The sequence below is a fragment of the Aegilops tauschii genome, chromosome 1, assembly GCF_002575655.3.
Source record: "Aegilops tauschii subsp. strangulata cultivar AL8/78 chromosome 1, Aet v6.0, whole genome shotgun sequence".
Taxonomy (NCBI): domain Eukaryota; kingdom Viridiplantae; phylum Streptophyta; class Magnoliopsida; order Poales; family Poaceae; genus Aegilops; species Aegilops tauschii.
The window spans coordinates 55165201-55236917 of NC_053035.3; the positions used below are offsets into that span (position 1 = coordinate 55165201).

General features: G+C 48.3%; 2 protein-coding genes across 3 annotated transcripts; one reads left to right on the top strand and one right to left on the bottom strand.

The window, feature by feature from the left end:
* The first annotated feature begins 15688 nt into the window (after positions 1-15688).
* Positions 15689-31036, top strand: LOC109732877 (E3 SUMO-protein ligase SIZ1). 2 transcript variants are annotated; one of them, XM_020292078.4, is made up of 17 exons: positions 15689-16143; positions 17288-17368; positions 17889-17931; positions 18261-18339; positions 18447-18609; positions 18751-18884; positions 20052-20120; positions 22759-22846; positions 24005-24080; positions 24278-24351; positions 25442-25549; positions 26651-26812; positions 27291-27395; positions 27585-27665; positions 27746-28925; positions 29552-29896; positions 30740-31036. In XM_020292078.4, the coding sequence occupies exons 1-16, from the start codon at positions 16117-16119 to the stop codon at positions 29701-29703; spliced, it is 2622 nt and encodes an 873-aa protein (XP_020147667.1). In that variant the 5' UTR covers positions 15689-16116; the 3' UTR covers positions 29704-29896; positions 30740-31036. The 2 variants fall into 2 exon arrangements, with proteins under 2 accessions (XP_020147667.1, XP_020147666.1); XM_020292077.4 differs by having other exon boundaries at positions 15732-16143; positions 18444-18609.
* Positions 31037-32632: 1596 nt separating this feature from the next.
* On the bottom strand, positions 32633-34264 carry LOC109732875 (uncharacterized). Its single transcript, XM_020292075.4, has one exon. The coding sequence runs from the start codon at positions 34175-34177 to the stop codon at positions 32840-32842; it is 1338 nt and encodes a 445-aa protein (XP_020147664.1). The 5' UTR covers positions 34178-34264; the 3' UTR covers positions 32633-32839.
* Positions 34265-71717: the final 37453 nt, after the last annotated feature.

The window sequence follows — 71717 nt, forward strand, 5'->3', positions numbered from 1 at the left end:
TGCCTCATGTGTTTGCTGCAAATGTGTCAGCATCAATTGCAAGATGAGGCAGCTAGCTAGTTGTGGAGTTGCCAACATGCTCAAAGTGCTCGCAACATTGATAAGAAACAAGCATGCCCAGGAAATTAAGGAAATTAATGCATGCGCAGGGAGGCCCTTTGCTTAGAGAAGCATCGACCGGTTTTCTTTATTTCCACACCTTCTCACAGCTTTGTATTGGTTATAGTATGGTGAATCATTGAGATGCATAAACATGCTGAACTTTTGTTCTTCTGAATGTTAGTATGCATACCGTATCTTCTGAAGCTTAGTTTAATGTAAATGTTGACTAGCCTGTGAACCTTCACAATCTAGTAAGTATATTGTAGGCCTGTTATTTGACACCTCACTTTGCCGCGCTACGCGGCCAGTGTGAGTGTCTGCATCCAGTACCGCATCCTCTAATTTGGTGGATGCCAAGTTGAAAAAGGTTACTGATGAGTAGCCATAAGCTGGAGGCGTCTCTTTTTTCGCTTGTGGTGGTTTATCTGTCGGAGGCCTCACTGCACAGCAACATCCACTCCAGTTGCCCTGCCCTGGAGCGCTTGCTGATTGTTTTGGGAATAGAAATCCCTATCAGTTGTCTCCAAATAAAGTCGCCTCACCTTAAAAGCATTGGAATTTGTATTGAAGGACAGCAGCTCATCATCGAAGATGCCCTTTCACTTGAAAGGTTGTTCCTTGATAATTGTTATATACCTTCGCAAATAACTGTCGTCTCTGCGCCCAAACTGGAGACCTTGGGTGTAATTCGTGATCCGTTTAATGATCACAAGAATTTGGTGTTTGGCTCCTCACTTTTTTAGTTACCGTATATTATCATCTACACATTTGTAATCATAAGCTACATTTTTCATTTGTGCGCATAAGTTTTATATCATCTTGGAGTACACTTTGGGTACTAATATTATGTTATATGCTCAATGAAGAGTTCGTCCATGGATAGCCTATCAATGCTGCTAGATTCTGTCAAGATCTTATATATCAGAATGTATAGTTATGATGTGAACATAATTATTGGCTTGCTGCGATGCTTTCGGTCTCTGGAGAATTTATATATGGAGGTGATGATTTCATGCACATTGAAAGACTATATATATTGTACTAGAATTAACCGTTCAGCTGTTGCTCTTTCGACATACTCTTTTTTCAGACCTTAACTGTTTTCAAATCTTCATGTCTACTTAGGTACTGCAAGCACATGGACAAAAACGTATAACCAATCGGTGGCGTAATAAGCACCATGATTTTCTCAGTTCTCATGACATTCGTTTGAGGACAATAACGATGGAAGGATATGCATCCAACCAGGCAAACAGAAGCTTTGTCACATTCTTCCTGTTGAATGCGAGGTTACTATTGTCCCCGAGGCTTAAGTTTTACCGCAAGAGATTTCTCACGGACGGACACATTGAAGAGCAAAAAAAGAAGTTTCAGGTGGACAAATGGGCTTCTAAACGTGCTCGGCTTCTATTTACAACAAGTTGTAGTCATCGTGCAATAAACTTTTATGCACAGGATGTTGATTTTATGGATCAGACCGATCCATTTGTTTGTGACTGCGAAAAGGAGTGGTTGGGTTAGATGTTACTGCCATGTTCAATCTGGGTTTTATCTAAAAATTTGATGAACAATTAATCCTTGGGCTTTTTGTACCGTTCGTAAGCTTGAGTTGCATGTTGTTGGCCTCGTACTCCCCTCCACTTGCCACTACACTGTCGCATCTTCCACGGCTGCTGTTCCTTCCCATCCGAGGCCTCGCCGTCGTTCTCCGCCTTGGTTCGCTCGCTGTGCCTGCCTCCGTCTGGTGTTGTCAACATGGTCAACAACCAAGAGGAATCAGGAGATGACTGTACGTGGAGAGTCTGACAGTAGGGACCCACCAGGGTCATTGCATTACGCAAGCAGGTGCCTCGTTATTACAAGCCAAAAAAATACTTCCTCCGAATTCCTCACTGCTAGGAAATCACTTAAATGTCTTAAAAGGTCAAATGACCCCTGAAATTTTCCAAAATTTGACATGACAGTTGTATTAGTACTACAAAATTTCTCGTTCATTTAAAACACCATCCGTTGCCACTTTACTCCAAATTCGTCTTTCACAGCTAATAAAAAATATGTACAACATCACACACAGTTGTTTTCTAGGAACCGTTTGCGATGAAAATATATGGATCTGAAGCCCAAGAAGAAGAAGAAGCCCAAGGCCATGCCCCTCTCTGCTGACAAGTCTGAAGACCCTGCATTTGGAGATGTTCCTCCGCCTACTCCCATCAGTCACCTGCAAGCTATTGGCAAGGACCTGGAGATTGATGCAGCTCTGCTCACGGAGGATGCACTTATGGTGGACCCCTCTGCTACTACAACTCAAGACTCCAATGAATAGTGCACTCCAATACTGTTGGGTTTGGCAAGCCCACAAATATGCTTTATGTGTTTGGTTTTCTTTTTCTGGTCTGGGGCTATGTAATAATGCTGGTTTGAAACTCTTATGTGCTTTTGGGCATCTGGCACTGTGTGTCATGTGCATGGGTAACTTGTTTATATTATTCCTTTATGAATAATCTCTGTAGAAACTGGAATGTACTATGCTGGAATGTCAGGGGTTTAAATTCTGAAGCTAGGCAAAGAGCTATTAGACAAAAGATTGATGAAAGCCACTGTGCTATTGCCTGTTTGCAAGAAACTAAATGTGCTTCATTCGATTCCCGCATGATTAAAAGTTTCTGCCCCAAGAGATTTGACAGCTTTGCTTTCTCTCCTTCCTTGGGGGCCTCTGGTGGAATTTTAGTTGTTTGGAATTCGTCTATATTTGGGGGGACTTTATTGCAAGTCCAACAATTTGCAGTGGTAATTGAGTTTGTTTCTAGGCACAACAATGAGCGCTGGACTCTTGTGGTGGTCTATGGACCTTGTCAGGGGGAAGCCAGGAATAATTTTGTAAACTGGTTATATCACCTGAACATTCCTGTGGATGAGAATTGGCTGTTATTGGGGGATTTTAACTTCTTACGGTCTATGGATAACAGGAATCTACCTGGTGGTGACCTGAATGACATGTTCATCTTTAATGAGATAATTGGACACCTCGGCCTTTTGGAGTTGCCCATCAAAGGCAGGTCCTGCACTTGGTCCAATATGCAGGATGATCCACTTCTTGAGCAGCTTGACTGGTTTTTCACTTCTGTTGATTGGATCTCCGATTACCCCATGACTGAGGTCTTACCTCTTGCCAGGACTGCTTCTGACCATGTGCCCTGTATGGTTACAATTAAAACTTCTATTCCCAAGTCTAATATCTTTAGGTTTGAGAACTATTGGTTAGAGTTGGAGGGTCTTATGGATTGTGTGAATTCCTCATGGCAGAAACAATCCAGAAAGGGCCATATTACTGCCAGGATAGCTGACAAATTTAAGTCCTTGAGAATGTGTCTTAAAAGGTGGCAGAAGAGCATTTCTAAACTGAAAACTCTAATCTGTAAATGCAATAGTGTTATCCTTCTCTTGGATGAGCTTGAGGAATATAGAACACTCTACAGACAGGAATCAAATTTCAGGCTTGTGGTTAAATATCATGTTGAGAAATTGCTCCACCTTCAATGTCTTTATTGGAGGAAACGATGTACTATCAGGTACATCAAAGTGGGTGGTGAGAACACTAAGTTCTTTCATGCTATGGCCACGGAGAGATACCGAAGAAATTCTATTGCTAGCTTAAAACTGCATGATGGTACGGTGGTCACTGATCATTCCCAAATGGAGGGTATTATCTGGGATTGTTTCAAGAACAGAATGGGTTCTTCCAGGGGAATTAAAATGGGCTTTGATCTTTCTTCCCTTATTGAACCTGTTGTGGGACTGGATGTTCTCACTAAGCCTTTTGAGAAGGAGGAAATGGACTTGATTATCAAGCACATGCCAGTTGATAAAGCTCCAGGTCCAGATGGATTTAATGGTCTTTTCTTCAAAAGATGCTGGCACATTATTTCTCAGGATTTCTATGAACTGGCCCAGGCTTTCTTTCAGGGTACTGCCCATCTGGAGAATATCAATGACTCCTACATAACTTTGGTGCCCAAGAAGCCCTCCCCTGAGGAGGTGGGTGACTACAGACCTATATCTTTAACAGGAATGGGTCTCAAGTTTCTGTCTAAAATGGCAGCCAATAGGTTTCAAGAGGTGATTATGCAGTGTGTTCACAAGAACCAATATGGTTTCATAAAAAGTAGAACAATTCAGGATTGTATTGGGTGGACCTTTGAGTATTTGCACCAGTGTCATCAGTCCAAGAAACCTATTGTGATTCTAAAGTTGGATTTTGAAAAGGCTTTTGACTCCCTTGAGCATGAGGCCATTGTGCAAATTCTGAGACATAAGGGCTTTAATGAGAAGTGGATCCTTTGGATGAAGCAGCTTCTCTCCACAGGTACCTCCTCTGTTCTGCTTAATGGTGTCCCTGGTAGGAAGTTCAGGTGCAAAAAGGGTGTCAGACAGGGTGATCCAGTCTCTCCTCTCTTGTTTGTCCTAGCTGCTGATCTTCTGCAGACTGTAATTAATGATATGTTCAGAAGGGGCCTTCTTCAGTTACCTATTCCTTGTCATGATCAGGATTATCCTGTAGTTCAGTATGCTGATGATACTCTTATTATCTTGCCTGCTGACAAGGATCAACTCTTAGCCCTAAAGGATATGCTCAGGATCTTCTCTGAGTCCACTGGTCTGGATGTGAACTATCATAAATCCTTTATTATTCCCATCAATGTGGACACTGCTGTCATGGCTGAATTAGCTTCTGCTTTTGGATGCCAGATTGGGAAAATGCCTTTTACCTACCTTGGGTTGACAGTGGGAACTACAAGGCCTAAAATGTTGGATTTTATGCCACTGGTTGATTGCATGGAGAGGAGAATGACAGCTAGTTCATCTTTTCTGAATCAGGGGGAAAGGCTGCAGTTCCTTAATTCTGCTTTGTCATCTATGCCCATTTTCTACTTGTGCAGTTTGGCTGTCCCAGCTGGAATTCTTAAACAATTGGAAAGAATCCAGAGGCAATGTCTCTGGAGGAGGAATAGGGGTCAGCCTGCTCCCTCCCTAGCTGCTTGGGACCTTATTTGCAGGCCAAAAAACAGGGGAGGTCTTGGCATCCTCAACCTTGGTTCCCAGAATGTTGCACTTTTGATCAAACATGCCAATAATTTCCTTAATAAAAAGGATCTTCCTTGGGTTTCTTTAATTTGGGATACTTACTACCATAATAGGGCCCCTCAGGGAACTTCTGATTGTGGCTCATTCTGGTGGAAGGATATTTGCAAGGTCATGCATCATTTTAGAGAGTGTGCTTGGGTTCAGATTAATGCAGGGAACACTGCCCTCATGTGGTCAGATAACTTGCAGTTTGATGGTCAGGTGTCTAGCCTTCAGCTCAGATTTCCCAGGCTCTACTCCTATGTTAAGGACCCCTGGGTTACTGCTATGGAATTCTTGGGCTCTCAGGACATTTTCCAGCAGTTCCACCTCCCTTTGTCCAGCCAGGCTTTTGATGAACTGACTATTCTCCAGTCTATGTTGGATGGCCTTATTAGAGCACCTGGGTCCAAGGATATTTGGTTTTGGAAGGGCACTGCCAAGGGATACTCACCAAAGCTGTTTTACTCACATACTTTTGTCTCTGCATCTTTCAACCCTTTGACAGCTTGGATCTGGAAGTCCTCTTGTACAATGAAAATCAAAGTCTTTGCTTGGATGCTTATTATGGATAGGTTGAACACCAAGGACATGGTGGAGAGGAGGCATTGGCACTTGGAGGGTGGAGTGAGCTGTGTCCTTTGCCCTTTGCAGACTAGGGAGACAAGAGATTATTTGTTCTTCAATTGCAACTTTAGTGTCAGAGTTTGGAACTATCTGCAAATTGATTGGTCTTCTGGTGACTCCATGGCTCATTTGGTCCTTAATGCTAGCAGGAGTTTTAGGAAGCCCTTCTTCACTGAAGTGGTGTTCATTGCTTGCTGGAATATCTGGATCATCAGGAATGCTAAGGTCTTCAGGCATGAGAGGGCTGGATTTAATAAATGGAGGTCTGCTTTTATACATGACATCAGCTTAATGCAATATAGAGTGAAAGCTGCCTACAAAGATGATCTTTTACGTTGGATTTCATTCCTGCCACCTTGAGGTCTTTAATAGTATTTTCTACCCTGTTCTTTTTCTTCTTCCCCTAGATTCTTTGATTACCTCTTGTAATCCCCCCCTTTTTTCTATACCTGTACTGTATATATTTTCTCAATAAAGTTTTGATATGCTGTGGGGGTTTCCCCTACAGTTCCCAGTCAAAAAAAAATATCTGGATCTATTTAAGTCTCCCTCCTTAAGCTTCGCCGGCTCGTCTGCTCCAGTGCCGGCAACCCCCGAATCCACGAATCCCAATCCCCATTCCCGCACCCCCTTCTTGCAAAGATGACGCAGTGGAAACGCTTCATGAAGGCCCGTACGATGGCCGCGTCCCCCCGAGCGCCGCCGCCTGCGCCGAGAGCGCGACCGCCTACGCCGAGAGTGCCGCTGCATCCACATTGAGTGCGGCCGCTTCCGCCGAGAGGGCGTCTGCGGCAGCCGAGACGACAGCAGCTGCAAACGCCGAGAGCGCTCGAGCTGCCGTCCCGTGCCGCCGATGTCGCCCTGGCCCGGGTCGAGGCCATCCACGCCAAGATCGAGGATGCACACGCCAAGATATTCCAGGCCACCTCGGACTCCAGCATGCAACCCACGTCTGAAAAGGCGGCGGTGGCCATGGAGCACCTGCTTCCTCATGAGGTCGCCGAGCGGGAGCTGGAGATGCAGGAGGCGGCGGAGATCAAGGAGCGCCGGGAGGAGGAGTTGCGCGTGGCCGAGGTCGAGGTAGAGAAGAGTCTATCCATCGAGGAATCGGCGGTAGAGTATGAACGCGAGCTCTGGCGCAGCAACTACTACGAGTACTACAACCTTGACGGCGGCGCCGACGACGAGGACGAGGACGCGGTCGACTTCAGCAAGGGGGACACGGAGTCCACCAACGGCGGCATGTCGCCAGGACAAGTCATCGACGTCTCATCTCACACCGGCGATGCATAGGCCGGCGCGGCGGTGGATTTGTTAAAATTACACAACGAGCGGATAACAGCAGGGACCCAGCAGCTCGCCCAGTTGTTTTTTTAGTTTCAGAGACGGAGCTCAACTGCGCGCTGTGCGGGGGCTGTGGCCCGTCTAGCCCACGCTTACGCTTTTATTTAAGCACATGACGAGCCCAGTTGATATCTTTTTTTTGTCTGAAAATGGCTAGCCCGGTTCTTTTTTTTGGAGAACACCAAAACCGAGGCCTACTTGCTTTTCTCAGCCCTGCTGGGTAGCAAATCTTTCAAGACGAGGAGGTGTAAAGTAGTAAGAAATGGGCTTCCCCAGAAAATGGGCTACAAGTTGTAAGAAATGGGCTGTAAATTTTTAAACCAAAGCCAACCGGCAATTACATTAAAATATCATTTTTTTTTCTGGATTTCTCTACTCTCTACTCTTATAAAAACCAAAGCCAACTCGCAATTACATTAAAATATAGTCTTTTCTCCCACAAGATAAACTACTCATACAATTACATCTTCATGTTCCGTGCAACGCACGGGCATCTTGCTAGTTAAGATTTTAAATTTCATTCTTTTTTTTGCGGAGAATTGTTTTTTGAATTTTATTTTGATAGAATTTTTTTAAATTTGTTTTTGACGCGACTCGAAATTTCGTGATTAAAAGAGTTCGGACCCCCCCCCCCCCCGAAATATGAAAAATTTCGTTGAATTTTTTAGCAGTGCCCAGAATATATGGTCTGTAATGCTAATAAAAAGAATATGGGCTTCAAATATTGTTAAGAATTAGCAAATGGGCTGTAAAATTTTGAAAATAATGGCTAATGGGATGTATGTTGTTTTCCACAGATTTGGAGGCTGACTTCTGGGCCTACTAGGTTGACGATGACGCTGTCCTAAAAAAAATTTGACGCGTACGCAAGGCTTTGTCAACTTAGTCAACACAGAGCAGTGACTGTTGGATGTCCATCCAACGGCCGCCGTGCTTCTTCAATCTCTGATCTTCCTGCTACAGCTGCCCAAACCAGCGCCGGCGGGACTGCCTGCTCCCTCCTCCCGTGGCTGGCTGTGCTGCCGCCAGGCCATCCCTCTACACACCCGCACATCCTGTTATTCTCCGATGACGTTAGCCTCACCCCGCAGCCGACCATTCAGCGCTCTTACACCCCTCAGCGTGGGCATCCGCTGCGGTAGCTTCGCCGGCTCCGGGTCATTCCCTTCCTGGGCCTCACCCTTGTCCACCGCGTTTGTACTCTCGGCGCGGCGAGGTCAACATGGTCAACAAACAACAGCCATCGGAAGAGGCTGACAGTAGGGGTCCACACAAGGAAATGCCTCCTTATTACGCGCAAAATAATGATTCCTCCACCTGACAGCTGGGACCCACTGGAAGGGCTTCTGTAGTTCTTGAAAAAAATGTTCCCCCTGCTGTCAGCTCGGGCCCACCAGCTATATCTTCGCACACAAGGAAGTGCCTCCTTATTACGCACAAAAAAATGAATACTCCCCCTGCTAGCTGGGACCCACCATTGTGGGAGGCTGACTTGTGAGCCTACTAAGATGACGGGGACGGAGGGCTTTGTCAACTTAGCCAATATGAACAATTCTAGCTCCAGTGACCGTACGATGTCCATCCAACGACCGTAGTGCTTCTTCAACCTCTGGTCTTCTCGCTCCAGCTGACCAAAGCAGTGCCGGTCGTGCCGCCTGCTCCTGCCTTTCGTGGCCGGCTGTGCTGCCGCGGAGGCCTCACCGCCCCCTACTACTCCCACCACTAGCCAGGCCATCCCTCCACTCACCCACACCCCCTGTTATTCTGCGGCGATGGCAGCCTCACACCGAAGCCGAACCAGTGAACCCTCGTACTCCCCTCCGCGTGGGCATCCACTGTCGCGTCTTTCCCGGCTCCGCGTCGTCCCCTTCCTAGGCCTCACCGTCGTCCACCACCCTGGTGCTCTCGGCGCGGCGTGGTCAGCATGGTCAAGGAACGATTTCCATCGGAAGAGTACTGTACGTGGAGAGGCTGACAGCTGGGTCCACGGGCGCAGCAAGGAAGTGCCTCCTTATTACGTGCAAAATAATTATTCCTCCACCTGATAGCAGGGACCCACCGGATGGGCCACTGTATTTCGCAAAAAAAATGTTTCCCCCTGACTGCTGGGACCCACCAGCTACATCTTCGCACGCAAGGAAGTGCCTGACAGTCGGGACCCATGATACGTCTTCAACGTATCTATAATTTTTTATTGTTCCATGCTATTATATTATCTGTTTTGGATGTTTAATGGGCTTTATTATACACTTTTATATTATTTTTTGGGACTAACCTATTAACCAGAGGCCCAGTCCAAATTGTTTTTTTTGCCTATTTCAGTGTTTCGCAGAAAAGGAATATCAAACGGAATCCAAACGGAATGAAACCTTCGGGAGAGTGATTTTTGGAACAAACGCAATCCAGGGGACTTGGAGTGGATGTCAAGAAAGAAGCGAGGAGGCCACAAGGCAGGGAGGCGCGCCCCCACCCTCGTGGGCCCCTCGCAGCTCCACCGACCTACTTCTTCCTCCTATATATATCCATATACCCCGAAAACATCCAGGAGCACCACGAAACCCTATTACCACGGCCGCAACCTTCTGTACCCATGAGATCCCATCTTGGGGCCTTTTCCGGCGCTCCGCCAGAGGGGGCATCTATCACGGAGGGCTTCTACATCAACACCATAGCCTCTCCGATGATGTGTGAGTAGTTTACCACAGACCTTCGGGTCCATAGTTATTAGCTTAGATGGCTTCTTCTCTCTCTTTGTATCTCAATACAAAGTTCTCCTCAATCTTCTAGGAGATCTATTCGATGTAACTCTTTTTGCGGTGTGTTTGTCGAGATCCGATGAATTGTGGGTTTATGATCAAGATTATCTATAAACAATATTTGAATCTCCTCTGAATTCTTTTATGTATGATTGGTTATCTTTGCAAGTCTCTTCGAATTATCAGTTTGGTTTGGCCTACTAGATTGATCTTTCTTGCAATGGGAGAAGTGCTTAGCTTTGGGTTCAATCATGCGGTGCTCGATCCCAGTGACAGAAGGGGAAACGACACGTATTATATTGTTGCCATCGAGGATCAAAAGATGGGGTTTATATCATATTGCTTGAGTTTATCCCTCTACATCATGTCATCTTGCCTAATGCGTTACTCTGGTCTTATGAACTTAATACTCTAGATGCATGCTGGATAGCGGTCGATGTGTGGAGTAATAGTAGTAGATGCAGAATCGTTTTGGTCTACTTGTCACGGACGTGATGCCTATATACATGATCATGCCTAGATATTCTCATAATTATGCACTATTCTATCAATTGCTCGACAGTAATTTGTTCACCCACCGTAATACTTATGCTATCTTGAGAGAAGCCACTAGTGAAACCTATGGCCCCGGGGTCTATTCTCCATCATATAAGTTTCCAATCTATTTTTACTTTGCAATCTTTACTTTCAATCTTTATCATAAAAATACCAAAAATATTATCTTATCATCTCTATCAGATCTCACTTTTGCAAGTGGCCGTGAAGGGATTGACAACCCCTTTATCGCGTTGGTTGCAAGGATCTTATTTGTTTGTGCAGGTACGAGGGATTTGCGTGTAGTCTCCTACTGGATTGATACCTTGGTTCTCAAAAACTGAGGGAAATACTTACGCTACTTTGCTGCATCACCCTTTCCTCTTCAAGGGAAAACCAACGCAGTACTCAAGAGGTAGCAAGAAGGATTTCTGGCGCCGTTGCCAGGGATGCTTACGCCATGTCAAGTCAAGATTTGATCTCCCGACAACTCGCCGATTTCTGGCGCCGTTGCCGGGGAGTCTACGCACAAGTCAAGAAATACCAAGTACCCATCACAAACTCTTATCCCTCGCATTACATTATTTGCCATTTGCCTCTCGTTTTCCTCTCCCCTACTTCACCCTTGCCATTTTATTCGCCCTCTCTTTCCGTTCGCCACTTCTTCTTGCTTCTTGTGTCCCGTGTGCCGTCATGGCCAATCCTTTATCTACTCCTTTTTCTCCCGAGAATGAAGTTCTTAATTTTAAACAAAGGGAGGGAGAAAATCTAAAAGATGCTTGGTACAGAATTTGCAATGCTGAAAATAGATCTACTAGGAAGCAATCTACTTCCGTTCTTCTCCGCAATTTTTATGTAGGCATCACTCCTTGGGGTAGATATATTCTTGATACCATTACCAGAGGGAATTTCTTTGGTAGCCATACTTTTGATTCTTATAATGCTATGATAGATTTCTTTGGCCCACCACCTCTTTTGGTTAATGGAACTATGCTAACTTTGGAACATGTGATGCAAAGGCTTGAAATTATAGAAAATAAAGTTGCCACTATGGAATTGATTGAGAATTTGGATAAAAAGATCCACAACCAAATTACCAAATATGGATCTAAGGTAGGAGTTACTTTGAAAAGTTTTAAAGAAAAAGAACCCATAGTTAATGAAAGAATAGATCAAGATTCCACTAGAATTGATAAACTTGAGGGTATTATTACCAACTTGGGGTCCGCTTTTTCTGCCATAAGAAATACTCCAAATCCTCCTACTACCAAAATTGCCAAATTTATGTATGTTCCTAAAAACAAGGGTGAATCTTCTAGTAAGGAAACTGCGGATCTCAAATCAATAAGTGTCCACCCCAACTTTTTCGCTATCATTAAGGAACTGTTTGCTACTAATGAATTCCTTGATTTCTTGCCTAGGAGTCTGATCATTACTAAGAGGAAGGAAAACCCTAAAGGTTATAAGTGTTCTATTGAAGAATTGCATGCCAAAGATGATAATACCTAGATCAATCCTTGCCTTTATGCCTAGCTAGGGGCGTTAAACGATAGCGCTTGTTGGGAGGCAACCCAATTCTATTTTTGTTCCTTGCTTTTTGGTTTTGTTTAGTAATAAATATTTGATCTAGCCTCTGGTTAGATGTGGTTTATGTTTTAGTTAGTGTTTGTGCCAAGTAAAACCTATAGGATCTTCTTGGATAATAGTTATTTGATCTTGCTGAAAAAGTCAGAAACTTTCTGCTCACGAAAACAATTGTTAAAAATCACCAGCACGTGATAAAATACTGATTCCAATTGCAGTAGATCAATAAACAAATTATCTACGTCGCCCTATTTTGGTAGCTTTTTATGAGTTATAGAAGTTTGCGTTAGATACAGATTACTACAGACTGTTCTGTTTTTCACAGATTCTGTTTTTCCTGTGTTGTTTGCTTATTTTGATGAATCTATGGCTAATATCGGAGGTTATGAACCATAGAGAAGTTGGAATACAGTAGGTTTAACACAAATATAAATAAATAATGAGTTCAATACAGTACCTTAAAGTGGTGGTTTGTTTTATTTTGCTAACGGAGCTCGTGAGATTTTCTGTTGAGTTTTGTGTTGTGAAGTTTTCAAGTTTTTGGGTAAAGATTTGATGGATTATGGAACAAGGAGTGGCAAGAACCTAAGCTTGGGTATGCCCAAGGCACCCCAAGGTAAAATCCAAGGACAACCAAAAGCCTAAGCTTGGGGATGCCCCGGAAGGCATCCCCTCTTTTGTCTTCGTCCATCGGTAACTTTACTTGATGTTATATTATTATTCACCACGTGATATGTGTTTTACTTGGAGCGTCTTGTATGATTTGAGTCTTTGCTTTTTAGTTTACCACAATCATCCTTGCTGTACACACCTTTTGGGAGAGACACACATGAATCGGAATTTATTAGAATACTCTATGTGCTTCACTTATATCTTTTGAGCTAGATAATTTTGCTCTAGTGCTTCACTTATATCTTTTAGAGCACGGTGGTGGTTTTATTTTATAGAAATTATTGATCTCTCATGCTTCACTTATATTATTTTGAGAGTTCTTTAGATCAGCATGGTAATTTGCTTTGGCTAAAAAATTAGTCCGAATATAATAGGCATCCAAGATGGATATAATAAAAACTTTCATATAAAGTGCATTGAATACTATGAGAAGTTTGATACTTGATGATTGTTTTGAGATATGGAGATAGTGATATTAAAGTTGTGCTACTTGAGTAATTGTGAAATTGAGAAATACTTGTGTTGAAGTTTGCAAGTCCCGTAGCATGCACGTATGGTAACCGTTGTGTAACAAATTTGAAACATGAAGTGTTCTTTGAGTGTCATCCTTTGTGTGGAGGCCGGGATCGCACTATGGTTAACTCCTACCAACCCTTCCCCTAGAAGCATGCGTGTAGTGCTTGGTTTTGATGACTTGTAGATTTTTGCAATAAGTATGTGAGTTCTTTATGACTAATGTTGAGTCCATGGATTATATGCACTCTTACCCTTCCATCATTGCTAGCCTCTTCGGTACCGTGCATTGCCCTTTCTCACCTTGAGAGTTGGTGCAAACTTCTCCAGAGCATCCAAACCCCGTGATATGATACGCTCTATCACACATAAACCTCCTTATATCTTCCTCAAAACAGCCACCATACCTACCTATTATGGCATTTCTATAGCCATTCCGTGATATATTGCCATGCAACTTTCCACCGTTCTGTTTATTATGACACGTTTCATCATTGTCATATTGCCTTGCATGATCATGTAGTTGACATCGTATTTGTGGCAAATCCACCATGCATATTATTTCATACATGTCACTCTTGATTCATTGCCCATCCGAGTACACCGCGGGAGGCATTCATATAGAGTCATATTTTGTTCTAGTATCGAGCTGTAATCATTGAGTTGGAAATAAATAAAAGTGTGATGATCATCATTCATAGAGCATTGTCCCAAAAAAAGGCCAAAAAAAGGGAGGCCCAAAAAAAAGAAATAAAAAGGGACAATGCTACTATCCTTTTTCCATACTTGTGCTTCAAAGTAGCACCATGATCTTTATGATAGAGAGTCTCTTGTTTTGTCACTTTCATATACTAGTGGGAATCTTTCATTATAGAACTAGGCTTGTATATTCTGAAAATGGGCTTCCTCAAATGCCCTAGGTCTTTGTGAGCAAGCAAGTTGGATGCACACCCACTTAGGTTCTTTTGTTGAGCTTTCATACATTTATAGCTCTAGTGCATCCGTTGCATGGCAATCCCTACTCCTTGCATTAACATCAATTGATGGGCATCTCCCTAGCCCGTTGATTAGCCGCGTCAATGTGAGACTTTCTCCTTTTTTGTCTTCTCACACAATCCCCATCATTATATTCTATTCCACCTATAGTGCTATGTCCATGGCTCACGCTCATGTATTGCGTGAAAGTTGAAAAAGTTTGAAAATTCTTAAGTATGAAACAATTGCTTGGCTGAAACCGGGGTTGTGCATGATTTGAATATTTTGTGTGACGAAGATGGAGCATGACCAAACTATATTATTTTGGAGGGATGAACTTTCTTTGGCCATGTTATTTTGAGAAGACATAATTGCTTAGTTAGTATGCTTGAAGTATTATTATTTCGGTTCAGTTTTCGGTTTATACCGAACACTGCTTAGGAGCTGGTGCTTCTACTGTCAGGACTGTACACCCCAGTGTTATACAGTATAACCCAGCGTCTTGTCGCATTGAGCTTTGCAAGCGATGTGAGACTAAACTCATATGCCGATGGCCGCTGTGCACTCCACCCAGTCAACATACGCACTAGTTGTTGTGTGGGCCTTGTAGTTAGTGGAGGGGCCAGGCCTATACACAGAGCTCTAGCTAGTCGCTAGCGGGCTTAGCATGCATGCATGCATGCATTAGGCCAAACACATGGGACAGAGCTGCGTGGCTGGACGCGCAAGATGTGTGCCTCCAAAACAATTAAAATATTTGGCCGCTCGTACGCTGCGTGGCCGGACGCGCGCACGCGGGAGCCTCGTTCGGTTTTCTTCTTCGGTTATCAGTTTAATACCAAACCGACCGATTTAAATTCGGTTATTGAATCTAAAAACCGAATTTAATTGTGGCAGTATAAAAAACTGAAAAATCAGTTTATTCGGTTTCGGTACCGGTTCGCATTCGGTTGGTCGGTTTTTACGCCCACCCCTACGCCGAGGCTTCGCCCGCCAGGGACTACCGGCGGCGGCGAGGGAAAGGGCGAGGGAGGGGGAGCCGGTGGCGGCGAGATTGGGGTCCGCCCGTGTCGCCCCTGGGGGACCACGGGGGCCGAGCGGGGTCAGACTGTCCGTGTTAGCCTTCAAAATACACATCTACCCATAGATTTTTCCATAGGCGGGTAAAATACATTTAATAGTACTAGAATTTTTTAGTAATACTACTAGATTATAAGGCTCAAGTAGTACAATACTGCCACTAGGTCCACAACCCAGCAATTCATTAGCAAGGACTTGGGTGACTCCGCGAGTCAAGTGGGTACCATGCGTGTGTGAACGTAGCAGCGAAACGCGGACGGGGTGAGGAGGGTGGGCTGGCGAGGCGGACGACGACGACCAACCCCGCGCACCCGCCCGCGCGCGGACCGGACCCGTACGGCCGTTGGAGTAAACCGGATTTGATAGCGGCCGATACGTCCGCCGCGGTGGCCGAGTAGGAGAGAGAAAACCAGCGGCCTCGTCGACGGGCTAGCCCACACGCACGCGACGCAGCCCCCCAGGGGGAGGAGAGAGAAAGAGAGAGAAAAAACCAGCACCACGTCGGTACAAAACGAGGCCAGCGGAGAGAGAGGGGCGAAGAAGCAGAGGCGGGGGAGAGAGAGAAGAGAAGAGACGAGGAAAGTGTTGGCGGTGTGCTCGCGCCATTCCATCCCATCCCCTCCCCGCGACCCGGCCCCGCCGGATCTCGCCGCCGTCGGCGCCGGCTCCCCCTGGGCGGCGCCGCAGCCGCGCCCCCGATCGGCGGCCGCGCCCCCGCCCATGGTCGTTGCGCAAGCGTGGGGGACTCGGAGCGCGTGAGTAGGCAGGCGCCACGTGCCACGGGGCGCGTGTACACTCGGCGGTGGCCATGGCGGACCTGGCTTCCACCTGCAAGGTAGGCACACACCCGCCCAACCCGCCCCGCTGCCAATTCGCCCCGATCTCCCCCGATTTCGCCAGGAATTCGATGCGCTCGGGGGAATTCGAGCCCGTGCCCCCCTCCTCCTCAATCGCTTTGACTACCTCTTAGACGCGACGACTGCGTTTGCGGTTGATGCGGAACTGCCGCTACTTCAGAGTCTAGTTTTGGTGTTAATAAGGAGGCAGTGGATTAGTTGGTGTCAGTAGCGTCTAGTGGCGGACGGCCATTACTGCTGTCTGGTGTTGGCGCAGGTGGGCGGGGGTTGAAGTTGAAGGTCGCTGCTGCGTGCCAATGCTCTGGCTGGGTGTTGTCGCAGGAGGGGGTTCAAGTTGGGGATTGCTGCTGCGCGCCAATGCTTCATATGGCATGTTTCTGTAATAATTTGGCTCCGTGTGTGTGTCTTGATGCATTAATAAAGTGTGTGTCTTCGAGTGGTTCTGCATTTTTCTCTATGCATTAATAAAGTGCCTGCGGTATAAAAGGAAGTATCTACCGATGGATTCAGCAGAGCCTTTAGCGTGTGCTTTTACTTGTTTGTACTCGATTGACTCGTCACACATGGGGTTAGTCCAGTGTCCACAGTCATATAGGAGTGAGTTTTCAGGAGTCCTTCGTGTTGGCCTAGTCTTAAAGTTAGACTCTCTTAACTGTTGACATGAGAAAATAGTTTGCTAGTTTGGATTAATGTATTTCATGACAATTGCATAAGTAGGATTAGTTGTACTAGTGGGTTGATATCTTAGTTTGGACCCATGACAATTACTTGAGCGAGATTAGCTGTTGTACTATGCTCAAATCCACACACAATCATCTCTCTGTTAAGTACTGAAACATGCTAGGCCTACAACGTTTTACTTAACTTTCCTAACTAATCCCCCCCCCCCCCCCCGAATTCAACTGGGGTGGGCCCCTTCATTCCCCTATTACCAATCATAATCCTCCACGTCAGCTTGCCTGTAAAAATTGTAAGTAACCTTTTGTAGATGTAGCATTACTCGTACCGAAATGCCCCCCAAGATTGGTAGTTTGGCTTTAGTGTTTAGTCTCTATGCATGTCTTGCCAAAAATGAGTTGTTTGTGCCACTTTAGCTTTGACCTTTTCCATTGTCCATCACAGGATAAACTGGCATACTTTCGAATAAAGGAACTCAAAGATATCTTGCATCAGTTAGGCCTACCAAAGCAAGGAAAGAAGCAGGTTGGCAAATGTTCTTGCTCTCTTGACTATTTCCTGCACTTTGTTTCGCCATCTCTGTGAAGTTTGTTTTCAATTATATGGTGATCACATGGTGTAACTTTTGCCGGGTGTTCATTATACTTCATAAAACAGAATCTTGTAATTCCTAAGGGCACTTGAGAGGTGAGACTGGGAGCATGTCCTCGTGAGCAGAACGATAATTGTAGACATTAAAAAGATACAAAACACACACAAATGTATATGCTGAAATATTTGATGCACACAATTTTATGCGAAAATATGTCCATTTACGTTCCTGAAAAATATACACATATAGTTGCTACATCACCTTTCATACATTGTATGTGTAGCAAAAATGGTATCACACGCACGCCTGAGAATTCCAAATTAAAAGCAGTTGATTCAAACTTTTTAAACCTCTCATAAGTACAGAATCCATACTCTGCAGAATATGTCCTTTGAATAATGCTATCAATTTTGTATTTTCATTATCTAATTCAGTTTCCTCATCTGGTCACAGGATCTTATTGACAGGGTATTGGCACTGTTATCAGATGAGCAAGGTATGCATGTCTGTTGTTTGTATTTCCGTTATCTGTATCTTCATTGATTGCATTTCACACTTTCACGGGATAGCCTTACATTTTAATTATGCTAAAGCGAAAGTTTCTTTTTCCACACTGCTGTTCATGTTAACCCCCCTTTCTTAGTTTCCATTTTGGTATTTGATTGCCAATTCTGCTTTTCGATCAGTAGACGGGCTAGTTAAACTACTCCTATTTGATGTTCTTATCTTTGTCTCAATGGCATACATTTCTTCATCTCGAATGTTGTAATGATTTATACTTTCCTGAACTACCTGCTAAGTTTTTGTTCTGTTATCCTGTTGCAGGTCAAAGGCATCATGGGTGGGGAAGAAAAAATTCGTTCACAAAGGAGGCAGTGGCAAAAATTATCGATGATATATACAGGTTCAATTATATTGTTTTATCAAATTATCTCTGTAGCAGAGTAGTGCAGATACTTGAGATAAAATTATTGGTGCTTCTTTTTGAGGTATTTATGCTTTCATTAGCAGGAAAATGCAAATCCAATCTGCTCCCGATCTAGCCACTAGGTCCCACACTGGATCAGATTTATTCCGGCCTAAAGATGAAGTCAACGACTCCTTCCAGCCACAGCCAGTGACTAAGGTCCGCTGCATTTGTGATAGCAAGTTGCTAAACGATAATATGATCCAGGTATTGTAGTTGTTTTCCTCTCTTGTTTTTCCCTTGAAAATATGACTATGACATGAAGCAAAGTTCTTATAGTCTGTCAACTTAATTCAGTTTTTTGTGCTGCCATCCCTTTTTGAGAATTTTACTGTGCCTTTTTTGCAGTGTGAGGATGATCGATGCCATGTGTGGCAACATATGAGTTGTGTGCTTGTTCCAGATAAGCCCACTGAGGGTGTTGGCCCTGAAGTTCCACCCCATTTCTACTGTGAATTATGCCGACTAAGTCGGGCAGACCCGTATGTCTTGCTTCTCCTGCTTGCTCTTTGTTTTTTTAGCTCAGTTTTTATCTGATATACACTTGTTATTTTATAGTGCATTTATGTTTCTTAATCATTATGTTTGTCACTAGAATTTAACAATGAATTCTAATTGGAACTTTGAAAGTGATTAGCTCGCTCCAGATAGCACCTTCCATAAATTAATTGGAATGCCTGTTGTGGTAAATAAATCTGATCACTTTCTTCTTTTGTGTCTGATCAACTATAAGTTAGTGTCCTGATACAAATGCTATTGAACCTGCCATTTCATTCCTCTGGAGAATGGAGTGCTTTTGGGAATGAAGTTACTCATGCATCAGGCCGTCTATATCTTTTCATTTATTATTTGAACTGCTATGCCCGTTCTATAACTGGTTAAGTTAAGGGTTCCTAGAATGTTTCCGTAAGTGTTTCCGTTCTATAACTGGTTAAGTTAAGGGTTCCTATTGCTGCTGGGCTTTAATGTACAGGGTGGTTTATTTCTTGTTGGACTTTCTTCTTTTGTGTCTGATCAACTATAAGTTAGTGTCCTGATACGAATACTATTGAACCTGCCATTTCATTCCTCTGGAGAATGGATACTTTTGGGAATGAAGTTATCCATGCATCAAGCTTTCTATATCTGTTCATTGATTATTTGAACTGCTATGCCACTGTTTAAGTCAGGGGTTCCTAGAATGTTTCCGTAAGTGTTGATTGGCTAAGTTCACGTTGTGCTTACTAAACACCAACTTATTGCTGCTGGGCTTTATGTACAGGGTGGTTTATTTCTTGTTAGCATGAAGTTCAAATGAGGTTTTGGCACAATTCAAGTTACTTGTTTTACACCCCAGGTTGTTTTGCACAAGTACATATTTGTGCTTTTACAAATAAATAAATAAATCAGAATCTCGAATGAGTTGTCCCCTGAAGGAGTAGCAAACTTTGTAAATGCAATTAGGGCATCCGAAGTCAGAATCTCTGAATAGCATTATAGAAGTTAACCTCCATATCATGCACTGTTTATGTTCAGTAGAAAGCATTTATTTAAGCTGAAGTCGGAATCTCGAATGAGAAGCCTCCATATCATGCACTTCCCCTGCTTTTCTGTGTAGACTGGAAAGTGGAATTTTCACTTGCTGAAGTTTCAGACTTCTACATTTGCAGGTTTTGGGTCACTACAGGGAATCCATTACCCCCTCTGAAATTCATGTCATCTGGTGTTGCAAATGATGGGTGAGTATAAGATGAAACCTTGTTACTAGTCACCAGTATGTATACCATTATACATGATGTTTCCCTTCCCTCTTTCTGAAAGAAAACAATTGGAAAGAGCTAAAAAGCACGGATACGGAGACATGGACATGGTGATATGCATACGGGGACATGGGATACGGCATTTTCCAAGAACAACCAATGGGGGATATGGCGAGCATATATACAATTTTTTTAAAATATGCCATATAATAGAGTTAAAACAAAATATTAACGAGAAACTGAGATGACATCAGAATACTGCCCCATTTGTTGTCTCCCTTTTCAAGTGTTCAGTGATTGAATTAAATTAATTGTTCCTCCAGACCTGTGTCATTGCGATTGCAACTTGCAAAATACATCAAAAGCTAGTATTAGAGACTGAAGAGGATGCAGGTGCAACTTTCTGAACATAAGCCCACACAGGATATTTCGGATCTACAAAACCAGGCTGCCCTTCACTCTCACCCACGTATGATAGGTTACAGGCGGTGGCGCTCCCAGATGCCATGCTACCTAACAGCAAGCAGCAACAAGAATCAACACTGAGCAACAGCACGAAGCCAAGAACAGAGTGGGGAAGAGGAGAGTGGCTGGGCTTGGGGGGATGGCAGCATGGGGAAGCAAGAAGCAAGAAGCACAAGAACAGCATGGGGAAGCAAGCAGCAGCAGCTCAACAGCAAAAAAATCGAACCACAAAGAGATAAATAGGTTGAGGTTGCCTGCTCGAGCGTGGTTGCCGTTGAGAGGAGCGCTGCTGTGCTTGGGGGAAATGGCTGCGGTCGTGTCAAGGCGGTGGCGGTTGCAGCAGCGTAGAGTCAAGGCGGCGGCGGCGTGGTTGCTGGAGGCTGGAGCAGCTTGTCCCTTTTGTGGCGCTCGTGTGTGCGTACCTGCCTACCTGGCAAAGTTTCTATCGGGCCGTTACTAGGCTCCCAAGTCCCACCGCGTCCACAGCGTATCCCTATTTATTTTAATTTGGAAAAGATGGGCTACATTCGGCTGTTTCTGCCTTGTCCATTCTTTGTTGGGAAATTCTCACCATATTTGATTCTACTTTCAGGACGTAATGCATGGTAGATTGTATTGCTTTGTTTATTTTCCCAGGGATGCCCGTTATGCTATTGTTACATGGTGAAGCACTATATTAATAGTATATGCTGGTTCATCCAACACAATTATATATATATTAGTGGGTTGCTCCAGTTGAAAGACAGGCCTAGCGCAGTGGTGAAGTACTCCCCACTTGTGCCAAGAGGTCCTGGGTTCGATGCAGCCTCCCTGCATTGCACCGTGAGGGGTAAGACTTGCCTTGTATAATCCTTCCCCAGACGACCCCACCTGGTGTGGGAGCTTCTAGCACTGGGTCTGTCCTTTTAGTCGGCTGCTCTAGTTCATAACCTTTTGACAGACATAAGACATTCCTCTTGAAGTCTTATTATTAAACTTGAATGTACTCTCAGTTTGTTTAATTCATAAGTTTAAAATGACAACTCATCTTTTCAAAGAAAAGGCTTAGTAAGCACGTAGCAGATATCTGTTCTGTTGATGTCAGAACTTAGTCTACATGTCTCTGAAAATACATTTAGGCCCCGTTTGTAACACGGTCGGAAAAATACGGGAATAGGAAAAGAAATCATGTGTTTGGAATGCAGGAATTGGTATATCACAGGAATCCTAATAGCTCAGTCAAACTACAGTCAAACACAGCTCTTAAGCCCCACACATGTCATTGAATCTTGCCTAATAGAGAATAATTTTCTGGTACAACTCACCGTGTAAGGTATAGCAAAATAACATCATGCAATCACCCTTTCTCCACCACATGCTCTTTCTTATCCCAACTTCATCTTCTCCATGCACGTTTCCTTCTTTTCTCTCTCTGCTAGTTTTTCTCGGCCACGCCTAGCTCCGGCCACTAGTTACCAGCTGCTCCTTACGGAAAAACATCGCCACCAATGTGTTCTACATGTTGCGGGGTTTCCATTTTTGTGCTTGCTTAAGCTTCTCCCCTGCCTCCCTGCCCGTTGATTTGCTTAGAGCTTTTCCTGTGTTTGCTGGTCATGGCGGGAGATCAAGCAGCTGCTGTAGCTGCAGCGCCTCAGTCTTATGCGACGAGAGGGAAAAAATGAGGTTGGACTGGGTGTTCAGAACCCTGTGAAATTCTTGTAGAAGTGAAGGAAATCGGTTCCTATCCCCATTTTTTGTAAGATATTCCTGCATTCCAAACGTCAGGAAAGGCGCTTTTCCTGTGTGAATAGTGTTTCTACTGTTTTCCCATGTTCCAAACGGGGCCTTGTATGCGGACAATTCTTCTTAAATGTTATTTTCTCTTGCAATGGTAATCTACTATATATTACTCAGGGTGGGTGATCGATAACTGCATAGTAGGGATGCAAGCGGGGCGGGCTAATGGACAATACCATAGTTCAGATATAGTGTTAATTTTAGGCAAGTAATGAGCAAATTATGAGCTTATTGATGAGTTCCGCCGGACGAAGCGGGATGCCGCTTGCACCCCTACTGCATATTGATGTGCTTGCATTGTCTGGTTTCTGATTTTTGTGTTACTTGTGATATAAACTTGTCCTTATTCCATCCTCACATTGTCACTTATCTGTAGAACAAGTGTACTGCAAACCGTGGAGAAAACCTTCCAACTTTCTCGAGCGGATAGGGAAACAGTTCAGAGATCAGAATATGATCTCCAGGTATGCTCTCCTGAAAAGCTAATTTTTGCATTCCTGAGTTCTGAGTGAACTCGTCCTCACTCTGCGAGCGTAGTTTACAACTTGGTAAACACCTGTCGTAGAGAAATTGGACAGTGACAACTTGATGTAGAATCTCGTACCTGAAGGCATGCACATATTGTGGTTGGAATAGATCTAGAATAGTTGGTGAAGACAAATGTCATAGCAGTACTTCAGTGACACTGCTTAATTCATGTTTTGCTTGATTAAAGAATGTAAAATGCTAGTAGGTGTTGTATAGGACATATATTTGAATGCCATTACAACTCGCTGAGGACGTGCATCCAAACCAAAGAGTTTTCTTAATTTTCTGGATTCATTCACTTTCTTCCTTTGCTTTTTACATAGATATGTACACAAGCATACATGGACCACTTAGGTTAAACTTCACAAACTCAACCGGATAGAAACTAACCAAATCAATCTAATCTCTAGCAACCGACAGCAACTACACCGAACAGTACTTTGAACAGTACACTTGAAGCTACAGTAGACGCGCCATAGTTCTCAGTTTGATTTAATATACCATGCTTTTTGGGCAAAGGAAATTAATATGACTTGATACCGCTATACCTTTGTTATTGAAGGCTTTGTTGTTGTTGTTGATAGCGCTATACTTTTGTTATTGAAGGCTTTGTTGTTGTTGTTGTTGATACCGCTATACCTTTACATACCCGAATTCTGAAAGTCTTCCTCGTTTTAAAATACTGCTATGTTACAACCCCATGACTAATCTGGAAGAATTGAGTATATGTCTAGGTTTTAAGGCACCTGGATTCTATCATCGAATTTACATTCACAGGAATGGTATATTATCCCATGTATTTGTTATCGAATCATGAAGGCAAACATCTGAGGATAAGTTATGTCCTTTATGTAGAGGGAGGGGGGGGGGGGGGGGGGAAGGGATATCAGTAATTTATAAGGTTCACTTGCCAACTTTTTTTTGCATTATTGGATAGTTCCATTTTTACCATATATAGATGCTATGCTAGTATCTTGTATATGCAGAGGAGTGATTCTCTCAGAAGTTTTTAGTTTGCAGATATACTCTGAGACCAGACTATATATGTTGGTCTGTAGTACTGTCTTATTAACCAGAGGATGTTTTATGTACAGGTTTGGTGCATTCTTATGAATGATAAAGTTCAGTTCAGGATGCAGTGGCCCCAATATGCAGAATTGGAAGTGAATGGTATTGTTGGCAATATATAACTAGGCTTGAGGAATATTTTGAAACGCGTATCAGTTCAATGTTTGCTTATATCCCAGACACTGCTCTAACATATGTGCTAAATCTGAGTTGTAGCCTTGTAGGTTGTGTTTTACATTGATCATTTTGGAATTAAGGATTATCAGTGTGAATGTCGTTTATCTTCTCCATTCATTCAGGTTTTGCTGTACGAGTAGTGACCAGACCTGGTTCTCAGTTGCTAGGCATAAATGGACGGGATGATGGGCCATTGGTGAGTTCATTCTTATTCTGTCCCTCTGCATGTTTATCCACTTACAGTTTCATCCTTGTCTCACATAAAAGGGTTAAACAAAAAGTGTTGCATTTGGACCAGCAAGCTTATGTAGGCCTGTGACCACAATTCTACTTGCAGCAACACTTAGTTAGGCTGCATGATAACCCCCCGCCCCACTCGAAGGGATGATCCTAAATGCCTGTAACCACCCCTCGGCAGTAACTCTGTGGATACCCACTAGTGCACTTGATGCTGCAATCAATGGGCATAACCCACAAATGATGGTCCAGCATGTCCATAGCATGCAGCTTACGCTTTTGGACTCACTTGGACTAAAAGAGTTAAACCTGGAACACTGCAGGTTTTATGTTCGGATCCAGCAAGCATTATATCCTAGCACAGTTGACTGCAAACTGCCAGCACAACTTCACTTGTGCAATTGTGCCACATTTGCCAACATGACCGGGTCTTATGATTTTACAAGCTGTGTTGAGGGCCATATCATCCATGGACCAATATTAGTTTTCGGTTATGTTCCGTCATGTTCATGATGAGTAGGCTTGTAACTGTTGACCTTACCTGAACATCCAAAATAGCTTGTTTAAAAGTGCAAATAGTTTTTGATCCAGCGTCACAGAAAGTACTACAATTGAATTTACATACATATATGAGTTAAGGGTGAACTGTAAGATGAAGAACTGTCTATACACTAATTAATAATGTTATGTCCCACACAAGAATTTAACTACATGGCCATGGCACTGTGAGGCATCACTTCCGCGAAAGACTTAATTAGCTTGGTGATATTGGTGTCAGGTAGACTTATCTTGCTACAGCCACTGTTGGATTTCATGAATCAACAACTGGAGTTGGATAGTCTAGGTACAAAACTGGCAGCATACCACATCCATTTTCATGTTGGGACCAATCAATTGTGGTATATGTTGTTGACAGATTGAGAACTTGTGCATGAAGAAACATTCTGTATTCAATCATTACATTAATACTGTTTGCTACATTTTTATTTTTATTCTTTACCCAAGTTCTTTTTGTCATGGCTTGAACTTGCCATCCTTGTATTTTGCAGATAACCACATGCAGTAGAGAAGGAACTAACAAGATCTGCTTACGAAGGGTTGATAATCGAACATTTTGCTTTGGAGTCCGAGTTGCTAGGAGGAGAAGTGTTCCTCAGGTTTTGACTTTACTTATCAATTTAGTTGAAATGATTGGTAGTAGGTGTTTCCTTTTCCTGTTCACTTATCTCTCAGTTGCCTTTCTCCATTTGACTGGATCATAGCCTCCTTTTAAGGAGAAACTTAGCTCGGTATCATCGCAAAGATGTACAAATTGAAAATGCCATCACATGTGAGGCAGACTAGTGAGCCATGGAGCCACATGTCAGTGACACATCGATGTTGTTTTCCAACTCGAGTTATCTTTGCGATGGTACGGAACACTTTGTGCCCCTTTATCTATATATATCCTGAAGAGGGACATGTGCACACCAACTGATTGTTATTGCCCACCATTCCTCCCTATATGTGTCTGGCTGGAATGTTCATCAATGATTAAGAACGACACATAATTTGAACTTTATTACAAGAAGGAAAATATGAAGTTCTGTAATTCGTCACAAGTCTGAACTACTCCCACAGTTTTTGTTTTTCGTTTGGCAATTTTTACTTTCAAAATCTTCTAGATGCTACTTTGACAGTTCTTGTTTTGAAATGACTTGTGACCACTGCTATTTGTTTTTTACTACTTCACGTTACCTGCAAATATAAGTTTAACAGTAACTGTTAAGAATTATTCTAAAATTGGACATTAACCAATTTCGATAGTTTTAAATGTGTTGATGATCAAACTTCGGAAAATTGGATGGCATGGACTCTGTTACAGAAACTCTGAACATCTGCCATTGCATCCTCCACCTGGAACAGATTTGACCACTAATTACTGCCAACATCTGCCACTGAAAAGTCTCATGTTATAAAATGAAACTGGCTGTAACTTTTCCAACTTGTGAGAGTGAATCTAATCCTGTATTCTCAGGATTACTTTTGCAAATTGTTACTTTGTCCAGTGAAAACAACTCTACCAAACTAAAATTTTCTGGTGTTTCTTGAACATTTTTCTTTTGATTTCAGCATCTTGTAGTGCTCCACGTTATTATTTTGAATAAGTTGTTCCATTACCTTCCCATTCCCATTTGAGACCACTTGATTTACCTTCTGACGTATTACATAATTTCTTGTTGCATTACCTTTCCGTTAACACTATCATTGGTATCCAGGTTTTAAATTTAGTTCCAAAGGAAGCTGAAGGTGAGTCTTTTGAGGATGCTCTTACTCGTGTTCGGCGCTGTCTCGGAGGTGGAGACACTGCAGAGAACGCTGATAGTGACAGTGATTTGGAAGTGGTTACTGAATCTGTTACAGTCAACCTTCGTTGCCCTGTGAGTTTTCGAGCGTGTAACTGTTATTGTTATTTTTGGCTGACTCAGCATATACTTGTCAGTCCTGTATGCTTGCCTCGTGGTTAGTAATTACACGCTGTCGGTTTGCTACATTCCTTGCTCGTTAGCTGAGTAGTTTTAGGCATATAGATATGGGTGTACTAATATGGCATCTTGCAGAAGCAAAAATATTTGTTTGTTATGTGTTTTGTTTGTCAATGTATGTTATGTCTACCTTTATAAGCTAAGGGTATATTTGGTTTGTATCCAAATCACCCTACCTGTTGTTTTGCCATGTGCTAAAATTCGTCCTTTGTCTTGGTGTTTCCAGTTTTCAACATGCCCATATGGCCATGCCCTTTGCCCACTTCCAATGCTTTTTCTTGTCAATCTTGGGCAACCAATATTTAAACCAAATATTTCTCGTGGCTTATGCAAGATTTGGAACCAATCTAACAGTTCTAATATATATTTTCAGAATAGTGGATCCAGAATGAAGACTGCTGGAAGGTTCAAGCCTTGCGTTCACATGGGTTGTTTTGATCTCGACACCTTCGTGGAACTGAATCAGCGGTCCCGCAAGGTTAGATTTTGCGCTTATATGTGTACATCAACACTTGTGCATGTGCATCCAGGAAGTCTAAGTAAATATAGAATGATGTTCGTCCATGTTTAGTGATTTTCTGCAAGGTGGCAGCCCATATTGTGGCATAAATTTGGTTTGGTATGTCTTATATAGTTTCTCTGATTGCTCTCTTTTTGCATTCTGCAGTGGCAGTGTCCAATATGTTTAAAGAACTACTCTCTTGAGAATTTGATGATTGATCCTTACTTCAATCGGATTACTTCTCTGGTAGGTCTTCATCATACCTTTGGTTTTTGTTGTTGCGTGATTTGGTTGCTTTTGTTTATTCTTTTTTCTTTATGATGCAGTTGCGTGATTGTAGTGAAGATGTCAATGAGATTGATATTAAGCCAGATGGATCTTGGCGTATAAAGGGTGATGTACCAACTAGGGAATTATCTCAGTGGCATATGCCTGATGGCACGCTCTGTATCTCAAAGGAAGATAACAAACCTGGTGTTGAGAATTTTAATGAACTCAAGATAGAAGGTAGTTCTGATGGCCATAAGAGTTTAAAAATTGGAATCAAAAGAAAAAATGGAATCTGGGAAGTTAGTAACAAAGCAGATGACAAGAAGCCTTCTGTTGTAGGAAATATCACCCAGAACAATATTACTTTCCGAACTCCAAACACTTTCCCTATGAGCAGTAGTCCCACTGGGAGTTATAGAGATGGGGAAGACACAAGTGTGAACCAGGAGGGCAGTATGCATATTGATTTATCATTGAACAATGGTCATGAGTTTGAAAGTTTTCCTCTCAATTTCGGCCAAACATATAACACAGAGGATACATCACAGCAACAACTTAGTGCTGGAGATGTCATTGTTCTTAGTGATTCTGATGAAGAGAATGACACAGTTGTTTGCCCACCAACGGTCTACAACAATACTACTGTAAATGACGGTGGTTTTCCTTTTGCCACTAGTGGTGCTGGATTTACTGGAAGATACCAGGAAGATGCTGGCGTCGGTACTAGTGGACTTGGTTTATTAAGCAACAATGCTGATGATTTTGAGATGACTAATTGGCAAATGCCCTATTCCCAACCGGAGCAAGGCTACCAGTTTTTCGGGGATGGCACCGCCGATACTTATGTTGGTTCGCACAATTCCTTTAGCATTACACCAAACGACTATTCCCTTGATTGTAATGTTGGCATAGAGGAGGCTTCTGTAGCTCATGACCTTCCAGTTTACCGCAGTAATAATGAAATGCATGGAAGTTTGGTTGATAACCCATTGGCTTTCGGTGGTGATGATCCTTCTTTGCAAATTTTTCTTCCAAGTCAGCCTTCTTCTGCTCCCCTTCAGGAAGAACCAAGTGAGCGTGTAAATGCATCAAATGGGGTTCAGTCTGATGATTGGATCTCTCTTACGCTCGCAGCCGGTGGAGGTGGTAATGAAGAGCCTGCAGTTGCTAATGGTTTAAATTTGCAAGAACAAATACGGTCAAATGAGACAGGAGTGGAACCATTAACTGATGCTGGTTTGTCTCCCTTTTATGCATTCAGTTTTCCTTTCTTGTATGCTCCATTTCAGCAGTTGAAGAGCATATAGCTTTTTTAGTGGAACTGCAAATAAGAAAACTACTAAGTGGTTACTTAAAGCTGATCTTTCAAGTAAATCACGCCTTAGAAACAGCTGTCCTTTTGTCCCACTTTCTTATTTGTCCTTAAGATTTGCCAAAAGTTCCCAAAGGGAAAATAAAGTAATCCTACTTTCTTAAGAAAGGGTTTATGTTTCTACTAGTCTAGTTATGGTTAACTGTAAGCTGAAAATTGCAATCGTTCCCCCAAATTTCTCCTAGTTTCGAAGTTATGTTATCCTACACCCCCCCAAATAGTAGGAAAAAGTGATCTGCAGTGTTCATCCGATAGGAAAATATCAGTTGGATGTTGATCAGGGTTGTAAAGAAACAAGTTTCACTCCATTTAAACCTTTTGTATCATGAATTGAACTGGATTTTGAGATTTTTAATCTTCCGACCTTTTTCCTGCTAATATTTGTTGCTCTGTGTACCCACCTGTATCATCTTGTATTTATCAGCAGATTAATTCGATTGTTTAAATTCCCTTGTGGTACTGGCATAATTATTTTCCCCTAATTTTGCAGCTTCTGTCCTTCCAAGCACAAACAATGACAGAGATGACGGAGCTAATTTAAATCCAAGAAGGATTGAGAATATATTTTCTCATCCTCGCCAGCCTCGGTCTCGGTCGGTCAGGCCTCGACTTTGTTTATCAATAGATTCTGACTCTGAGTAGATTGGACATTTAAATGGGATAGTTGAGTTTGCATTAATTTGGCAAGGCTGCCTTCCAGAAATCCTGATTTTTACCGAGGTTATCAGGTTCTTCTGGTTGATGTAAAGAGAAACACAAACATAGATGCTGTGTTGCCTCACCTGGTCGACAAACTACAAGTGTTCCATGGGGATCTGCACAGAGGACTCTGATGGTGAGCTTAACGAATCAATCATCTATTTCTGCAGTGTCCAACTTCTTTCGACAGGCAATCCTTGCACTTTGTTTTTGTGGGATTCAAGTGGTTACTTTGTAACTAGGCATGTTTTTAGAAGAAAAAAACATGGCATAGAAGATATTTCTGCATCTCTGACTTAAGAATGGCATGCAATGTAATGCAAATAGAAAGCAGAAGTTCCAAAGTAAAGCATGATAAGTAGAATCAAAGTCTGGTGCCAATTCTTGTTAGTTCCAAAGTAAAGCATGATAAGTAGAAGAAAAGTCTGCTGCCAATTCTTGTTAGTTGTGCAAAATGAAGCAGATAAATATGCTCTTCTAAAGATTCTTTATGCTTCAGTTTGCTTCTGAACTTCCATTAGTTAGCCTGTTAGGTTTTATTCCCTTCCTTTTAAAAATTTAGTTGCTAGATTGGCTAGCGGAAGACATAGCCAGTTTTTTTAAATCTTGGATTGTCTAAGAAAGTTAATATTTGACCGAGTGGCAAACTGTATACAGTTTTGTGACAGATGCTTCATCATCATCTAAGCTGTATAATTTGTGGGCAGTAATTCAAATCTCAAATAAGCAGTAACTAATCTGATCACATATAAGCAGCATGATTTGATCACAAGAACCTCTTTTCTTTGTTATGCTAATGTATTGTTGAGGATCTACTGGTGAAGCCATAGGGTAAAATAGCACCGGAATTCATGAAGTTTTTAAAACTAAATCATTTACCATGACATAAATTATTTAACACCGAGTTCATCCATATATTTATTTACCTACCTGTTCATGTAATTATCAGAGATCACTTATGTATTTCTATTCCTGCTAGGTTGGTATAGAAAATTCTGACTGGGGATCAAGGATAATGTTGCTACTGGAGCAGTTTGTACATTTTTTGACCTTCTTTACTGGACATAAGGGAATAGGGAGGCCACCCTGGATGCAAGTCTATACATGTGGATGTTTGTGTGTACCATCATTGTATTTAGGGTTTGAGGCGCTAATTTAGATGTTCGTTACCTTGATGTTCGATGGAGAATAAATTATTATTTCTGAAGTGGCGGTCAATAAACAGAGCCCTTCAGTGTTACTTGTTGCTGTTGATTTATCTGTGCTTTGCCAAGCATGAGAAGTGCCTGCCAGGTGTTGTATTTTCTTCGGAGTTCTCATGCCGGCATAACCTCAGTTGTTGCATGCAGGCTTGAGCGGGTTGATTATCTCATGCCAACAGGGCAACCGAGGCCTCTAATGGTAAGCAAGATCATTTCTATCTCAGTACTGGTGTCACAGGAGCAGGCCTGTGCATTAACCAGTTTGCATTGTCAAAAATAGAAACCTGCCTGTTGTGATATCCTAGAGAGTTCTGCTGCCAAATTTTGCAGTACTACATTGTGGTTTTGTGCATATACTTGCGTCGACTCATCACCTATGGTAAGTTGTAAATCGGTCTTGTCTAAGCAGTGCTTGCTCCTGTCATCGGACCATCATGATGGGCGGTACATGCATTGCCAGAATTTGGGTGCCCTCCTTGCCTTGTGATGTATGGAGAATTGGAGATCGGTGCTGATGCACAACTATCGCCCCCACTAACGTTGTAACGACAGGCGTCAGTACGGACTTGCACCGTGGGTACTTGCCATGAGCGTAGATGGTAAAAAATCCACATGGTAAAACAACAATATGACAACAGGACAGAGATAAGAGGCGAAGGCAAGTCTAGTAATGCAAGTGGATCACTGCGCATGATCCTACAACTACTGCTGTGCTGCAGCTCTCCCATGGGATGGTTCTGTGCTGATTGTTGGGAGCATCAGCAGTTGGTGCTGGGTGGTGTTGGTTTGGGGCAAAGCCGCTGTTTCCATAGAAAACTCGATCGCCATGAGCAGCACTTGTCTTGTAGATCTCGAGATGACAGCCACGAGACTTGCCGCCTCTCGTGCCGCCACATTGGAGCACACTAGTACGATACAGAATAATCTAAAACAAAAGGTGAACTATTTATGCCATCTCATACATACACACCCACTGATCTGCAGTGTCTGCAGGTCAACTAGTGCGCCCTCCCACGCACGTGTGCACGACGCACGGTCGGTCGCTCCGCTGCACTATGAGTGTTTAGTCGGTTCTCACGCCATGTTTCCAAGTCAAACCTCATCAATTCCTCTGATCCAGCTAATTTTTTTCCCCGCCGATCCTCTTTTTTTTCCTATACCGTGGTTGGTTCAGAGCACTGGCTTCTCGTGTAAATGTAGTGTAACGTAAGGTGGCTTGGATTGGATCAGAAGCGTCGCGGTCACGGATTCTTTCGCCCTGCAACTACGAGGAGCTCGCTGTAGCTCTCACGAGAACGAGATGGCTGCTGCAAACAGGGGCGCGAGAGTGATCGCTGCCCGGAATCTCCTTCGCACAGGGACCTGTTATTTCTGCAGCCCAAACATGGGCACGGTTACTCCTAGCTAGTACTAGTAGTACATCTGCTGCCGGAGTGGGTGGGGTAAAAAGTTGGGAGGCACAGTTGAGTGAAGCAGGTGTGCAAGTTGTGTTTAATGTTTTCCAAGGACAAAGCTCATTCATGGCACTGTTAAATCTACAACGTACTTAACAGTATACTTTCTGTATACTGGTACATGTACTATGCCAGATTATTGGGTATAGTACTGGTACTGGCACAGTCGCACTAGAGATGGTTGGATTAACAGACGCATCGTGGCTACACCAGTGGTAGATAAACAAGCAGTAGTGGCAGTGCTAGTGGCAGCAGGAGAAGATTTACAGCGTGACTAGGTACGTAAATCTTTTTACAGGGCATGGATGGACGGAGAATGGGGGAATTACAGCTTTACCGTGCTAGATTTAATCGACAGCGACAGCAACAAAAGGAAAATACTACTAGTATACGGGAGACAGCTAGGGGTCCCCACCTACTCACTCAGTGACCGGTCAAAGCCACCGGAGCGGCGGCCGCCGGCGACATCTGCGGCGCGTGCCTCCGCCGGCCGCTGCTCCCGCCGTTGGCCCAGAAGCAGCCGGACGGCGCCCCCTCGGCCCCCGCACCGGCCGCCATCTTCGCCGCCGCGGTCGTCGCCGGCTCTGACTTGCACCTCTGCAGCACCAGCGGCCGCGCCGACGAGCACCTCATCTCTTCCGCTTCGTCGTCGTCGGCTTCGTGCTTTTGTTCGAGCATCTTTTCCTCGTCTTCCTGCGTGGATACTGCCATTTTTTGCCGCTTCTCGTCGTTGCCTTCCACCGCCACCATGTCCGGCTTGCGGGGAGATGGCGACGCCCGTGGTGACTGCAACATGTCCAGCTTGCGACGGGAGGGAGACGCCCAAGGTGACAGCATGTCCGGCTTGCGTGGAGACGGAGACGCCCAAGGTGATAGCATGTCCGGCTTGCGTGGAGACGGAGACGCCCAAGGTGATAGCATCTCCGGCTTGCGCGGGGAGGGCGACGCCCGTGGTGGTGTCGCGGCGATCGACTCCACCGCGTAATCGGCCGCTTCCTGGACCGGCGACGGCGCGGCGCCGGCGGCGAACCTGGAGGTGAGCGGGGACGAGCGGTTCTGCGGCGCGGAGCGGCAGCGCATGAGGAGCAGAGCGTTCTTGGGCGGCGTGGTGGTCCCTGACGACACGAGCTCCGCCGCCTCCCCCTCCTCGCACCCTTCCTCCTCCGTGCCACCGCTGTCGGTCCCCGGCTCGTCCGCCTTCTCGTCTCTCTCCACCGAGCCGAAGGCCCCCACCGACTTGTCGTCCTCCTCCCCCTCCTCCTCGGCGCGGTCGCTGGCCGGATCCGGCGGCTTGGGCGCGGCGGCGACGGCCACGTCCCTGCTGCTGAACACCCACGGCGACCGGCGGGTCCGCTCCGCCTCCGGCGCAGGCCCCTTGCGCCGGCGCGTCCGGTCGAAGTCGAACAGCCCGCCGCAGAGGAACGCCTTCTTGAGGCACCGGCAGTAGCCCCTGGCCTTCTCCTCCTTGGCCGGCGGTAGCGGCGGCGCCGGGGGCCCCTTCTTGTTGCCCTTCTTCCCCTTGCGCATCCGCACCTGGCCAATGCAGGTGACCTTGGGCGACGAGGGCTCCCCGTCCGCCGCCGCCGCCGCGCGGCTCCGGCCCCGGGACACGAACATGGGCGACGTGGCCGGCGCGCGGCGCGACCGCGCCCCGCGCCGGCTCTTGCTGAGCAGCAGCCGCGCCAGCCCCGGCGGCGCCGGCAGCTGCTGCTGCTGCGGCGGCTTCTCCGCGCGCCCCGGGCTCGCCGCCGGCTGCTTCATCCCGCCGCACGGAGAGGTAGCTAGCGAGCGGAGGATGGGACTAGCAGCTAGCGTCCAGTGGCTTGCCGCTCTCGGCTCCCCTGTCGTCGGTTTTGTTGGTGTGCCGAAGCGGTGGAGCAGTTACAGATGGGCCATTGGTTAGCGGTGGCGCGGGCCATTAGTCCACCCACTAACTATGATTAGTATAGTACCAATGCAAATATTACAGATTAGGGAGGGTCTCTGGTTAACCCGGTTCTCCATGTCTTAGGATTCTCTGGCCCTGTGACCGTGAATGTGCCTTACGTGCCAAGATTCCGGCTCACACATTTTCATTTCTTTTCCTGTGCAAATGTCTCCATTGAGTAGCAGTGGAGTTTGTTGCAAGGCACCAAAGTGGCAAACAAGTCGAAACTACATTTACATGTGAATGCAACAAGCCAACAATGACATACAGTACTATTTTTACCCCAAGGAAATTACTCCCTCTGTCTCATAATGTATGAGTCAAAAACGCCTTACATCATGGGACGGATGGAGTATTTGCTTAATAACAACACAGTCTCGTCGTAGTACTCCTATATATTTTTCAATATTTTTTAGGGGCATATATGTTTGAAATGAAAACCTGCAGTGTTTTCTCAAAAATAAAAACCAGCAGCGGTACATGATCTAGGGTGATGTGGGCATTTATTACAGTTTCGTGGGCTTGTCCCCCGGCGTGATGTGGGGCCCACCGTCGACCCGCCTCCGACCTCTCCTCTCTTCCCCTCTCCTCTCCTGTCGTGGAGGGACGAAGGAAGGGTCAGGTTGGAGGAAGAGTGCGGTGCACCCTGCCCTGCTGCGGCCGCGCACTGTGAACATGAGTTGTCCGTACCCCCGCAGCGGTGACAGGTGAGGCGCTGGACGTGATCTGATCGATCGAGCACTGAATCTCTTGCCCCTCTCTGCTTCGCCATCCTGCCTGCGACTGCGAGCTCGCCGCCGTCCCATCTCTTTTTCTCTCTCTGCTCTGCTGCTCTGCTTTCCTTGATTTCGTCGTCCAACAAAGCTTCTTTCGTCGCACATCAATCGTTTCGTCCATTCACTCACCCGTCGCCCTCTGCGCCTCTCCGAGGCCGTGGCTGCTGCTGCCGCTCATGATGATGAGGGCAAATCGAACGACGGGTGCTACTATGCACCCCGTAGATCTCTCAGCCAGACGCCGGGTACGCCTTGGTAGTGCCCATGTTGAGCGTCGTAGATCGTGTGTATATGCGGCGATTTCTACTCGTGATCGTCATGTGGAGACTGTAGAGTTTCCGGTTCTAAATCCTAGCCACCGCCGCTTCTACACCCGCGCGCCGCCTTCGGGGCGGTCGGCTTCCATGACCGCCACCAGGCGCCGCGTCGCCCGTATCTGGGGTTCGTTCGCCGGTCGTCTTGACCGGCTGTCCTAAAGAGTCTTTTTCCCGAGCTCTTGCTTCGGCTTTTTCTCTCTCCCGCCAGTTATCTTGATCGGCGTTTTTTTCCTGTTTTTCTGATCTAAGATCGGTTTGCGTCTCCCGCCGCCGCCATCGACCACGGCGTTCTTCGCATGGGTACCTCGACCACGGCTACACCATCCTACGCTCTCGTCTACATCGACATCGACACAAAGGGTTATCATCCGCTTGAGCAACTCGTCGGCTTCCTCTACAGTCAACGCGTCCGCGACGCGACACCGTCCACGACGCTCCCGCTAGGACTGCGTGGGGATGTCAGTCCGCCAGCTGCTATTCTCTTCAGTCTGACCGTCTGCGTCGCTCTTGTTGTTCACAACGCTACCGCTACGACTGCGGGGGGATGTTAGAGATATATTTGGGTTACATATATTTGGTAGTCTAGAATTTGTAATCCGTCTCCTACCTTATCTCTAGGAGAGGCGTCTTACTCCCCAAGCCTTTGTACTCAATATATACTCGCCCTCGAGGCTCAATAATATCATTCATCATATTCTGTCAATCCCTCTCTCCGTTCCAACAGAGACATTATCTTTTTTTTAGGAATCATGCGGAGACATTATCTTCAATCATATTCCGGTGGTGTGGAAGTTTTGAAGGAAATGCAGCATGCGTTGTGTTCAGATGTATACCCGCCGTTTTGTCAATGCTTGAGCAGAGGAAAGGCTTTGCTCAAGCATGTCAACCGTATCGACAACCAAAGCTCCAGCGTATGAGCCGACCCGTGGGGTTTTGGGGTCCGCGGAGCGACTAGATCCCTCTTCTTCCTTTTCCCCTCGATTTGACGGAGGCATCGAGTGTGTAAAATAATGGAGGCAGTGCACGAGCGGTGAACCAGCCATGGCAGCTTTTCACCTCCCTCCACTCCACCTCCACCTCTCTCTCTGGGTTTCTCTCTCTTGGCTGTTATACAATTAATCGTGGTGGGTCTCTGGTAACCTTTTTGGTTTACGCAGGACGGAACGTGTCCGTGCGTGCGTGTCTGCGCTGCGGGAGATCAGAGATGCCGCTGATTGTTTAATCATGCGCTGTCAGGGTGAGCGTGCCTGCCTGCCTGCGCCGTGCGTGAGCTCTCTCTCTGAGCTGTTGCCATGTGGATGGGGATGGAGCTCCTCCTCCTCCTCCCCCCGTGGGGATCTGGTGTGTGGTGTGGTGTGTGTATGTGTGCGCGCACACGCACGTGGACTTGCGTTGAATAATGCACAAGTTGGCATGCAAGGCTATGACTTCCTTGGCAAGCAACTTTGACTCTTGGAGGAGAGTTTGAAGAATCTCCATTTGGATTTGGGTTTTGGAGATTCATAGTGTGTTCCACAAGATGAGGAGGATGTTTGGAACAAAGAGAGCGCCTAGATTCAGACAACCGATAATCCTACACATATGTAGGCTTATGTAAAAACTTCCGTAACTTTCCATCAAATAATTCTCTCCCCCATGAATTTAAGTGGGGTGGGGGCCCTCCTTGACCCAATTATTACTCGCCATCTGGCTAATTGCGTAAAAATTATGTTAGCACCACGTAGGTGTAACATTACTCTTCAGACAACTGTTCTTGTTGTAACATTACAAGTAATCATCCAAAGCCATTGGATTAAGACAACCGATAATCCTACACCTACGTAGGCTTACGTAAAAATGGGGTGGGGCCCTCATTCCCGTCGTGATGGGCGCACGACAGATGCCAAGGGATGGCTAAAGAGAGGAGGAGGCTCGAGGGCACCAGTGGGCTCCAAATGCGAGGCCGGCATGAGCGAGCGAGGGACGCAAGACATACCCAGGTTCGGGGCTCTCCGGAGAGATAACACCCCTAGTCCTGCCGAGTGTGGTTTATATGTAACAGTACAGAGTTGCTCCTAGAGCTGTATGGAGGAAGAAGGCAGGCAGGCCAAGGCTTAGGCTGCTCCCTCTCCTGGTGTGTGGCTAGTCTAGTCGATCTTGTGTCCGCGTGTGTGTGAGTTGAGAGTTGCCCGTATGCATGAGGGCTCCTGGGGGGTTTTACAGGTCAACCCTCCAGGGATACAATGGTAATGTTACAAGGCCGTGGGGCCGGGTTGTCATTGTCCGGGAAGCCGGTGCTGGGACCCACCGGGTTCTCCGGGCGCGGGCCCCGTGCGCCAGGGGGCACTGTTAGCCGTCTTGTTGATCGTCATGGAGTGGCCGGGTCGAGTCCGCTACAGTGGTGCCCCGTCAGGTCGCCGCTTGCTGGCGTCAGCAGGGACGTCGGGTGCTCTGTAGCCACGCCAGCCCTGGTCAGCAGGGTAGGTGGGACACTGTTGCCACGCCTCGGCTGGCTAGAGGAGTTGGTGGGGCAATGTTACCCTGCTCACCCTTGGATCGAGACTCGTCCCATCGTACGGGAGCTGACCCGTGGCCGGATTAAGGAACACGCCAAGGGGAAGCTGGCTTGTTGGAGAAGTCTTGGTCGTTCCGGGTTCGGCCGTCTCGCGCCTGCCGTTGGGGCCGGGTTGAGGAGTCTGGCCGGGTTGAGCAACCCGGCCAAGTGCGAGCCGGATTGAGGGGCGTTGCTGGCCCCGACGTTTTTGAAAAGGATCCGGGTTCCGTTGCCTGCCCGAGGTTCCTCCCCTCGATAGTAGTTCCCGAAGCTGTGAAGGTCCGCCGTCTTCAAGTGGGAGGGCCTTCGCAGTTTCCCCCCTGAGGAGGCGAAGTTTGTGACCGCCAGGTCCGGCAACACCCACTGTGTGCCGGCTTCCAGAAGCCGGATCGCGGCATCCCGGTGCGGGCGGGAAACCGAGGAGTCCGTCGAATCTTGAGTCAATCTTTTGGGCTCCGCGCGGATGCCATGTGGCGCTCGGGAGCCGAAGGGGCCTGACAAGCCACGCATGCGACGGGACAGGGCGACGGGCTGGGGCCCGTCACTGCGCTCCCTCGGCCCACGCGCGTGGATTTATTGCGGCGTCCGCGAGTCGGTTGCCATTATCGAGGCAGTTATTGCATGCGTACGTGCGCACTTATTGCGGGGAAGTGGGAGGGGCGAGCGCAAACGATCCCACTTCCCCACGTTTCGAACCGTGGCTTATAAATTGGGAGGAGGGGGCGGCGGAAATCATTCTCGCTCGCGCTCCACTGTCTCTTCCTCCTCCCTCTGCTTCTTGCGACCGCCGCGTGCTGTGACGCCCGCCGCTTCGAGCAGAGCTTCACCGCCACTCTTCTCTTTTCTTTCTTCGCTTCGCCTTGCCGATGGCACTCCCTTCGGGCTCGTGGATGGGCTCTTCCGTCACCACGGAGGACATCGCGTACCTCCGCGGCACCAGGCGCTCGCGGAGGGAGACGGAGGTCGCCGTGCGCCCGCCGGGGGACGAGCAGGAGCCGCGACCGGAGGGGACGGAGCGCGTGGTCTTCTACTCGCACTTCAAGCGCAGGTTCGGCCTCCCCGCGAGCCACTTCTTCCGCACCTTCTGGAGTTCTTCAGCTTCAGCCCCATCATCTCAGCGCGAACGCCATCTTGCAGCTCTCCGGCTTCGTCACCCTGTGCGAGGGGTACCTGGGGGTTGAACCGTCAATCGACCTCTGGGTGCACTTCTTCGCCTTGAAGCAGCAGGGACCGAAGGCGGGGAGATGTCCACCTGCGGGGCCGCCGTCATCTACAAGCGGACGAACGGGGGATGCCCCAAGATGCCGCTGGAGGATTCTGCCAAGAAGTGGCAGAACTCCTTCTTCTACGTCCGCAACCTCGGCGCGAACTGCATCAACTTGCCGCCCTTCGTCGATGCGACGCTGCAGGGGAAGCATAACTGGAGCTACTTTCCCCGGAATCCGTCGCAGGAGGTGCTCAACTTGTGCCAGCGCGTGACAGAGATGAAGGAGTGGGAGGGGCTCACCGGCACGGACCTCATCGCCGCCTTCATCATACGCCGGGTGCTGCCGCTACAGCAGCGCACCCATATCATCTGTATGATGACCGGGCTCCAGGACCCCAACCGGATGTCGAACTTGCGCCTGGGAGCGGACCAGGTCGCCCGCTGATACGTCTCCAATGTATCTATAATTTTTGATTGTTCCATGCTATTATATTATCTGTTTTGGATGTTTATAGGCTTTATTTTACACTTTTATATTATTTTTGGGACTAACCTATTAACCCAGAGCCCAGTGCCAGTTCCTGTTTTTCCCCTTGTTTCAGTGTTTCGAAGAAAAGGAATATCAAACGGAGTCCAAACCGAATGAAACCTTCGGGAGAGTTATTTTTGGAACGGAAGCACCAGGAGACTTGGAGTGTACGTCAGGGAAGCAACAAGGTGGCCACGAGGCACGGAGGCGCGCCTGCCCCCGGGGCGCGCCCCTCGTGGGCCCCTCATGGCTCCCTTGACCGACTTTTGCCTATATATGTCCATATACCTTAAAACATCGGAAAATAGAATAGATCGGGAGTTCCGCCGCCGGAAGCCTCTGTAGCCACCAAAAACCAATCGGGACCCTGTTCCGGCACCCTGCCGGAGGGGGGATCCCTCACCGGTGGCCATCTTCATCATCCTGGCGCTCTCCATGACGAGGAGGGAGTAGTTCACCCTCGGGGCTGAGGGTATGTACCAGTAGCTATGTGTTTGATCTCTCTCTCTCTCTCTCTCTCTCGTGTCCTTGATATGGACGATCTTGATGTACTGCGAGCTTTGCTATTATAGTTGGATCTTATGATGTTTCTCCCCCTCTACTCTCTTGTAATGGATTGAGTTTTCCCTTTGAAGTTATCTTATCGGATTGAGTCTTTAAGGATTTGAGAACACTTGATGTATGTCTTGCCGTGCTTATCTGTGGTGACAATGGGATATCACATGATCTACTTGATGTATGTTTTGGTGATCAACTTGCAGGTTCCGCCCATGAACCTATGCATAGGGGTTGGCACACGTTTTCGTCTTGACTCTCCGGTAGAAACTTTGGGGCACTCTTTGAAGTACTTTGTGTTGGTTTGAATAGATGAATATGAGATTGTGTGATGCATATCGTATAATCATGCCCACGGATACTTGAGGTGACATTGGAGTATCTAGGTGACATTAGGGTTTTGGTTGATTTGCATCTTAAGGTGTTATTCTAGTACAAACTCTATGATAGATCGAACGGAAAGAATAGCTTCGTGTTATTTTACTACAGACTCTTGAATAGATCGAGCAGAAAGGATAACTTTGAGGTGGTTTCGTACCCTACAATAATCTCTTCGTTTGTTCTCCGCTATTAGTGACTTTGGAGTGACTCTTTGTTGCATGTTGAGGGATAGTTATATGATCCAATTATGTTATTATTGTTGAGAGAACTTGCACTAGTGAAAGTATGAACCCTAGGCCTTGTTTCCTAGCATTGCAATACCGTTTGTGCTCACTTTTATCATTAGTTACCTTGCTATTTTTATATTTTCAGATTACAAAAACCTATATCTACCATCCATATTGCACTTGTATAACCATCTCTTCGCCGAACTAGTGCACCTATACAATTTACCATTGTATTGGGTGTGTTGGGGACACAAGAGACTCTTTGTTATTTGGTTGCAGGGTTGTTTGAGAGAGACCATCCTCATCCTACGCCTCCCACAGATTGATAAGCCTTAGGTCATCCACTTGAGGGAAATTTGTTACTGTCCTACAAACCTATGCACTTGGAGGCCCAACAACGTCTACAAGAAGAAGGTTGTGTAGTAGACATCAAGCTCTTTTCTGGCGCCGTTGCCGGGGAGGGTGAGTGCTTGAAGGTATATCTTTAGATATTGCAATTGAATCTTTTAGTATCTTGTTTTATCACTAGTTTAGTTTATAAAAGAAAACTACAAAAAAATGGAACTAAGGGTGCCTCATATGCTTCATCTTTTCAATATCTTTCGTGAAAATGATGGGAAGGAAAATTGTGCTCAAGTACTAGAAGAATAATTACATAGAATGCTTGGCATAAAATATGTGAATGATGAGCATGATTGCAATGTTGTTAGTATGAATTCTTTGAATACCCCTGATGCTAATGACATGCAAAGCCACAAGCTTGGGGATGCTATGTTTGATGAAGATGATATGTTTAGTCCCCCAAGTTTTGTTGAGCAAATTTATTATGATGATAGCATGCCTCCTATTTATGATGATTATATTTATGAAAGTGGATATGGAGAGGTCATGACTTTATTTAGTGATGAATCCACAATTTCGGAAGAGGTTCCAATTGATTATGAGAATAAAGTTGCTATCTATGATGATTATTGTGATGACATGTATGCTATAAGGAATAATTATAACCATGAAACTTGTCATCATGATTTTCGTTTTCAATTGGATTATGCCTCACATGATAGTTATTTTGTTGAGTTTGCTCCCACTACTATTGATGAGAAGAATTTTGCTTATGTGGAGAGTAGTAAATTTTCTATGCTTGTAGATCATGAAAAGAATGCTTTATGTGATGGTTATATTGTTGAATTCATTCATGATGCTACTGAAAATTATTATGAGGGAGGAATATATGCTTGTATGAGTTGCAATAATATCAAGTTTCCTCTCTATGAGTTGAAAATCTTGAAGTTATGCTTGTTTTGCCTTCCTATGCTAGTTGATTATTGTTCCCATAAGTTGTTTGCTCACAAAATCCATATGCATAGGAAGTGGGTTAGAATTAAACGTGCTAGTCATATTCTTCACGATGCTCTCTTTATGTTTCAATTCTTATCTTTTATGTGAGCATCATTGAAATCATCAAGCCTAGCTAGGGGCGTTAAACGTTAGCGCTTGTTGGGGGGCAACCCAATTTTATTTTTGTTCCTTGCTTTTTGTTCCTGTTTAGTAATAAATAAATCATCTAGCCTCTGGTTAGATGTGGTTTTATGTTTTAATTAGCGTTTGTGCCAAGTATGACCTATAGGATCTTCTTGGATGATAATTATTTGATCTTGCTGAAAAACACATAAACTTTCTGATCACGAAAATAATTGTTAAAAATCACCAGAAAGTGATAAAATACTGATTCCAATTGCCGTAGATCAATAATAAAATTATCTAGGTCTTCCTATTTTGGCAGATTTTTATGAGTTCCATAAGTTTGCGTTTGATACAGATTACTACAGACTGTTCTGTTTTTGACAGATTCTGTTTTCTATGTGTTGTTCGCTTATTTTGATGAATCTATGAGTAGTATCGGAGGGTATGAACCATAGATAAGTTGGAATACAGTATATATTACACCAATATGAATTTATAATGAGTTCACAACAGTACCTAAGTGGTGATTTATTTTCTTATACTAATGGAGCTTACGAGTTTTCTGTTAAGTTTTGTGTTGTGAAGTTTTCAAGTTTTGGGTAAGGATTCGATGGACTATGGAATAAGGAGTGGAAAGAGCCTAATCTTGGGGATGCCCAAGGCACCCCAAGGTAATATTCAAGGACAACCAAGAGCCTAAGCTTGGGGATGCCCCGGAAGGCATCCCCTCTTTCGTCTTCGTTCATCGGTAACTTTACTTGGAGCTATATTTTTATTCACCACATGATATGTGTTTTGCTTGGAGCGTCATTTTATTTTCTTTTGTTAGTATTTGATTTCTGTTATTTAGAACAATGTTTTGCATCTCTATTTTTAATAAAAATGTCAAGGATAGCCTTTACCATGCTTATTTTGCAAGTATAAATGTTGCTGTTTCAAAACAGAAAGTTTACCGTTGTTGCAAAAATTCCCTAGAAAAGTCATAATGTGATAAAATGTTGAAACCTTTTGCATAATAAGCTCTGATAAATTTAATACAGTGGGAATTTTCTTTCATAATTTTTGGAGTTAGGGAAGTATGATGAATCTTGCATTCTTTACAGACTGTACTGTTTTGGCAGATTGCTGTTAGGTTTGCATTGTTTGCATATGTTTGCTTGTTTAATGATTCTGTTTGAGGATAGGAGTATTGAATATGCAGAGACAATTAGTATGCAATGTTGAATAATAATTTTTTTGATTTTCTACAGTAGAGAATGATAAGGTTTTTGCATTGGTTTATATTAACTTATCTCACGAGTTCTTGTTGAGTTTGGTGTGGATGAAGCTTTCGAGATTTAGGAAACCGTGATATAAAAGGAATTAAGGAGACACAAAAGCTCAAGCTTGGGGATGCCCAAGGCATCCCAAGATAATATTTCAAGAAGTCTCAAGCGTCTAAGCTTGGGGATGCCCCGGTTGGCATCCCACCTTTCTTCTTCGACAATTATCGGTTAGTATCGGTTGATCCTAAGTTTTTGCTTCTTCACATGATGTTTGCTATTCTTAGATGTCAATTTATTTTGTTTTGCTTGCTGTTTGAATAAAGTATCAAGATCTGAAATTATTAAATGGGAGAGTCTTCACATAGCTAAATAGTTATTTAACTACTCATTGATCTTCACTTATATCTTTTGGAGTAGTTTGTCATTTGCTCTAGTGCTTCACTTATATCTTTTAGAGCACGACGGTAGTTTTATTTTGAAGAAATAGATGAACTCTCATGCTTCACTTATATTATTTTGAGAGTCTTTAGAACAGCATGGTAATTTGCTTTGGTTATGAATTTAGTCCTAATATGATGGGCATCCAAAAGGGATATAATAAAAACTTTCATATAAAGTGCATTGAATACTATGAGAAGTTTGATTCCTTATGATTTTTTTGAGATATGAAGATGGTGATATTAGAGTCATGCTAGTTGAGTAGTTGTGAATTTGAGAGATACTTGTGTTAAAGTTTGTGATTCCCGTAGCATGCACGTATGGTGAACCGTTATGTGATGAAGTCGGAGCATGATTTATTTATTGATTGTCTTCCTTATGAGTGGCGGTCGGGGACGAGCGATGGTCTTTTCCTACCAATCTACCCCCCTAGGAGCATGCGTGTAGTACTTCGTCTCGATAACTAATAGATTTTTGCAATAAGTATGTGAGTTCTTTATGACTAATGTTGAGTCCATGGATTATACGCACTCTCATCCTTCCACCATTGCTAGCCTCTGTAATACCGCGCACCTTTCGCCGGTATCATACACCCACCATATACCTTCCTCAAAACAGCCACCATACCAACCTATCATGGCATTTCCATAGCCATTCCGAGATATATTGCCATGCAACTTACCACCGTTCATAATTCTTTCATACATGTCACTCATGAGTCATTGCACATCCCGGTACACCGCTGGAGGCATTCATATAGAGTCATATCTTGTTCTAAGTATTGAGTTGTAATTTTTGAGTTGTAAGTAAATAAAAGTGTGATGGTCATCATTATTAGAGCATTGTCCCAGTGAGGAAAGGATGATGGAGACTATGATTCCCCCACAAGTCAGGATGAGACTCCGGACAAACAAATAAAAAAAAGAGGCCATAATAAAAAGAGAAAAGGCCCAAATAAAAAATAAATGAGAGAAAAAGAGAGAAGGGACAATGCTACTATCCTTTTACCACACTTGTGCTTCAAAGTAGCACCATGATCTTCATGATAGAGAGTCTCTTGTTTTGTCACTTTCATATACTAGTGGGAATTTTTCATTATAGAACTTGGCTTGTATATTCCAACGATGGGCTTCCTCAAATGCCCTAGGTCTTCATGAGCAAGCAAGTTGGATCCACACCCACTTAGATTCTTTTGTTGAGCTTTCATACATTTATAGCTCTAGTGCATCCGCTGCATGGCAATCCCTACTCACTCACATTGATATCTATTGATGGGCATCTCCATAGCCCATTGATATGCCTAGTTGATGTGAGACTATCTTCTCCTTTTTGTCTTCTCCACAACCACCATTCTATTCCACCTATAGTGCTATGTCCATGGCTCACGCTCATGTATTGCGTGAAGATTGAAAAAGTTTGAGAACATCAAAAGTATGAAACAATTGCTTGGCTTGTCATCGGGGTTGTGCATGATTTAAATATTTCGTGTGGTGAAGATAGAGCATAGCCAGACTATATGATTTTGTAGGGATAACTTTCTTTGGCCATGTTATTTTGAGAAGACATAATTGCTTTGTTAGTATGCTTGAAGTATTATTATTTTCATGTCAATATTAAACTTTTGTCTTGAATCTTATGGATCTGAATATTCTTGCCACAATAAAGAGAATTACATGGATAAATATGTTAGGTAGCATTCCACATCAAAAATTCTGTTTTTATCATTTACCTACTCGAGGACGAGCGGGAATTAAGCTTGGGGATGCTGATACATCTCCAACGTATCTATAATTTTTGATTGTTCCATGCTATTATATTATCTGTTTTGGATGTTTATGGGCTTTATTTTACACTTTTATTATTTTTGGGACTAACCTATTAACCCAGAGCCCAGTGCCAGTTCTGTTTTTCCCTTGTTTCAGTGTTTCGAAGAAAAGGAATATCAAACAGAGTCCAAACGGAATGAAACCTTCGGGAGAGTTATTTTTGGAACGGAAGCAATCCAGGAGACTTGGAGTGTACGTCAGGGAAGCAACGAGGTGGCCACGAGGCAGGGAGGCGCGCCTGCCCCCCTCTGCGCGCCCCCACCCTCGTGGCTCCCCTGACCGACTTCTTTCGCCTATATATGTCCATATACCCTAAAAACATCAGAAAACAGAATAGATCGGGAGTTCCGCCGCCGGAAGCCTCTGTAGCCACCAAAAACTAATCGGGACCCTGTTCCGGCACCCTGCCGGAGGGGGGATCCCTCATCGGTGGCCATCTTCATCATCCCGGCGCTCTCCATGATGAGGAGGGAGTAGTTCACCCTCGGGGCTGAGGGTATGTACCAGTAGCTATGTGTTTGATCTCTCTCTCTCTCTCTCTCGTGTTCTTGATATGGCACGATCTTGATGTACTGCGAGCTTTGCTATTATAGTTGGATCTTATGATGTTTCTCCCCCTCTACTCTCTTGTAATGGATTGAGTTTTCCCTTTGAAGTTATCTAATCGGATTGAGTCTTTAAGGATTTGAGAACACTTGATGTATGTCTTGCCGTGCTTATCTGTGGTGACAATGGGATATCATGTGATCTACTTGATGTATGTTTTGGTGATCAACTTGCGGGTTCCGCCCATGAACCTATGCATAGGGGTTGGCACACGTTTTCGTCTTGACTCTCCGGTAGAAACTTTGGGGCACTCTTTGAAGTACTTTGTGTTGGTTTGAATAGATGAATCTGAGATTGTGTGATGCATATCGTATAATCATGCCCACGGGTACTTGAGGTGACATTGGAGTATCTAGGTGACATTAGGGTTTTGGTTGATTTGCGTCTTAAGGTGTTATTCTAGTACAAACTCTATGATAGATCGAACGGAAAGAATAGCTTCGTGTTATTTTACTACGGACTCTTGAATAGATCGATCAGAAAGGATAACTTTGAGGTGGTTTCGTACCCTACAATAATCTATTCGTTTGTTCTCCGCTATTAGTGACTTTGGAGTGACTCTTTGTTGCATGTTGAGGGATAGTTATATGATCCAATTATGTTATTATTGTTGAGAGAACTTGCACTAGTGAAAGTATGAACCCTAGGCCTTGTTTCGTAGCATTGCAATACCGTTTGTGCTCACTTTTATCATTAATTACATTGCTATTTCTATATTTTCAGATTACAAACACCTATATCTACCATCCATATTGCACTTGTATCACCATCTCTTCGCCGAACTAGTGCACCTATACAATTTACCATTGTATTGGGTGTGTTGGGGACACAAGAGACTCTTTGTTATTTGGTTGCAGGGTTGTTTGAGAGAGACCATCTTCATCCTACGCCTCCCACGGATTGATAAACCTTAGGTCATCCACTTGAGGGAAATTTGTTACTGTCCTACAAACCTCTGCACTTTGAGGCCCAACAACGTCTACAAGAAGAAGGTTGTGTAGTAGACATCACCCGCCGGGTCAATGACATCTCCAAGGCTGGGCTGAAGGAGGATTGGGGGTTTGAGAAACCCCCGTACAACCAGGCGAACCCGGCACCGGCGGTGAGTCCTTGGTCTCTGTATTTTTCCGCCGCCCATCTTCTAGTTCGTCCCGACGCGACGCGGGAGGTGCTTCTGAATGCCATCCTGAAGGAAATATGCCCTAGAGGCAATAATTTATTTCATGATAAATGTTTATTATTCATGCTATAATTGTATTAACCGGAAACTTAGTACATGTGTGAATACATAGACAAACAAAGTGTCACTAGTATGCCTCTATTTGACTAGCTCGTTGAATCAAAGATGGTTAAGTTTCCTAGCCATAGACATGAGTTGTCATTTGATTAATGGGATCAAATCATTAGAGAATGATGTGATTGTCTTGACCCCTTTCGTTAGCTTAGCACTTGATCGTTTAGTATGTTGCTATTGCTTTCTTCATGACTTATACATGTTCCTATGACTATGAGATTATGCAACTCCCGAATACCGGAGGAACACTTTGTGTGCTACCAAACGTCACAACGTAACTGGGTGATTATAAAGGTGCTCTACAGGTGTCTCCGATGGTACTTGTTGAGTTGGCATAGATCGAGATTAGGATTTGTCACTCCGATTGTCGGAGAGGTATCTCTGGGCCCTCTAGGTAATGCACATCACTATAAGCCTTGCAAGCAATGTGACTAATGAGTTAGTTGCGGGATGATGCATTACGGAATGAGTAAAAAGACTTGCCGGTAACGAGATTGAACTAGGTATTGAGATACCGACGATCGAATCTCGGGCAAGTAACATACTGATGACAAAGGGAACAACGTATGTTGTTATGCGGTTTGACCGATAAAGATCTTCGTAGAATATGTAGGAGCCAATATGAGCATCCAGGTTCCGCTATTGGTTATTGACCGGAGACGTGTCTCAGTCATGTCTACAAAGTTCTCGAACCCGTAGGGTCCGCACGCTTAACGTTCGGTTACGATCGGTATTATGAGTTTATGTGTTTTGATGTACTGAAGGTTGTTCGGAGTCCCGGATGAGATCACGGACATGACGAGGAGTCTCGAAATGGTCCAGACATAAAGATTGATATATTGGAAGGCTATATTCAAACATCGGAAAGGTTCCGAGTGGTTCGGGCATTTTTCCGGAGTACCGGGAGGTTACCCAAACCCCCCGGAGAAGTTATGGGCCTTATGGGCCATAAGAAGGAAGCACACCAGCCCACAAAGGGCTGGTGCGCCCCCCTTGGGCAGGAGGCCGAATTGGAATAGGTTTGGGGGGCGGCGGCCCCCCTTTCCTTCTCTCCTACTCCTCCTTCCCTTCCTCTCCTACTCCAAGTAGGGAAGGGGGGGAATCCTACTCCTGGTGGGAGTAGGACTCCCCTAGGGCGCGCCATAGAGAGGGCCGGCCCCTCGCCCTCCTCCACTCCTTTATATATGGGGGAGGGGGGCACCCCATAGACACACAAGTTGATCAGTTGATCTTTTAGCCGTGTGCGGTGCCCCCTCCACCATAATCCACCTTGGTCATATCGTAGCGGTGCTTAGGCGAAGCCCTGCGTCGGTAGCATCATCATCACCGTCATCACGCCGTCGTGCTGACGAAACTCTCCCTCGAAGCTCTACTGGATCGTGAGTTCGTGGGACGTCACCGAGCTGAACGTGTGCTGAACTCGGAGGTGCCGTGTGTTTGGTACTTGGATCGGTCGGATCGTGAAGACGTACGACTACATCAACCGCATTGTCATAACGCTCCCGCTTACGGTCTACGAGGGTACGTGGACGACACTCTCCCCTCTCGTTGCTATGCATCACCATGATCTTGCGTGTGTAGGAATTTTTTTGAAATTACTACGTTCCCCAAGACATTCTGCACCCATATGACCGGGCGTCGACGCAGGTGGTGCGGGTCGGCTCGGAGGAGCGCGTGGCCCACGGAGAGGAGGCGGACGCCGACGCCGGCGCAGGGCGCCAGGCTGGTAAGTTTCGATGTTTTACATTTCTTGAGTTGCTGGTCGCAAGGCGGCGCGGGGATTTTTGACGCGAGTCGTTGGTGCAGCGGCGCCGAGTGGAGGAAGCGGCGACGCGGTTGGGGCCGGGTCGTCTCGGGAGACGGCGGCGGCATGCCGGTCGCATGGGAAGGACAACGTGGCGCCCCGAGGCCCGGCCGTGAAGCGCGCAGTGGACCCGGCGGCTGGGGCGAAACCGCTCGCCAAGAGGAGGTGACGCGCTCCGCTGTCGATGCCGGCGAGACCCGCCGTCCCGGTGGTGCCTGGGTGAGTTCTGTTTCTGCTGGGTTCGAGTTGCCGAGCGGCTTCCTTTGGTTCTTGCTTGTTTACTCCGTCAGGCTTCAGGTCGCCGATCTCATTGGCGCTGGCGGCGGCGGATGCCGCGTCCAGCGGGGGCGCCGTGTTCCGGAAGACCCGGACTAGCGCTATCGACCGGGATGAGGAGGTGGCCGATCCGGACCTCGGCCTGGACCCGGCCGACACCGAGGGCCTGGCCTGGCGGGACCGGAACAGGGCGGAGGAGGAGCTGGAGGCGGTATAGGCCCAGGCTTGGGTCAGCGTCGCAGCGGTGTGGGTGCGGTCCGGCACGGAGCCGGCGTGGCCCGAGATGCCGGCAGGGATGGAGCCGGCCGCGACGGTCTTCATGCCGTCGTTGGAGGGAGAGCGCGGCCAGAGCAGCCGTGCGGACATGGTGGACCTCGACCGGGAGGTCGTGGTGGTTGAGGACAACACCCCACCGCGGCCGACGCAGTCGAGCGGGCGGGGGTCGAGGAAGGCGGCGGTGACGCCGTCTTGGAGGAGGAGACGTGGGCGGCGCCGGAGGAGGCGCCTCGGGTGCCGACGGGTGGGCGCCGCAGGCGACTCCGGCTGCCGTGCCGGAGACAACGCTGGAGAGGGCGCCGGGCGTGGAGGAGGCGGTCAACGGCGAGTACGCCCTGGTGCCCAGGGCGGGGAGCCGTTGGGCCGTTGGGTCGCAGCCGGCTGAGGCTAGGCCGAGCGAGGTCTTTTTCGGGCCTTTGACCCAGGAGGAGGCGGCGATGGCCGCCGTGAGCCAGACCGAGTTGGAGCGGACGCGGAAGCTGGAGCGTGCCGTGTTTGTAAGTGTTTCCTTTGTCTTCTATCTTGTAGTGGGGGCCCACTAGCGGTGTAGCCCCCGAGATTCATGCCAACTGCATAGCAGTTGGGTCGAATCTTAAACTGCTGTCTTGTGCTGATCATTGCTCCTCGCAGCAACTGGACTCCTATCGGGTCGGTGTCTTCAACCGGCTCCTGGAGAAGCATCGGTAGCTCAAGGAGCAGCTCGCCGCTAAGGAGGAGGCGCTTCGCGTCGCCACAGGTATCTTTTCTTGCATGCTCTTTTAGTGGGGGCGAACTAGCACACCCACTGGGTGTACGGGCCAACTGTGTAGCAGTTGGGTTGAATCTTAAAGTAATCCTTTGTTTCTGAATCTTCGTTGTGCGGCTGCTGCAGCCGAGGTGTCATCCTGGCGAAAACGGCTGATCCGAGCCGGCTATCAGTATGACCATGTCGTTGCTGACGTAGGCCGGCTTCGGGCCGAGATGGCGGAGGCGGCAGGATCCCGGCGGGCGCTTGACGAAGTCGGCCGGCTGCAGGAGAAGTTGGCGGGCGACAAGAGCCGGCTCGAGGCCGAGGTGGACGGCCTCAAGGTGGAGGCGCCAAGGTCGAGGAGGCCCAACGGGCCCTTGCTGAGGCCGACAAGCGACGTGACAAGCTAGCCGATGACAAGGGCCAGCTTCAGGCCGAGGTGGAACACCTGAAGGCGTTGGGGACCACGATGGGGGAGGCCCACCAGGCGGAACTCCAACGTCTCCAGGAGTACGAGAAGGCGGCCGAGGCCAAGGACGCCGAGCTGAAGGCGGCTTTTGCCAAGGTTGCCAACTTGGAGAAGACGCTTCAGGAGCGTGACCGTACCATTGCCAGGGAGCGGCGCGGTATGTTGCTTGAAGCGCAGCACCTGGAAGATTTCTTCTCCAGTAAGTGCTTCCTTTGGGTTTTGCTGGGTTGGGAAGCCGACTTTCCTTCCCTTGGTTATTGATTTGTCTTGCTCTTCTTTTTGATAGGGCACTTCCCGGAGACGTGCTGGCTGACGGAGGAGGCCGTCCGCTTTCAGCGAGACCCACAGGGAGTCATGGGCTCCGGGACCGATCCGTAGGTTGCTTGGACCTTCCCGGAGATCATGACTGACTGTGAAGCTCATCTGCGAGTCTTGGGCGAGCAGATGGGGCGGCTCTCCGAGGCCGGCGCGACGATGACGGCGGCCCTTTGGCCTGGCTCCGTTGCACCGAATAGCTTCACGTGACTGGCGCAGTGGTTGGAGGCGGGCCCTGAGCGGCTCCACGCGTGGCGTGTCTCCATCGCCCGTGCCGGCGCCGAGATGGCGCTTAGGTTCGTGATGTCTTGGCATCCGGATCTGGCGCTGGACGCGCTGATGGGCCAGCGAGCCGGCGCGGAGTGCCAGCTGCAGGCGGAGGCCGGACGGATCGCTGCTCAGGCCAGCTACATCGCCGGGTTCACCATCCACGATGAGTTCCAGCCGGAGCAAACAGACGATGGCGGAGTCGTGCCTGCTGACGACTTCGGCCTGCTTCTGGATGACCCGGAGGGCAGCTCCGAGGAGACGGGCGTCTACGGCGATGGGGACGCCAAGGAGGGAGACATCGGTGCCTCGGTGAACCCAGAGGCCACCGAGGGGGAGCCGGTAGCTGCGCGACCCGACGCTGGAGATGCCTGAGGCTGCCCTGTTTATCTTAGTAAAAAATTCTGTTAGGTAGCAGGTCCGCCCACCCACTGGGGGTGTTTGGGTGTAATGAACTCCGGCCTTGGGCGTGTTTAATATGTGATGTAAATATTTCGTGAGTGCTTGTGCTTCTGCTTTTCGTCTTCTGAGCCGTTTTCTTGCTAGCTTCCCCTCTTGGGCCTCCCCCCACGGGTCGAACGGCCGGGCTCCGGTCCAAGAAAAGGAGTTCAGCCCTTGAGAGCAATGCGCGGTACTTAGGCTTTTCAAATGTTGAGCGTGAGCGAAACACCCACTGGGCCGGCTGGCGGCAATCCGGCAGAGCCGGTTGGTACGCAGCCGGTCGTGCGGCAACTTAAGGTTGCGGGGCCGGGTTGGGCGACCCGGCGGACCTAACTTAGAATTCGTGGCGTGCTGGTGCTTAGGCCCATTTTGCTTGCCGGCCGACAGCCGAAGCCGGTTCTGTGGCATAGGGCGAAGTGGAGGACCACGGCGACCTGAACACGCCAAGAGTTGCTAAGGAAGGCGGCGGGTGGCGACCAAGCCGGCCAGCCCCGAGCCCCCGGGGTCGAGCGAGTCGAACCGGCGGTGAGGGATTTTTAAAGAAAAATTGCACGAGTGCGTGAGACACAATAACTTGGTCGGAAAGGGCAGCCCCCGGGCGTCGTTCGGGGACTCCACAGTTTCATATGCTTACAAAAAGCAGCGATACATACGTGCACACAGCTAACTGTAAAACGGGCGGAGGAGTTCTACGTTCCATGGCCGAGTTGTTTCTTCGCCGGCGGTGTCTCTCTTGCGCTTGTTTGACTTGCGGGCGTCGATGAGGTAGTAGGCGTTGCGGTCGCATAAGGCCTTGCTGACGATGAAGGGGCCTTCCCAAGGGGAGGACAGCTTGTGTTGGCCGGCTTGCTACTGGACAAGTCGGAGGACAAGGTCTCCCTCGCGGAATGCGAGGGGCTTGATCTTCTTGTTGTGGTAGTGCCTTAGGCCTTGCTGATAGATGGCTGACCGGCTGAGCGCCAAGAGGCGTGCTTCTTCGAGTAGGTCGACGCCGTCTTCGCAGGCTTCTTTGGCTTCGGCTTCGGTGTACATCACGACTCGTGGTGCGTCGAACTCGATGCCGGTCGGGATGACGTCTTCGGCTCTGTAGACAAGGAAGAACGGGGTGAACCCAGTCGACTGGTTTGGCATGGTGCGGAGACTCCAGAGGACGGCTGGCAACTCGTCGAGCCAGCTGCCGGGTGAACGGACGAGTGGTTCGACGAGCTGCGGCTTGATGCCAGATAGAATGAGGCCGTTGGCCCTCTCGACCTGGCCGTTGGATTGCGGGTGCGCCACGGAAGCCAGGTCGAGGCGGATGCCGGAGACGGAGTAGTATTGCACGAGCGCGCTTGTCGGGGGGATGAACCCCGGGCAGGCAACGGAACCCGGATCCTTTTCAAAAAACGATGGGGCCAGCATCGCCCTCAAGCCGGCCCGTGGTTGGCCGGGTCTCCCGACCCAGCCAAGCCCCCCGACCCGGCCAAACTCTCCAACCCGGCCGGACTCCTCGACTCGGCTCTAGCAACCAGCTCAAGACAGCCGAACCCGGCACACCAAGACTTCTCCAACAAGCCAGCTCCACCCTTGACGTGTTCCTCAACCCGGCCGCGGGTCAGCTCCCGTCCTGTCCCAGCCGTATGATGGGACGAGTCTCCACCAACCGATGACCGAGGCAACAGTGCCCCGCCCATGCCTCTGGTCAGCCAGGGCATGGCAACAGTGCCCCACCTACCTGCTGACCAGGGCCGGCGTGGCAACAGTGCAACCACCGTCACCAATGACGCCAGCAAGCGGCGACCTGACGGAGCGCCACTGTAGCCGACTCAACCCGGCCACTCCCTGAAGATCGACAAGACGGCCAACAGTGCCCCCGTACCCGGCAGGCCCCGCGCCCGGAGAACCCGGCGAGACCTGGCTGCCGGCGGGTCCCAGCGCCGGCTTCCCGGACAATGACAACCCGGCCCCACGGCCTTGAAACATTACCATTGTACCCCTGGGGGGGTTGACCTATAAACCCCCCCGAAGCCCTCATGCAGACGGGCGATCAAACACAGAGAAACCAGAAACCACTCATACACTCACGTAGCAAGCCACACTCGAGGAGAGGGAGTAGCCTAAGCCTTGGCCTGCCTTCCTTCTTCCTCCATACAGCTCTAAGAGCAACTCTGTACTGTTACACATCAACTACTCTCAGCAGGACTAGGGGTGTTATCTCACCGGAGAACCCCGAACCTGGGTTTGTCTTGCGTCCCACGCTCGCTCATACCGACCTCGCCTCTGGAGCCCACCAGTGCCCTCGAGCCTCCTCCTATCTTCAGCCATCCCATGGCATCTGCCGTGCGCCCACCACGACAGTTGGCGCCCATCGTGGGGCAGCTCGAGCTCCTGGCCGGGAGCATGCTCCAGACGGGGCTCTTCTCCGACTCCGACGAGCCCGTCACACTGGCGGATGACGTCATCGACGCACTCGCCGGCTCCTTCGCCGCGCTGCGCATCTCCTATGCGCTGGCGCCGACGAGTACCCCAGCGAGGTACTTGACTTTTCCGACTCCCCCTCTCCCTCGGCGGCAGCATTCCCGCCGGGGCAATGGACCTCTGCGTGGAGGACTTCGTCACCGACACCGGCGCCTCTTCCTTGTCGAGCGCAGCGAGGAAGGCCACCGAAGCCAAGGCCGCGGCGGATCGGGCTGCCTCGCCCAACCCGCTACGCGCCACGCTGCAGAGCCTTCGCGTTCCCATCGGCACCGACATCGACGTCTCCAACGTCGCCGAGGCCCGGACTCGGCTCGAGGAGGATCGCCAGCGCCTGCTGGACCTCACCGAGACGCTCGTCGCCACGCAGCATCGCCTCAACTCCGCTCAGCTGGAGCGCAACGCCGCCTACGGCTTCATGCCTACCGCGGCCGAGCCAAGCCGGGTCACCGACGTGCGAGCGCAGGGTGGCGCGATCGGCCGCGCCTTCGGCGCTGTCCCTCCCGTCTACGAGACTCCCGTGAAGAATATGCGCGCCGCCTAGGCGGCTGTGGTCGGCCTGGATCAGCTCGCCTGCGAGGAGCTGAAGGATCGCCTCAAGCGGGTGAACGACCTCCTCGACGCGGCCAACGCACAGCAGGACCGCCTCAACCAACTCGCCAAGCCGGCGGGATACGGCTCTGCCCGCATTGGCGGACCCGGCGACCACCAGAACATGGCGTCTTCACCACCCGGCAAGGCGCACTCTGGCCTCACCCGGACCCGGCGTAACCCCACCCCAACGACTGCTGGCGGCTTGGGCGACGAGCCGGTCCTGGAAGACCGATGCCGGCTCGACCCTCCGCTCCAACCCGGCCGACGTCTGATTACGGCCGACCCCGCGCGCCATCGACGACACCGACGCCCGCCACCGCCTCGACCGACTCGCCCTCTCCGAGGAGCTGGAGGAGACCGGTCCGGTCGGGCCGGCGTGCTTCGGACCACGCATCCGGGGCGAGCCCTTGATGAAAGGGTTCACGCTCCCCCGCGACACCCCAAGTACAACAACACCGTGAAGCCGGAGGACTGGCTCACCAACTACACCACTGCCATCGGCATCGCCGGCGGTAACCACCATCTAGCAGTGCGCTACGCGCCGCTCATGCTCCAGGGGTCGGCCCGCACCTGGTTCAACAGCTTGCCGGCCGGCAGCATCAACGCGTGGGTCGACTTCGAACAGGCCTTTGTGCGCAACTTCACCGGCACCTACAAGCGACCCGGCCGCCCCAGCCAGCTCGCCATGTGTGTGCAGGGACCGACGGAACCCGGCCGCGAATACCTCGCACGCTGAACCGAGCTCTGGAACAGCTGAGAGGGCGTCCACGAAGTCCAGGCTATCCAGTACTTCGTCAACGGGTGCCGGCATGGCACCCTTCTCAAGAACAAGCTCTTGCGCCCCGAGCCGGCCACCATGGCCGCACTCATGGTGACGGCGGACAAGTACGCCAACGCCGACTCCGCCATAAAGATCCAGGTGGCGCTGGATGAAGCCGGCAAAGCAAAGCCGGTTCCCCCACCGAAGCCGGCCGGCGAAGGAAGCCGGCAGCAGCACAACCAACAGAACAACAAACGCAAGGCCGATCAGCCGGCCCAGCGCTACGACAACCGGCTCGTCGCGGCCACCGAGCAGGAGCCCACGACCGACCCGGCTGCCAAGCACCAGCAGACCGGCAAGACGACGTGGCAACCCGCCATGAGCTTCGAGGAGATGCTCGACGCTCCCTGCAAGCACCACAGCGGCGCAAGGCCGTCCACGCACACGCTTCGGCAGTGCGCCATCACCACGCGCATCATGAGGGGCGACATCCCGCCTCCTCCGGCCCCGGCTCCGGGAGCGGGGCAGCCGCCTCCGCCTCCACCACCGCCTCCGGCTGGCCGCGCGATGCGCGACGACATCTACCCGCCCCAGAACGCGACCTACGTCGTCTTCACCAGCCTCGGCGACGATAAATTCAGCGAACGCCTCCTCCGGCAGGAGATGAACACCGTCGTCTCGGCCAAGCCAGAGTACATGCACTGGTCAGAGCGCCCAGTCACCTGGACTCGGGAGGATCACCCGGCCGTCATACCAAACCCGGGTGGTTACGCCCTCGTCCTCAATCCCTCCATTGTCGCACCTCGGCGCACGTGCAAGTTCTCCCTGTTGGGTAACGTAGTAATTTCAAAAAAATTCCTACGCACACGCAAGATCATGGTGATGCATAGCAACGAGAGGGGAGAGTGTTGTCCACGAACCCTCGTAGACCGAAAGCGGAAGCGTTAACACAACGCGGTTGATGTAGTCGTATGTCTTCACGATCCGACCGATCAAGTACCGAACGCACGGCACCTCCGAGTTCAGCACACGTTCAGCTCGATGATGTCCCTCGAACTCCGATCCAGCCGAGTGTTGAGGGAGAGTTTCGTCAGCACGATGGCGTGGTGACGATGATGATGTTCTACCGACGCAGGGCTTCGCCTAAGCACCGCTATGATATTATCGAGGTGTAATATGGTGGAGGGGGCACCGCACACGGCTAAAAGATCGTTGATCAATTGTGTGTCTAGAGGTGCCCCCCTGCTCCCGTATATAAAGGAGCAAGGGGGGTTCGGCCGGCCTAGAGGAGAGGCGCGCCAGGAGGAGTCCTACTCCTACCGGGAGTAGGACTCCCCCCTTTTCCATGTTGGACTAGGAGAGAAAGGGGGAAGAGGTGGAGGGGAGGAAGGAAGGGGGGCGCCGCCCCCCTCTCCTTGTCCTATTCGGACTGGGGGGGGGGGGGAGGGGCGCGCGGCCCTGCCCTGGCCTCCTCTCCTCTCTTCCACCTAGGCCCACTAAGGCCCATTAAGTTACCGGGGGGTTCCGGTAACCTCCCGGTACTCCGAAAAAATCCCGATTTCACCCGGAACACTTTCGATGTCCAAACATAGGCTTCCAATATATCAATCTTTATGTCTCGACCATTTTGAGACTCCTCGTCATGTCCGTGATCACATTCGGGACTCCGAACAACCTTCGGTACATCAAAACATATAAACTCATAATATAACTGTCATCGTAACGTTAAGCGTGCGGACCCTATGGGTTCGAGAACTATGTAGACATGACCGAGACACCTCTTCGGCCAATAACCAATAGCGGAACTTGGATGCTCATATTGGTTCCCACATATTCTACGAAGATCTTTATCGGTCAGACCGCATAACAACATACGTTGTTCCCTTTGTCATCGGTATGTTACTTGCCCGAGATTCGATCGTCGGTATCTCGATACCTAGTTCAATCTCGTTACCGGCAAGTCTCTTTACTCGTTCTGTAATACATCATCCCGCAACTAACTCATTAGTCACAATGCTTGCAAGGCTTATAGTGATGTGCATTACCGAGAGGGCCCAGAGATACCTCTCCGACAATCGGAGTGACAAATCCTAATCTCGAAATATGCCAACCCAACAAGTACCTTCGGAGACACCTGTAGAGCACCTTTATAATCACCCAGTTACGTTGTGACGTTTGGTAGCACACAAAGTGTTCCTCCGGTAAACGGGAGTTGCATAATCTCATAGTCATAGGAACATGTATAAGTCATGAAGAAAGCAATAGCAACATACTGAACGATCGAGTGCTTAAGCTAACGGAATGGGTCAAGTCAATCACATCATTCTCCTAATGATATGATCCCGTTAATCAAATGACAACTCATGTCTATGGCTAGGAAACATAACCATCTTTGATCAACGAGCTAGTCAAGTAGAGGCATACTAGTGACACTGTGTTTGTCTATGTATTCACACATGTATCATGTTTCCGGTTAATACAATTCTAGCATGAATAATAAACATTTATCATGATATAAGGAAATAAATAATAACTTTATTATTGCCTCTAGGGCATATTTCCTTCACTCCCGGGTTCTCATCGACGGCGGCCGCAGCATCAACATCCTCTACCGCGACACCATGACCAAGCTCGGCCTCGAGGCCAAAGACCTGGAGCCGACCCGGACGATCTTCCACGGCATCGTTCCTAGCCTCTCCTGCTCTCCAATTGGCCGGGTCCGGCTCGACGTCCTGTTCGGCGACAGCAGCCACTTCCGACGCGAGCCAATCTGGTTCGAAGTGGTGGACCTGTCTAGCGCGTACCACGCGCTGCTAGGCCGGCCCACGCTCGCCAAGTTTATGGCCGTCCCCCACTACGTCTGCCTGAAGATGATACTGCCGGGTCCGAAGGGCCTCATCACCATCAGCGGCGACTACTGCAAGTCCCCGGAGTGCGCCCGAGACGGTGCCAAACTGGCTGAGTCGCTGGTCATAGCCGAGGAGCGGCGCCAGCTCGACCGGGTCGTCGCCCTGGCCAACGACACGTCGGCCACGCCGATCCCGGTCGAAGAGCCGGCTGACGAGGCCTCATTCAAGCCCTCCAAGGAGACCAAGAAAGTGAAGCTGAACCCGGAAGACCCCAGCTGCAGCAAGTGCGTTGTCATGGGCACCCGCCTCGACAGCAAATAGGAAGGCGAGCTCGTCGACTTCCTCCGTGAGAATCGGGATATCTTCGCATGGACTCCAAAGGACATGCCGGGTATCCCAAGGAAGTACGTCGAGCACAAACTCCACGTCCACAAGGACGCCAAGCCTGTCAGCCAACCCCTACGACGTTTCTCTGAAGAGAAGAGAAGAACCATTGGTGAAGAGGTCGCCAAGCTTTTGGCAGCCGACTTCATCATGGAAGTGTTTCATCCCGAGTGGCTGGCCAACCCAGTCCTCGTCCTGAAGAAGAACAAGACCTGGCGCATGTGTGTCGACTACACTAGCCTAAACAAGGCCTGCCCCAAGGATCCGTTCGCCCTCCCACGGATTGACCAAGTCATCGACTCCACTGCCGGGTGTGAGCTCCTGTCCTTCCTGGATGCTTACTCCGGCTATCACGAGATCAAGCTGGATCTGGCCGACGCCCTGAAGACGTCCTTCATCACGCCTTTTGGGGCGTATTGCTACATCACCATGTCGTTCGGCCTAAAGAACGCCGGCGCCACCTTCCAGCGCTGCATGCAGAAATGCCTGCTACCGCAACTCGGCCGCAACATCCACGTCTATGTGGACGACATCGTGGTGAAGACCAAGCAGCACCTCATGCTCCTCGACGACCTGAAGGAAACCTTCGCCAACCTGCGCGAGTACAAGGTCAAGCTCAACCCGGAGAAGTGCGTTTTCGGCGTCCCGGCCGGAAAGCTACTCGGCTTCCTCGTCTCGGAGCGCGGCATTGAGGCAAACCTGGAGAAGATCAAGGCTATCGAGCGCATGCACAAGCCGGCTCGGCTGCGCGATGTCCAGAAATTCACCGGCTGCTTGGCCTCGGTTAGCCGGTTTCTCAGCCGGCTGGACGAGAGGGCCTTGCCCCTGTATCAGCTGACTAAGAAGACGACGCCGTTCGAATGGAACGACCAGGAGGGCGAGGCTTTCCGAGACCTCAAGCGCATGCTCTCCACCGCACCCGTCCTAGCCGCCCCGGCCGAGAAGGAGCCGCTGTTGCTCTACATCGCCGCAACCTCACGGTTGGTCAGCACGGTGATGGTGGTCGAGCGACCAGAGAAGGGCAAGATCCAAGCCATCCAGCGTCCCGTCTACTACCTGAGCGAGGTGCTCTCTGCCTCCAAGCAGAACTACCCGCACTACCAGAAGATGTGTTACGGCGTGTACTTCACCGCCAAGAAATTAAAGCAGTACTTCCAAGAGCACGTTGTTACCGTGGTCAGCACGGGCCCTCTCGGCGAAATCATCGGGTGCTGGGATGCCTCTGGCCGGATCGCCAAGTGGGCACTCGAGCTAGCCGGCTACACCATCCTCTACGAGCCCCGCACTATGATCAAGTCCCAAGCTCTGGCCGACTTCCTCGTTGACTGGACCGAGACCCAGTACCTACCACTACAAAAAAAAGACACATCCGTGACATTTTGGGCCGAACGAATTTTTTTCTGATATACATATGACACTTCTATGACGATAATTGTGACAAAACCCGGTATCATCATAGATGTGGTGGGCTCCTACTTCTATGACAAAAAATCATGACAGAAAACGGGCTTTTCGTCCTGGGCGGGCCGGAGACGCAGCTGCATGACACTCTTTGGGCCGTCCATGACAGAAAAAACCGTGGTAGAAGCAAGGGGGAGGAAAATTTCGGGGAGTTCCCGGTTACGGTGGGAGGTCGGGGGCCGAGCGATGCGCGTTTCTCTCGTACACGTACGCGCGTGTGTGCGAGGCGTTGGCTCTAACTGAACCCGAGCGAGGCGTTGGGCTCTAACTGAACCCGAGCGATCGCACTGCAGGCTACGCATCACTGAACCCGAGCGATCGATCGATGGCTCTTAACTGAACCCGATCGAGCGATTCCTTCGCTACTGCTGCTAACTGAAGCCGATCGATTGGATGAACAGTGAGCGTTGCGGGGGGGGGGGGGGGGGGGGTTGGATGAACAGTGAGCGTTGCCTCTGGATGAACAGGACCCCGTGGTGTGGAGGGCTGGATGAACAGTAGACGATGGAGGGGTGCCCGTGGAGGGGTGGTTGAACAGGACCCCATGGTGTGGAGGGCTGGATGAACAGTAGATGGTGGAGGGGTGCCCGTGGAGGGGTGGTTGAACAGTAGCCGGTGGAGTAGCGCGCGGTGAAGGCTGGATGAACAGGAGCCCGTGGAGGCTGGAGGAGGTCGACGGTGGAGACGAACAGTATCCCGTGGAGTCCCGTTTTTGCGGTACGCCACACCCCTCCCGATGAACAGGACCCCCGTTTTGACCGTAGGAGGTCCGTTTCGTCCGTTTTGCGGTACGCCACACCCCTCCCGATCAACTGGACCTCCGTTTCGACCGTAGGAGGTCCGTTTCGTCCGTTTTGCGGTACGCCACACCCCTCCCGATCAACAGGACCGCCGTTTCGACCGTAGGAGGTCCGTTTCCTCCGTTTTGCGGTACGCCACACCCCTCCCGATCAACAGGACCCCCGTTTTGATCGTAGGAGGTCTGTTTCCTCCGTTTTGCGGTACGCCACACCCCTCCCGATCAACAGGACCCCGTTCCGAACGTAGGAGGTCCGTTTCCTCCCTTTTGCGGTACGCCAGGCCTCGTTTCCATCGCCTATTCCGTCCAAGCCCTCCCGATGAACATGACCACGCATTCCGTTCCGACCCAGCCGGTTGGCTCCCACGCGTTCCGTTGCCTCCCGATGAACACGACGCATTCCGTTGCCTCCCCATGAACACGACGCATTCCGTTGCCTCCCCATGAACACGACGCATTCCATTGCCTCCCCATGAACACGACGCCGCCGCTGTTTCTCCGTTCCGACCCAGCCATGTACACGAGCCCTGGCCGTACGTATGCGCGAGTAGGCGTTCGAGACCCCACCTGTATGTACACATACGTGGCCGTATTTTATTTCTTGCACCCTGGCCGTTGTACGTACGTGTAAATGCTACGTGCGCGCCTCTACTACGACACGTACGTGCCTCTACTATGACACGTACGTGCCTCTACTATGACACGTGCGCGCCTCTACATCCACCAGTATATATGTACGTACACGTTCGCGACCAGAATGACAACGCTACGTACGCTTTGACCAGGTGGGTCCCGACTGTCAGGCACTTCCTTGCATATGAAGATGTAGCTGGTGGGTCCCAGCAGTCAGGGGCGAATCGTTTTTTTGCCCGGACGCACTTGTGTGCGAAGATGTAGCTGGTGGGTCCCGGCAGTCAGGGGGGCGAATCGTTTTTTTTGCCCGGACACACTTCCTTGCGTGCGAAGATGTAGCTGGTGGGTCCCAGGAGTCAGGGGGAAATGTTTTTTTGCGAAATACAGTGGCCCGTCCGGTGGGTCCCCGCTGTCAGGTGGAGGAATCATTATTTTGCGCGTAATAAGGAGGCACTTCCTTGCTGCGACCGTGGACCCAGCTGTCAGCCTCTCCACGTACAGTCCACGTCCGATGGAAATCGTTCCTTAACCACGTTGACCACGCCGCGCCGAGAGCACCACGGCGGTGGACGACGGCGAGGACTAGGAAGGGGACGACTTGGAGCCGAGGAAGACGCAGCAGTGGATGCCACGCGAAGAGGAGTACGAGGGTTCACTGGTTCGGCTCCGGTGTGAGGCTGCTGTCACCGCAGAATAACAGGGGGTGTGGGTGAGTAGAGGGATGGCCTGGCCAGCGGTGGGAGTAGTAGGGGCGGTGAGGCCTCCGCGGCATCACAGCCGGCCATGGGAGGCAGGAGCACGCGGCACGACCGACGCTAGTTTGGGCGGCTGGAGCAAGAAGACCAGAGGTTGAAGAAGCACTACGGCCGTTGGATGAACATCGTACGGTAACAGGAGCTAGAATTGTTCATATTGATTAAGTTGACAAAGACCTCCGTCCCCGTCCACTTGGTAGGCCCACAATTCAGCCTCCCACTATGCTGGGTTCCAGCTGGCAGGGGGAGTATTCCTTTTTTTGTGCGTAATAAGGAGGCACTTCCTTGCGTGCGAAGATAGCTGGTGGGTCCGACATGTCAGCGGGGGGCACGTTATTTTCGTGAAATACAGAGGCCCTTCCGGTGGGTCCCAGATGTCAGGTGGAGGAATCATTATTTTGCGCGTAATAAGGAGGCATTTCCTTGTGTGCGGCCGTGGACCCAGCTGTCAGCCTCTCCACGCACAGTCTACTTCTGATGGTGTCGTTCGTTGACCATGTTGACCACGCCGCGCCGAGCGCATCCAAGGTGGTGGACGACGGCGAGGCCCCGGACAGCAACGAGCCGGAGATGGGAAGACGCGGGAGTAGAGTCGCAGACGGAGAGGTGTACGAGGGTTAACTGGTTCTAGTGCGGTGTGGTTCGGCAGTCGGTGGAGAAGAACAGGAGGTGTGGAGGGTGGAGGGATGGCCTGGCCAACAGTGGAGTAGCGCTTCATAGCGAAGCGAGCTAAGCAGAGCTGCTAGCAGCAGGAGGCGGGAGGTGGTCCTGGCGGCGCTGGAGGAAGAAGACGAGAGATTGAAGATGGATGCCGGTCTTTGGATGTAAATCCAACGGCTAACATGTCAGAATCATTTGTTGACTAAATTGACAACGACTTGCGTTGGCTTCGACCTATTGGCCCACATTTCAGCCTCCAAAAATGTGGCACGTATTCAACCCATTTTTTCAGAATTTACAGTCTTTTTTTTGCGCGGTAGAATTTACAGTCAATTTGATCTCTTTTTTTGAATTACAGCCATTAGCTGGGCTGGGTGAACAAATAATGTAGCGTCCATGCGGCCTATTTATTTTATTTCCTAAAAAATTACAGGCCATTTGCACTTTCTCGAAATACACGATTTTGCTGGGCTGATTCTAATTATAATGTTGGGTTGGGCCAGCAATGTTATCAAAAAATAAAAAGGGGCTGAGCATTTTGTTATAAATATATTTAAATAATAAGTGATGTTATTACATTCGTCCTTAAATCTTACCAAGCTTTTGTACACAATCACTAGGATTTTCGTGCCAAAACAATCCAGGATTTTATTTGTTAAGAAATTATTTTTATAAGTTAATAAGATGTGGGATATTGTTTTCTTACATATGTAAGTATCTGTTAAATATATGATGACAATAAAAATAATATATAATACATATAAAATAATTTAAATATATATAATATAGTTAGAAGGGAAACATAAGTTGGACCTGGCGTTCCTATTCTTATATAGAAAAATAGAACAGACCTCTGCGTTTTCTTCAAAAATACATAAATTGGGCTGCCAAAAATAAAACCTCGGATGGGAGGTCCATAGGCCGGTCGATACATGACGGCCCTAAGAAAATACAAACAGGCCTATGGACCTCCCATCCGAGGTCGTGGGCTGCGCATGTTAAAAATGAAAGCCTAGACGGGGCAGCCCAAAACCACGTCCAACACTTGCCAAAACTTCGTCCCTCGTTTTCTCTATGTTTCGCACACTCGACATTGTGTGGGCATTTTGACTGTGCATCATATGAAGATGTGCTATGCATGAATGTTGATCAGCATGATGTTAACTGGTTGGTAGTTCAATTTTCGACCATGAATAAAACTTCCAACATGATGTTAACCCTGTTTGAAAAGGCCGTGTTAATATAAATGCTCTGCCTCTGAAAGTTGCAGTTTCCTATCTGAAACTGAACTTGCAGTTTCTTATCTGAAACTGAAACTTGCAGTTTCTTCTCTGAGAATCACATTGTCTGCACTTTTATACTCCTATGAAACTACATTTTTTAAGTGCTAAAAATAGATCTCTAGAATTCGTAAAATACTTCAAATGCTCAATACTGCAAATCTGAAATTCAAAAGACATTCATATATGAAAGTACTCTCAAAATACACAACACAAAACACAATTCATAACCTGCAAATACTGACAACCCTAAGCTCCTCCTGACAATTCACAACCTGCCCGACTATTGGGCTAGGGGGGCAGCCCCCCTCCTATTCCTCGGCGGCAGACAGCCGCCCCGTGAGACGATGTGAATGGCGAGGGAGACGATGGCGGGGAAGCGTCGTCGGGCCAACTGCTTTTCTCCTCTTGCAGTTGGGTTCGGTCGACGAAGACTCCACCGGCTCGCTCTGGCAGGACACCCTCACAAACGGCACCCTGTAGATGCTCGATCCTTCAATCTCTGGTGGATGCTCCATCTGGGATCGATACTCCCACCACCACTCCCTCACGATCGATTCGGTGAATCTGTTTGCTCCATGGCCCATAGGAGCAGCTCTATGTACTCCGGCGCGACTCCCTCCAGGAGTATCGCCGCCTTTTCACTCTGTTGCAGATATTTGGCCATGGATGTCGCTGTCGCCGCTAGTTGGTCCTTGTTGTCAAACCAAGACTGTATCTCCAACATCCTAGCTAGCTTCACAGGGTCGCCGTCTGCGATCCTCATGTATCGGTTGTACTCCTCCATCGATCTACTTCTCCACAGCACCTTCACTCGCCGGCGGTGGTTTTTGAATGGAAGAGGAGAGGAGCAGTCCTGGTTTTGGATTAGAACGGGAGAGGAGCGACGCTGGTTTTGGACTGGAACAGGAGAGGAGGGGCGGTGGTTTTGAAATGGAAGAGGAGAGGAGCGGCGCTGCATTTAGATTGGAAAAGGAGAGGAGCGGCGATGGTTTAAGAGGAGAAGAGCGGAAGAGCGGCGCTGGTCTTGGAAGTATTTTTTTGTTCTTTTGCGTATTTTGGGTCAAAGTTTGACCATGTACTGTATTTGACAAGCAAAATGTGAATGCATGTCACCAAAAATTGTATCGTTTGGTTCGTATCTGAATGTACTTGAAAATTATATTATTTTTGCAACGTATAAAATATATTTTATGTGCAAAAATCATGGTCAATTATGACCCAGAATAAAAGGGAGACTAGTTAATGTGGGGTCGCTTTCTTAATTGAAGGGTAAATTGATTTTGATTTTGATCCAGTCACAGCGCGCCGACCCTCTCGTCCAACCCTAAATCTCTGCCGCACGCTCCTCTCCCTCTTCTCCATTGCAAAACCACCTCCTCTCCTCTCCATCATCTCCATTCCAAAACCACCGTCTCGCCTCTCCCTCTTCTGATCTTCTCCATTGCAAAACCACCTCCTCTCCTCTCCACCATCTCCATTCCAAAACCATAGTCTCGCCTCTCCCTCGTCTGATCTTCTCCATTGCAAAACCACCTCCTCTCCTCTCCATCATCTCCATTCCAAAACCACCGTCTCGCCTCTCCCTCTTCTCTGTTGCAAGACCACCGTCTCTCCTCCCATCTTCCAAAGCTAGCACCGGACCACTCAGAAGGACATCTATGGAGAGGATGCAGCAGCGAATCAGGCAAATCGCCGGCGGCGACCAGACAAAGTTAGCCAGGTTGAAGGAGATCCTTAGTTGGTTTGACAATGAGTGGGAGATTTCGAGGACGGTGTGGGCCATGTGGCAATGTATGCGAAAGAGCGAGATGGCCGCGATGAGGGCGGCGATGTACATGTACTCCTCGGCGGCAGTCACGCCGCAGTCCTCCGAGTTCATCGAGTATCTCCTCTGGGCGATGGAGCACACAGATTCGCCCGAGGCGACAGTCAGGCGGAGGTGGTTGGCGTACAGGTCGAAGGTCGAGCACCCAGAGGATAACGAATCGATCGAGTATGGTGTGCCGTTCATGAGGGTGCAGAGCCAGCCGGAGCCACACGAGTATTCGTTCTCCCACCGCAAGAGGAGGCCGGATGGCGCGACGTCGCTTCCCCGCCGTTCTCCACGGTTCCCTCGACGCTCGCCTCGTTTCAACGGCGGCGGTAGGGTTTAAGGTAAGCTTCGCACTAACCTAATCTTCCACCTGCTCATGCTTACAATCAGTGTGACAGCTAATGAAAATCATGCTTACAATCAGTCTTCGAGTACTACGCCAATCATCCTAAAATAGCTTTGGACCTTTGGGTCAAAGTTGTGACACAGTGTACAAATAAAGAAAAATAGATTGGTGCTTCTTTCAGAAAAGAGTACTCCCTAGAAAACTGCCAATATAAGCTACTAGTATTTGGTTAGATGATTTGCTGCCGAGAAAGATCCGTCCACAGAGAGCGCCACACATCCCACTGCTGGTGGTGGAGGCCAATGCGTGCATGCAGCATGGTTGGTGTCGGTAATTTCTACTTGGCACACCTCGCACTCTGCATATATGTCGGTTCCATACGTACATTTGTGCAGTTCCACCAAAATGCAGCTGAATAACCCCGTTTGCACAAATAATGAAAAAGCGTGATTACATTATAGTGGCACTAGTTGATGAAACACACAAAATAAATAGAAGAAAATATTGCGATAGTATCATAGTATGCCATGCTGTGAGGGCGAGATGGGCCCTGCAACGCCTCATACTGGACATCGTCCCAAGTCTCCCAGATATACCTTCTGCCAATGATGAACATCAGTGTACAGCGGTAGTACAAGGAGGCGCCTTGAGACATTCAAATCTCTATTTTTGTACATATCAACTAAAATTAAGCACCCCAGTTTGCAGAAACGCTTAAACATTAACAATGGGACTAGTTGATGAAACATACATTAACAAAGAGAAGCACTTTCTTTATCTACATTGGAAATGAAATGATAGAGATAGCACTCGCTCTATTTTAACTGTATTATTACTTCATTTTATCAGTGACACTAGGGTCGAGCAGGTGGCAAACGAGGTGTACCGTGCGTCGCAAGGATGGAGGCTGGGGTGCTTAGACTGGGATGCTGAAGCTGGCTCTTTTAGTCACCGACATGGATGATTCAATTCATGGGACCTTTTGGTACAGTTCACCTAAAATGAAGCAATGTCCCGTGAGCTAGCAGCTTCTTCTTCAATTTTTTTAAGAAAAGGGCTCCAGCCCCGGTTCCATTTCCATCAGAAAACGAAACCCACAGAGCTTCTTCTTCATTAGTTGCAATAAAATTGAGCAACATCAAGGTTGGTTGTGAAGCTCCTGGAATGCTCAACTATAATTTGGATATCATTTGTGCAGTTCAACTAAGATCGAGCGTGAAATGTATATCTCTCTTTGCACAAAAAAGGTGCAAAGGAGGGTGACTAACAAGTGATGAAATAGGCATCAAATGAAAAGAAGCATGTTCCTTATCTGAATGGCAATCCTACAAGGACGGTAGCAATTTCTAAAGCACTGGCATTGCTAGATATTAGTGTGGGCATTAGGATTAACTATGACAACCGTTAAATACGACATTACTTTGGGCACGGGAGAGTAGGCGGACCAGGACAGTTGCATTTCTAACGAAAGAACCAACTTATCTTAATGGGAAATTTTAGCAGGACATGTAAAGAAGTGCCATTGATTCATATTACCAGAGGCATTACATTGAAAACAACATTGGTTTAACGTGTCCTTACTTTTAACAGTGCGACTGCTACATTTTACCAGTGGCATTACATAAGAGTGGCTCGGGGCAACAAACATCAGAACAGGATATCTGGGTTGGTCCCATTTTTGTTCAGTATAGCCACCTTATACTGTGTGAGGCTAGCAAATCTAGTGCTGGACTTACTCTGTTGACTTGTCCCCCAGTCCCCACTTTCTTTCCTTTTTCAACCAATAGATCGGGTTTATATTGAGTTTGTACTGCGTTTCCCTTTATTTCCCTATTAGACCTAGAGACCAGTTGGATAGCCAGTCTCTGCTACTTTTCGCCCCCATTATTTCCTCTTTCGACCAAGTCCTAGATTCAGGTAACAAATCCTCCCCCACCCCCACCCCCTTTCTTCCTTGTTTGAACCAAGTAGTACTAGATTCGAGTGCATGAACTAGTTTTACCTCTTAAATGTAAAAAAATAGGTGGTTTTTGAACAGCCGATCGATCCTATCTACGAGGGGGCCTGAGAAATAGTAAAAGATACAAATGCAGCGATGTCAGGAGCTCGGGAAGTAGAGCAAGGCCGGTTTAGAAGGAAGTTATACCAGATGGTCGACGGGATGTCGCTAGGTGGGCGGCGGGAAGCCGGATCTGCCCACACTACGGCAGCGAGGAAGAAGGGGTCGGAGGCCCTCCCTCGCCAGCGGTGCTTGGGAGAGAACGGCAAGGCAGGCTGATCGGGACGCGCCCAGCAGTGGGTAAGAGCCGTCGCGAAGGACGACCGCGTGAACGTTGCACCTTCTCACCTTCCCCGGCGGAGAGGATCCGGCTGGACCTGTGACCAGCGGTGAGCAGAGAGAGAGAGAGTGTGGCCACCGCTGTCGTGTTTAGATCTGGAGAGGCCGAGACAGTGTGAAGAGAGCAACACTAGCAAGCAAGCGCGGAGGCTCCTGCCTATATAGTGGAGTAGTACTAGTTTTCTTTTGTCTACCGGAGCCGACTTGACCTCGTCAATGACTGTCGAGAAGTCTTCATGCACGTGGCCCGGAGGCGCAGTTGTCGTCATTTTGATCTGAAGCGCCGGATTATAACATATAGCACACAAAAATGCCACATGACAAGAAATCATAACCTCACTGCCCAAAGGAGACAACATGAATCCCGACGGACAAACTAGACGAGGAACAAAGCTCAAATTAAAGATAAACTCGTAGAAAAGAGTCCGTCGATAGATGTCCTAATTAACATAGCCGGCTTGACCTAGATGGCAGCCGAGTAGTCACTGTTCGTGCATGTGCCCCCAATGACTAGCCCAACTCAGTTGTCGCTGTTTAACCCTCGCAGTGATCCGAAGCACATGACACCTAATTTTGCGAGATGACAAGAAACCTTTTTTTAGATTTCTCACCACAACTACAGCCATGTACAACACAGCCTGCACGATATGTACACGATAGCCAATCCAGGCGTGTCTGCTGGAGTCTGGTCACATGCATGGACGAACTGATCTTCCGTGTCTTGCAAGGATCGTCCAGGCACTAACGTAGTACAACACTTCTCTAGTACTATCGCTCGTCTCCCTCTTCTATTAAGTCACCCGACTTGCGGGGCCGGGGAGTGTGCCTATGGTCGGTTCTCAATTGCCGTCCCACATGTGTGTGCAAACGCAATATGACGCGCGTTCCATTTGGAGAGCAGCGTGCCAGACCGACCGACCGTCTGGGGTGCGACGCGAACGCGATGGGCGTGCTGTATACTCCGTACATGTGTACCGCTGTTTTCTAGACGCTTTGCTCCATGGCGCGGGCGCAATCCATGGACAAAATTAGTATACTGTATACTATTTAAAAGTCGAGGGCGGGGCTTTTCCTGCGCGGTAGGCGGCGGGGCAGTTCCGCCTAGTCGGTTCGACAGAGACGCGAGAAGACGAGGGAGTAGGCTGCTGCAAACGTAGGGCTGTGTGATTTGACAGCGAGTTACTGCTGGATAGGTGGGCCCCCGTGATTTGACTTGCCATTATCATTTTAACTGCGGCGCTACGACCGGCGTGAGTCTCCCGATTCCTGACCACCTCCATACAGGTGCCTCTCCCAATGCTCCACCATGTAGTAGAGGCTGGCTCTTGCATGAGAGCCCACTTCTCCACTTTTTCCTTGCCTCTCTTTCCTCCACATATGCAACAATGCCATGTAAAGCGCACTATTGTACTTACTTTTACTTGCTCCTACAGGTGCTTAAGCTTGCCACATAGGCATAAAGTCTGATGTGGCAAGTTAATCAAGAAGAGGGAGACTAGTTTGGTGACCAAGGAAGAAACGGTGCTAAGCGTGTGTACCTAGGTGAAAAGACAATTTTGAGTCTATAGCTAATTAAATGAAGCAAACTGAGCAACACCATTTCATTGGAAGAGGTCACTCCTTGGCAAATGCAATAAATACTAGTACTCCCTGTGTCCCATAATATAAGAACGTTTTTGGCACTACACTAGTGTCAAAAACGTTCTTATATTATGGGACGGAGGGAGTACGAAGAAAGAGATAGAGAGGAGTAAAAAAATACACTTATAGCCAACCTTATAGCCAACCTTGTTGTAGTATGAGTGACTAAGTGATGACTATGTATGACATGCCAACATCAGATAGCCTAACGCACCGTGTTAAATCTCCAAGGGCGTGACCGCGCGACCGACGCGACGATCGTGGTAGGCGCGACCATGATACGGGCTGCTGGCAGCCCTTGGATCTGAGATCAAACGGTCGCATGCTAAGTTGCTAAAAATTTGCAGAATAACCCTCCAGGATAGGATATTCACCCATAGGTCTAGAATCACGCCATGCGACCGTTCGATCTCAGATCCAAGGGCTCTCGGAAGCCCGTATCATGGGAGAATGGAAAGCCACTACCCTGCCGTTCGCACGCTGGCAGTTCGCTCCTACTCGTCCCCGCACGTCCTTCAATACTACGGCGGTTCGCTCCTAGTCGTCCTGTCCATTCACATTACGGCAGTTCCACTAATCCTAACCCTCCTCCCAAATCCATGGCGTCCCAA

What these genes read in the sequence shown, in the direction of transcription:
- LOC109732877 (XM_020292077.4), top strand. Translation starts at nt 16,117, where the DNA reads ATGGCGGACCTGGCTTCCACCTGCAAG. An exon ending in GATCAGAATATGATCTCCAG is followed by an intron (nt 22,847 to 24,004) that starts GTATGCTCTCCT and finishes TTTTATGTACAG; the next exon opens with GTTTGGTGCATTCTTATGAA. An exon ending in GACGGGATGATGGGCCATTG is followed by an intron (nt 24,352 to 25,441) that starts GTGAGTTCATTC and finishes TGTATTTTGCAG; the next exon opens with ATAACCACATGCAGTAGAGA.
- LOC109732875 (XM_020292075.4), bottom strand. Translation starts at nt 34,177, where the DNA reads ATGAAGCAGCCGGCGGCGAGCCCGGGGCGCGCGGAGAAGCCGCCGCAG.